The sequence below is a fragment of the Sciurus vulgaris genome, assembly GCF_902686455.1.
Source record: "Sciurus vulgaris genome assembly, chromosome: 12".
Classification (NCBI taxonomy): domain Eukaryota; kingdom Metazoa; phylum Chordata; class Mammalia; order Rodentia; family Sciuridae; genus Sciurus; species Sciurus vulgaris.
Genome location: NC_136473.1, coordinates 95,382,872 through 95,454,960, shown reverse-complemented (window position 1 = coordinate 95,454,960; position 72,089 = coordinate 95,382,872). Strand labels below are relative to the sequence as shown.

General features: G+C 37.5%; 1 long non-coding RNA gene across 2 annotated transcripts; it reads left to right on the top strand.

The window, feature by feature from the left end:
* The first annotated feature begins 16,127 nt into the window (after positions 1-16,127).
* Positions 16,128-50,512, top strand: LOC306641649. 2 transcript variants are annotated; one of them, XR_013758231.1, is made up of 4 exons: positions 16,128-16,482; positions 25,602-25,712; positions 33,888-33,960; positions 48,338-50,512. It is a non-coding gene; the product is annotated as an uncharacterized lncRNA (long non-coding RNA). The 2 variants fall into 2 exon arrangements; XR_013758232.1 differs by lacking the exon at positions 33,888-33,960 and having other exon boundaries at positions 48,338-50,511.
* The last annotated feature ends 21,577 nt before the right edge of the window (positions 50,513-72,089 follow it).

Below are 72,089 nucleotides of genomic sequence, written 5' to 3'. Positions count from 1 at the left end.
GTGTCATCTTTTATGATGTGTGGGTCAGTCACCCCCCTCCTTTGTATTCAAGCCCCTCATCTTTATCACCATATGCTCCAGGAGCGTGCTCTTCCCTCTACCCCACCAGGACATCTTTTCCTGTCTCTGTGTCTGGTATGTGACAGTCTTTCCCTTTAATGTGTTTAGGGAGGGACATCTTTTTCTGGCGTGCATTCCATTTGTGACATTTTTATGTCCTCGGGGTATCCGGTCTTCAACTGTTTTTCAGGACTGCGAACCTTTATTCACGGCTGTTGTTTTTAACTTCAGTTTGCCAATTACGTGTCGCTTTATGCTATCAGTGCCGTCAGTGACTTCCGTTTCATTTTGCCTATGAATTTTGTGTTGATACGTGGATACCGGTTCTGCTTTCTGTGTTTGGGTGGGGTTGGCTGAAGGAGGTTGGTGGAGGAAATGGGGACTTTTCTTTTCACATTTGGTACAGAGTTTATGTTACTGACCACATGGAAGGATCCTTCCCTCATGCCTTTCTCTTAATCTCAATATGGTTCTCTGGGAAGCTCCTGTTAGGTAATCCCATGCCAGGAAGGGAAACAGCGTGTGTGTGTGTGTGTGTGTGTGTGTGTGTGTGTGTGTGTGTATGCACACACTCATGAAAGCAAGTTTGTTCAGTGGCAATTACATGGAGGGGAGAAAGATTTGTTTAATGCCATTGCTTTGAAAAACATGCTAGTATGTGCTTTTGAATATTGATTTTTATTTAATTGATAGTATAATGAAGGAGATAAAAGCATAAAAACCTGAAGCTGAGATGCTTGGATTAATATCCCAGTTTCCTCATTTGCCAGCTATATGACCTTGGTGACATCTCTTAATCCCATGACCTGATTTCCTGATCTCATTTGTGGTGGTGGAGTTGACACAGTTAAAAGGGAATTGTTTGGTTTGAATTTTGGTTCTCTTTAGTACAGTGCCAAACATTTGCTCAAGAAGCTTTACTTTTTACTACCCTTTAAACTGTGCAAAACAGCAATTGGACCCATTTCTAAAAATTAGTATTTCGCTGAGGGAGAATTAAAGAATTTCTCTATTATAAACTATTTACTTGTAACAGTGGTAGAATCAGGACCAAAGTGTGCATTTTAAAATATGGGTCTGACTGCTGTGACAGACTTACAGCATCATGCTAGAAGGTGACAGACATTTTACGTCTTATATGAAAGTCATGTGATGTGAGGGACCAGTCAGATTTCAAGGACCCCAGTTCCATCCTCTTGCTCCATCATTCTTAAAGTTTCTTCTCATTTGCAAGGTCAAAGATGTCCATGATAAAAGTGGAGGACATGCTCCTTCCTTTAAGACAATAGTTCTGAAGTCCAGATACACATTGGAATCTCTGGAGGAGCTTTGAAGAAGTGTCCCTCTCAAGCCCCTACCTCTCAGAAATCCTGACACTGTTTATAAAGTCACTGATAGAAAGTCAAGGAATGGGTTTTGAATTTGTTTTTAGGCAGGTGTTTGCTTTGCTATCTACTGCATCAGTGAGGAAGAGATTCCCGCCTGCCCCCCGCCCCCCCCTCCCCCGGTTGTGGGCGTGGCCAGACGCAAAACACCTGACCCTGCTCAGTGGTAGAGCATCTGCCTATCATGCATGGAGTTGTAGGTTCAATCCCCAGCACTGCTGAAAGGAAAAAAAAAAAAAAAAAAAAAAAAAAAAAAAAAAACTTACCCCTTTTCACAGAAAAGCAGTTCATTCACTAAGCCAAAAATGTTTCTTCCTCCTTGGTGGATTTTCTAGAAGAGTGATATTTTCTAGCTTCCTTTCATGTGCCTGGTGCATCAACGTTTCTCATCCTTTATCTTTGGATTTCTCACATAATGTCTCACATAAAGGTCAAAGAATGTTTTCCTTTATGAGTCTGATGTCTTTGTCCTATAAACTATGCACTTGACCTTCTTTTCCACATTTTAACTAATACCCTGTGTTCTTGCTTTTTGAGATGGGACAGAACGTCATCTCTACTCAGTTCCTTGGCCTGTTGTCTTTCATTGTAGGTGGTCAGTTCTTTCTGTCTGGCTATCCTTCCTTTGCTTCCCTAGAAGTAGCACCCTTCCCTCCATGAAGCTGATCTATACTATCACTGATATTGGTCTGTAGGTCCCAAGAGAAATCCTTCATTATATTCTTTAAAAGAGGATTTTCTATTAAAGTTCAGAAATTATTTTCTGTTCTCAGTGTAAGGAATCATCATTTTTTTCTTCTTATAATCCCAAGTTATATGGTCTTTTCCTCTTGCCCAACAGATGAATTGCCATTTATTTTTTGCTAAATAAGATTTATCATCACTTCTCTCTATATTCATCACTTCCATATTTCACATTTATGTCTATGGTTTGGATCCCTCCTTATAACTTGAGGCTATTTTATGTACCTTTGTGTGGTTAAGAGTTTCTAAGCTTTTCATTTCTTCTGCTACCCTGTAAAACTTCTTTTTTTTTTTTTTTTTTAATTTGGCCTATCAGAAAGAATGCTTTATAGTCTCCTATTCAAACAGTCAGTAGTCACTTTTGCTATTCTCTATTATCCTGGCAGTATATCACCGCTTCCTCTAAAATAGTGATATTATATTTTACTGAAGGTAAATCTACATAGGTATTATTTTCTCACTCACAGTCTTCATGGTTTTTGTACATAATTTTTATATTTTTGTCCACTAAAACATAAATGAATCATAATTCTGACTCAATATGAGTAATCTAGTTACTCATATTTCACTGTTAATTATTACATTTCACTATTTTTACTCTCATCACATATTAATGTCAATCATTTATTTTCTTTTGTTGCAAATACCTGTTTTCTATAGTATTTTTCTTCCTTTGTGTTTTCAGTACATTTCTATTTCACCCAGATTATTTTTATCCAGTTAATCTGCGCCAGGAGTCCTAAATCAAATACTGTAATCTAACTATGCACGGCGTTTTACTAAATGTTGAAAAATGTAAGAAGATAAATTGTATCTGCTCTCAAGAAAATCACAAGCTAGAAAAGGAGGAATATGCATAAACCAATCATTGAAATTCCAGTTTGGTACACACAGTAGTAAACGTAGGTGAGGGGACAGAACAGAGAATGTGTGAAGGGAGGGACTGACACATAGGCAGACCACCCTGAGCAGTACTGCCAAGACAAAGCATGGGTCATTTGTAGACAGGCCTGAAGAGACCCCGACAGAAGAAATGGCAGCCACAAAGTCCCAAGGCATGGGGCAACAGGTCTGGGAGGTTGGGAGACAACGCAGAGTTGCTGAAGCGTGTGTCAGAGAGGTAGATTCGAGTGAGTTGTGAGAATTGAGAGTGGAAAGGCAAACAGGAGGAGGCCATGATTGTCTCTCCTGTCCTAGGGGACAGGAGTGTGCACTGTATGGTATGCATGAGGAGGAACCATCAGAGGCAAAAAGGCAGGGGCCATGACTGGGTCAGAGACGACAAGATGTGCTCACTGCTGAGGAAGGTTTTTCAGGGAGGCGAGACTGAAGCCAGCAAGGTGAGTTCTGAGGTTGTTGTCTAGGAGAGAGATGTGGTGGTCATATGAAAGAGAGGGCTTGTCTCCAGACCTGGAGAAGGGGAAGATAGTCCAGGACTATGGGCAGATTGCTGGCTCTGGGTATGAGCTGCCACTGATATTTTACATGTCCATCTATGGCCACCCAAAAATGAATATCTAAATGAATTAATTTTGTGATTGAACTTGATTACCTAGGGTGGGTGACAATATCCCATTCAGTGCATCTGCTAGTATGTAGTAGATCTATGTTAAATAATTTTATTACATTCTAGGTAAGTGATTGGTCATGTGTTCCAGATATGCATATGGATTTTATGAGGTACCTGATGTGTTAACCAAGAAATATCCCATAGAACCAGTTTCCAGGTGAAACTCATGCATAAATGTTCTGACATAAATTTTATAATTCTCTCCATTTAATATCCTGAAGTAGAATTTTTCTAAAAAGGAGAATCTGGATTACTATGTCCTAAAAGAGTAAAAAACATTCATACTTAGTCGGAATGCACCATCTGTTTATTATCATAACTCACATTTTTCACCCTCAGCAAGTTCCAGAGGTAGTTATCTTTTCTACCAAGGTACTGGAATACTTTTAGTTATTAATAAACTTTTTCAGATGTTTTACTCTCTCTTTTAATGGAATTCAAATTTTATTTTTGGGTTTTCTTCTTTTTCCCCTGGTCAGGCATTTCTTTCCTTTCTTTCCATTTCCTTTTTCTTTTTTATCACGTTCGCCCCAGTCGCCTTTCCTTCTATGTGCTCAGAAAACTCAGCTGGGATGGAGTTCTTGCTATGCAGCCATTACAGATGCACCTTGTATATCAGCTTCTTTTCTCTGCATAATTTTTATTGCCACTCTTGACATGTTGCTTAAGGATTCATTTGCGTCAATGCTTCCCTAACAAGTGTTTATGTTCCTGTCAACAAGCACAAAGAAACTTACTTTTGCCTGATGAGACTCAAGAACGTTTGCTATTCCTTCCATGTTCCCAGGAGCACCACCAGTGCTCAGTAGCATCAGCTCTTCCTCCTCCTCCTCCTCCTTCACCAACTCTTCCCGTCCCGCCACATACATCTCTGTGGATTCCAGATGCACCTTTCCCCCATATGCTTCATCTGTTCCCAATGTGAGCCAGATGTTTTGAATTTCCTTCCAGGGAAATGCAGGATCTTTATAAACCATCCCCTGCGAGTCATCTTTCTGTCTTTTTGCCCAAGTCTGTTGTATTTTTCCCCAACGTGCCACAGGTGCATATGGCTGGTCTTCTTCCCAGCACAGATGCATAGCGCTTCTACCTTCTGTTTGCCTATCATAGCTGTTTTACGTGCCCCTGGTACACCTCTTTGCCTCCCATGCAGCCCGGCTGTGTTATCTTTTCTCATCCCAAACATCTATCAATATCACTTGCTTTTGGAGAATAATTTGCTTCTTTTGCTTTAGAACAAGAGAACTTTCCATTTCTCCCCCAGTTCAAGTATGTCCAATTTTACTTCATTGGGTCATACTTTCTGGCATTGTGCTTTTTATAATCCTGACATTCCAATAGGAATATGTAGAGTTGTACTTTTCTTTTGAAACACAATCTGGGGTCATTATTTTCTTTTCATTTATATTCATTATTGCATTAAGAAAAGACTTGTTTTAGAGAGTTAAGTCCTAAGCTTCTCAAAATGAAGACCTCATAATTGCTATGCTAACTGTCGTATACAGTATGGGCTCATCTCTAGGTTTTTGGAGCAATGGAAAAAAATTGTTATACAACATTTTGTGCCTATCAGAACACACAAAACAAACCCGTGTATGTCTGTTATTTACATATATTATGCAGTTATTCTTCATCCTTGACTAGTTATTCTGACTTTTTTCCTTGAGGTGCCATATGCAATAGAGCTGAGTTGTCATCCCTCCCAAGTACCACAAGGACCTGACCCTTCAGTGCTCGCTAACCCAATTTGTTCACCTATCCATATAACATAGCAATGCTGTAGAGACATAAATATTTTCCCCTATGCTGAGCATATTTGTATGGTCTGTTCCAAGTCTTGCTCACAGTTTTTCCTTAAATAACCCTGATGCTTGCTTTTTGTCTTCACTGATGTTCCTTATGGATATTTCCATAAGGAATTATACAATATAAATGATATTCATTAACTTTTTTTTTCTCCCCATCACATCTTCTACCAGTGACCAGTGCACTTCCATTGATAATTATCATACCTGGGAACTTTGCAACTTTTCTCCTTTTGTGAAGAAAATATCTCTGAACTGTTATTATCCACTATAATGCTGCAAAGGGAACTATTTTTCTCCTTAAATATTAAGTTTTTATGAAACCTGGCTCCCACCACAGCATTTGTTAATTTATGTGGGTTTGAGCTAACTAAAATAGCTAAATTATCTTTGTTGTATCCACTGCTTAATGTTCCTTTGTTCTTCAGAGCTTGAAAACTTAAGGATTTTTCTATTTTAAGACTAAACTAGTACATTGTTCATATTTTAAACATTTGCTCTCCAAATATTTAGTGAGCACATATAATGTGGCACAAAATTTTCAAACAGAAGTGGATGAAAATTTCTGCCTTCATAAATCTTGCGTCCTCAACAAGGAGACAAAATAAATTCATAAGCAAATGCAGTTTATAGTATTGAGAGGGGGGGTTATGTATGGGGGAAATAAGGAAGGAATAGTCATGAGAAATGTGCAGATGTACATATATGTGTGACTGTGTTGGGTAGGGAAGAGATGTTGCAATTTAGGTTAAATGTCTAGGAAAGTCTTGTTGAGTGATTGACACCTGAGCTGCGGTTCAGCCATGTTGGAATCAGAAAAACATCTTGGGAAGGGAACAGGAGTTCCATGCATTAACCTGGGAGTATGAATTGATGTTCTTGAGAAACTTGGAGGAAGACCATGGGACTGGAGTGCAATTAGTCAGGAGGATAGCATTAGAACATGAGGTTAGCAAAACGATGGAGTTCAACTGAGGGAAAGACTTGTCGAGGCATTTTAAATTTCACAAAATCCATATTGTAAGACTTTTGCCCAAATGCAATCTTCATTCTCCGCTGGTCTGGGAAGTATTTCTGCTTCTTTCCTTTTTCTCAGGACTGCTGACTTCTCCTCAATGGGCTATGCATCACTGCCTTCTCTTTCCTTCCCATTTTTCTTTTCCCCTCCCTCCTTCCCTTCCTTCCTACCTCTTTTTTCCCATGATATTCCTGTTTCCTTTTTCACAATTTGTCTGGCAAGCATGGCATCTTCTTATTTACAAACATTTCCTTCCATCTGCTGTGAGAAATAGAAAGTCCAGTGGTCCATGTTCAGAATATGGTACATAGCCTTAAATGTGACATTGGGACACAAGAAAAGCAGCCAGTCAGTGGGGAATAGAGCAGAATGGAAAGTTCAACAGTTAATTCACAAAATAGCACCACAGCTATGGAGGTGGCAGATCCAAAGTCCATGCACCTGAACAGACCTTGACAGACAGGAGGTGTAGGGAAAAGAGGGGTGGGGATCGACCTGACCAGCAGAGATGGAACTCTTTCTGTTAAGAAACAGTCACTTGGGTAAAGCACTACGAACTGCATATGTGTCAGAATGCATTCACCCCAAGAAGTCTTTCCTGCCACAAGAGAACAAAGGGAGTTGGGAACAACTAAGGAATATTCCTTTTAACCCACTATGAGAACTGGGGGAGGGATCTTGCGCTCTATTGGATAAAATACTGATTGTACCCAATCTAGATGTGCTTGTTTCCCCAGACAGCAGTTCTTGCAAGACCGTCAGTAAACATCCTCACTTTTGCTATACCTCATGTCTTTTAGCCCATTCTGCAGGTTTGGACAGGTAGGCGTGTTTCTCACACTGCCAAGATGGGTCTTCTAATCTCTGATGGGCCCGGGAAATCCATTTTTCTAAGGACGTTGTATTTCCTATTCATTTTTGATGCATACAGATGGTGTGTGTTTGACTATACACACCTGGATTGCTGGTTTCTGCAAGCAGAGTACTAGGTGAGTGTAGAATCCTAGGTTCTCAGAGCTGGGAAGGAGTCTATGGAGCGCCATGTTCTTGACACACGAAGAAACAGTGCTTTCCTTTTTGCCCCACCCCTAAAAAGGTGCATGCGTGTTGTGTTGGAGTTCCTTCATGTGCATTTCTGTTAGGAGGTATTTTCCTCCGTAGGAAGGGAAGAGCAATGTGATCCTGAACTCACCCTGGGTGCATGATCACTTTGCCTTTTCCATTCTCCATCACCCAAAAGGTATTCAGAATCCTACTTTCTCTGTGGGAATTTTCTGGAAGACCCCAGGCCTTTGCTCTTTTGCCTTATGCTGATCAGCATTTTCCCCCTTAGTTGATGCTACTTGACATTAACCCGATATTTATGCTTATGCTTCTATTTTTGTTCTTCTAGACCAAGAGAACCTAATAGGGACAGAACAGAATTCATCTCTCCCCCCCATTTCTTGCTCTCTTTATCTCATATCCACAACACTTTTCTAAAACTACTGTTCACTGTGTATTCTTAAAATGTTCACACAACATGATCATTTTACTCAACTTTAAAATTTCTGTTTATTCTTCCTCTGCACAGGAACTCTTGAGATGTCATCTGGCATGGGCCCCTTTCCCTTCCTCTTTTGGGGGAAAATATTCATCACTATTGACCCAGGAAAATCAGCTTTGATCTCTTGTTTCATTTTCCATGTATTTGTTTTTCCTGAAAACTACTCCAGGCTGTCATTCTCTTCATAACCCAATGACACCAACCAGTGTCTTGGTTATTTCTCCTTCCTCTGGGCTGCTTGTCCTTCTCCACAGCACTGTGCACACGCAAAGATAGCTCATGTCATTTAATAAGTGTTCTACCTCAACAACAGAAATGGTTCTTATTCAGTGATGACACCTCAGAACTGATGCAAAAAGAAGTTCTGTGAACAGCTGGGAAAATCACCCATTAAAATATGTTGAAATTCATACAATTTCCTAGAATTTAGAGTTGGCCATGGTGTGTGGGTGTGTATGTATGTGTGTGTATGTAATCTGTCTCTCTTCATAAATATATATTATTCTACTATTTTTTAACACATTTTTCCATGGTATTACATTGTCTTCTCCTATAACATTTCATTACATTGTTTCATATTACTAAAATAAAGTTCATTTATTAAATTATTTATAGCACATATAAGTTAGATAAAATTACTTATAATCAACCACCCATTAAGACCACCGTTTGTATCCTCAGTCATGTGATGTATTGCGAACTGTATTGTATACTATGATACATTTCTCATGACTTCATTTTTATTATCTGTACAATATTTTATCTGATGCATATTGAATGGTTGTATTAAGTTCAATTATTAATATCAGTTTTCAGTATTTTTCTCTTATAATTCTGCAATAAGAATTTTTTTTTTTTTGTTTCTCTCTTCTTGCATTTTACTTAACATAAAATCCAATCTTGAGTTGTATTGCTGGGTGATGATGAGTTGTCAAGTTGTCTTCCAGATAGAAGTACATCAATTTCCATATACTCAGAGGTATATGTGAGCATCCGTTTTCATGAGCTCTTGATATTACAGGGTTTCCCCTTTTTGTCCCCAGCATTTCTAAATTGATTGCCATAAGAGATTATCATTATTTTGTACTTAATATTTCCTGAAATAACAATGGAGTTGAACTATTTTTAAAGGATTCTAGGCTATTTGTGTTTCTTTGCCATTGATGACAGCGTTCTTTCATATTTTTGAGAGATGCCTCTATAATAAAATTGATAACTCTTCATCACAAAGGCTGTATCTAGTTTTCCTCTTTTTGTATAAATTTACCTTTTATACAATTTCCTCATGATGAGTTTTCACAGGCAAACATTTTATTTGTCAATTTCTGGATTTATTTCTACGTAGGGGCCCAGAGTAGGTGTTCTATACCTGAGGACAGGTAAACAAGTACTTTGTTTTCTTTTCATTGTAATTTTATGTTTATGTTTAAATATTTCCTTCACTTTGCAGTGAATTGGGTGCACGGTGCAGGCTAGGGAAAGTTTTGTTTTTCACAGAATGGTCTTCACCCACCCCGGGTCCTCTTTTTTTTTTTTTTTTTTTTTGTACTTTTTAAATTTATCTTTTAATTTTTTACAGACTGCATTTTGATTCATTGTACATAAATGGGGTACATCATTTCTTTCCTATGGTTGTACATGATGTAGATTCATTCCATTCGTGTAATCAGACGTGTACGCAGGGTCATGATGTCTGTCTCAGTCCACCATTTTTTATACACTCTCTCCCTCTCATTTCCTTCTACATAATCTAAAGTCTCCCCATTCTTCTCTCCTGATTTCTTTCTTCTTTTGGGTCTATTTTCCCCATGCAGGACTCAGTGGCTTGTGTTTTGGACTCCTCCAGGGGAAGTTCCATTTCCTGCAGGCCTGTCGAGCCTTTGCCTTTCCATCTGTGTTCCAGAGGAGCACCGCTCCTGTCTGGCTTTGGCAGCATCTTGATTTTCCACCATGATCTCATGAGGACTTCTGCATTACCTGTGACCTTGCTGTGTCCACCTCTGCTCAAGCTCTTGCCTGTGTCCAAACGTCATGAGATGACTTTTCTTACGTTCATTTTGTTCCACCTGTATCCCTTTCCGGCTCATCTTTTTAACACTAGGACATTATTTTGCCCTCTCTGCAGTTCAGAATTTTGTTTTTTACCTTGGCCATCTTTTCTCTTCTCCACCTGTGCTGTGTATGGTCACCTTTGTTGTCTTGGCACCCAGTGTACCCACTGTGGAACTTGTACAGGTTCTGGTTCCTGCCTTGTCCTGGTTAGATGTCAACGATCTCTTTCTGATTTGACAGGCATTATCATCTCCTTGACTTTTGCTTCACAGAAACTAAAGTCTCGTTTTTGACAGTGTAAGTGCCACAGCGCTTTTGCTGGCAGATAATTTATTCCCTATGTGTTTCACTTATTGTTCATCTTTAACTTTAATGTACCCCAAGGTTATCTCGAATGCCCCTTTGGTATGTCAGATGCTTCTCTGTGCATGTTAGCTTCTCCCTGTGTATGTCAGTAATACTCGTTTCTTTGTGCCAGTAGCTCAGCAGATTTAAAGTTACCTTTCGTCCTTCATCAGGTGAGTTTGCTTTTACTTTTTACACTCTTGAGATAGAGTGTTTTTCCCCTCTTTATGCAGTTGTACTTACTTTCTACCCCTTCAACACCTGACACAATTTCACCTTTACTTGTTTTTTTTTTTTTCACTTACATTTTTCTCTGTATTATGAACTCTTGCATTTAACATCTCAGTTTTTTATTATTCAGCATCTCTTGTCATTGCATACCTGAGGAGCATTGTGTTGGTCTGTAATCCTTCTCTCATTGCTTCAGCAAAGTTACATAATCTTTGCTATTGAAATATGATTCACTTTTCCTTTCAGAACCACAGTATATGCTTTTTATACTCAGTCTTCAAAATGATGGTCTGTCTGTTCTTTTTGTACCTTATGTCCTCTTATTTTCCTCTAATTTTAGTTTCATGGGTCTATTATCCTTTGCTTTCCTCTATTATTTATGAATTCTGTATGTTTCCCTTCACATGCTTGAAACATTTGTCTTCTAATGTATTATAAATATATGAATGCATGTGTGTATATATATTATATGCATATATGTATATATTCTAAGATACTAGATTGCCTTCATAAATTTTTAAAAATAATTTATTCAATGAAACTTTACAGAAAAGTTATTTATCAGTATATCAAGCACTAAGAGGGATACACAATGTTGGGGGAAGATCAGTCTCTACTTGATCAGTCAGAAAATACTTGGGGTCAAGTGGAATTTGATCAGCTTACATACATTTTAAAGGATTGATGCATTTTAGATTAAGAAGAGAACATGCCAAATACATCTTTTGCTTATTGTTTAGGTGGAACATAGCAGTTTTAGAGACAAACCTTAATACCTCTGAAATGAGAAGAAACCCTCTGAGGCAAAACATCCCAAATGCTCAGAGAGCTACACCCTCCCTTCTGTTATCAGGATTCTTCATCTGTAAATTGTGGTCACTGTGACTGTACTTTTAATCTGTTAGTTTCAATTCATCACCACCCAATCTGTAAATCAATGAATAGAGTTCATTAAAATGATATGTGGTATAGCTGTACCAAATGACTGCTTTCAAGGAGGTTTTAGTTATCTGCTCTGATTCAAATGTGTCCCCTAAAAGTTCATGTTTTGGAAACCTAATCCCCAAAGCCACTATTTGGAGGTGGGGCCTTTGGGAGGTAGAGTTAGTGTGATTGTGAGAGGACTCCCAGGCTGTATTGCTGACCTCATCATAGAGGAAGAGAGACCTAACCTAGCATGGTTGTCTGTCTTGCCACGTGATGTCCTCTGTCATGTTAGGAGGTAGCAGGAAGTCCCTCACCAGATGCCAGTGCCATGCTCTTGAACTTTCCAACCTCCAGGACCACGAGTTGAATAAACCTGTATTCTTCATAAATTACCCAACCTGTGGTATTCATTTACAGTATCAGAAAAGATATAGAAGCAAATAATTGAGCCTCTAATATTGAGTAGGCTAAGAATGTAAAATGACTTAAAGCACATAAAGAAGCTCTAAAGCTGTATAGATTCAGAAAACATAAGAATAGGAGATGGTGGAATTAGTAGAGAAAGTGATTATGTAGGTAGAAAAATACAAACTGGCCTGAGGGGTACATATAAGTAGAAGAGAGGAGAGCATTTTAAGGATATCTCTCTATGAATTATGAATAAATAACATAAAAACAATTATGTATCTTTGCTCTTGAAATCAATGATGAGTATGATGTGCACATATATTCACTTTTAACCATCAAATATTGAGCATGTGCTGCATGCCGGACTAAAGACTTTTGAGGTTGTGATATAGCGGTAAACATGACAGCCATTATCTTTGCTTAAATGGAGATGAGGTGCGCTGGGGAGACTCACTTATTAATGAAATAAACGGGTAAACAAAGGAGCCAATATTAAATAGTGGAACTCCTATGAAGGAATTAAATATTGTGATGTGACAGAGATGAGGGAAGAAGCGAATTAGTCTGGGTGGTCAGTAGTTGCCTCTAAAAGATGAGATAAAGTCAGTCACATGAAGGTGCAGGGGCAGCATACTTCAAACAAGGTGAGAAGTGTAGATAGGCAGAATTTAGGGCAGAAATGGGCTAGGATTTACTCTAAGAATGGAAAGAAGCCTCATGGGTGAGGTGACAAGTATTAGGAAATGAAATCAGAGCCATAGATGTGGGCAAACCACACAGATCCTTGCTAGCCATAATAAAGTGCTGACTGACCACTAGGTGGCTCTCCCTTGTGAAATGTTTGTTCAGGTTTTTTTGCCCATTTTTGGCAAGTGTGGTTTTCTTATAATCATACTGTTTAAGGTTCATATAACTTCTTTTATCAGTTTTATAAACATGTTCAGTTTCTTTGAATATTTCTTCCGTTCAATTCTCTTTCACATGAATGTTAGATTTATTCATTCTATCCCATACATATATTAAAAAGTTCTTTTCTAGTTTTCCTACCCATTTATCTCTTGGTGATTCTTTTTCTATCTAATTCTTAAGCTTAGTTTACAAGTCCTGTATCCTTTCTGATACTTTACTATTTTTCCAGTTATATAATTTTCATTTAGTTATTTTTCTTACACATTCTAGTTCTGTAGTGAACTGTTCCAATATTTTCCAAAATTTTCTGTAACATTAAAACTGTTGTTTTTAGTCTATTTCTCTAAATGTATTACATATTTATATTTAAGTCCACGTCTGAGAGCTTCAATATCTGGGTCTATGCATATTCTTTTTTTTTTTTTCTCCAACTTGAGGTCAATTTAAACTACTTCTTTGTATGTTTGGTAATTTTTTATAGAATGGTAGACATGATATTTTGACAATTTTAGAATTGCCTTGTAACTTTCTCTTCCCTGGAGGGGATTTGACTTTTTTTTTTTTAATCAGGCATATAGGAGACAATCAACTCACTTTTAGTCAAGCCATGTCCCTTTGGAGTTTACCTTATTCCTAGGGTCTAACCCTTTAAGACTCTTGATACCATGTCTAGGGTAACTTTGCCCCTCTTCATTAGTGGATCTTAAACTTTATATTCAATACTGAGAAGTTGCTGATATTTATTTTGGCCTCTGAAAGTTTCTTTCTGTTAGATTTCTTGGAAACTGTCTTTGTGTATAAGAGAGATTTAGGAAATAAATGCTTCTAAGGTTGATTTTATATTATTGTGATTTCACTTACTATGCTTCTCTTTTTCTCTGGCATCTTGAATTTTATTCCTTACAGCTCCTAATCAGTATTCCCTCCTCAGGTCAGCAAGATAATTCCAAGTTGTTGCCAGCTGCTTTCTCATATGTCCCTATGACCAGCACTTAAAAGTAACAAATGCTTCTAATGATAATATCTGTAGAGAAAATCTGGGTCATCTCACTGAATTTTTCTTTTCTCAAGAATTTTGGTCATATTTTGCCAATCTCTGATGTCTTCAAAGAGCTGTTTTTAGTTTAGCTTTGTTTCAGTGATAGATTAGTAAGGTAGCATCTATTCCATCATATATGGAAGTGGATTCCTCTTTATCTTTTAGAATGGTGCTGTTATCTACACTATTTAGCAGTTTTTTAAATTCAACATTGGACCCCTAAAGTACTTTGAGTACAGACATACATCTGTGTTCCCAGGAAATTTCATTACACTGAATGTTTCCAAAGTAGGAGAAGAGTCTGCCCTAATAACCCGCTGCTGTCTTTCCTCTTGGATTGAGAGGAAACTCAGATGAGGCAGCCATTTTGTTTCTATACCATTCACAAAGTACCAAAAGCTATTTAGATATATTACCAGAGCAGATAGCTGTACTTTAAAGTAGCTATTTAATGATAAGGAATGAACATAGGCATCCATTTTAAACTTTTTATTCTTATTTGACAGGATGACGTAGCATAGATTGCCCAACTAAATACTGGATACCTGGCAATACTAGGAAGAAACAGTATGGGGAACGGCCTGGGGTGAGCCAGACTTGGAGATTTATAGATAATAGAGAAACCTAGTATGACTGAGGAGTAGAAGGTTGGAAGAAGAGGCAGAATCAATGAATATGGCTCCAGGATTTGAAAACCAATTTGGAGAGACTGGACTTTGACATAAAGCCAATGGGAAGCCATTTAAAACTATTTTTTTTTTTTAAAGTTTTGAATTTTGAACAGATTACTATATTTCTGTGTGATAAATAGCAGAGCAAAGATTAAAAAGAGGCCATTTAGGAGACTATCACAGTAGCTTGATTTATGGTGACATTAGTATGGATAGTGAGAATCGATTCTTTTCAGAACCTACTTAGGAGGCAGAAAGGACCTGGTAGTGGTTGATGGGCTGGTGGAGAGGGCACTGAGGAGTGGGGAGGCAGCTCCATCCATGGAATAGGAGACATTGAAGCAGGAGCAGGTTTCTAAGATACAGTTCAGTTTTCAATAATTCTGGTTTTGAGACACCTCTGAGATATGAATATTAAAGTAAATGTGTTTAACGATTGCTTACATATATATTCTGGTGATTGGGAGAAAGAACTGGACTGTGGATATAAATTTAGACTCACAATTATAAAGACGTAGATAAACTGGTGCCAAGAGTGAAGCAGAGCGGAGACTGAGGGTGGAGAGTTTCAGGACGAAGGTGCCGTGACAAGTTTCCAAAGACAAATATGTCATGAAGTGTAGAGGATTATTTCCCAGGGAGGGTGACATTGTCTTTAGTATACCTAGCAGCAAATAATATGCCTTCTCCAAAAATATGTTCCAAAAAGATACATACACAAAAATCCTTGAAAAAATATTCCGGAACAAAAAGGTTTTCCCTGCCTCTTCTCATGATATGCTAAAGAACCCCACAGAGAACTGTCTCCTCTCGAGGAGATGTATAAAAATGATCAGGACACAATGAACATTTACTCAACATATATATTGTACAGTATGCTGTTCTAAGAATCATTTCTCTAATTTGCTTGTCAAACCAACTCTTTTAGGTAACTTATGTCCATTTTATAAATAAAATCAGGTACTAAAAGATTAACAAATTGTCCAAACTTGCACAGATAGCCAGTGGCGAAATTGTAATCTGAAAACTCAGATTACTTTGACTTTGAAGCCCTACCATGTCCTGATCCAGTTCAAGCAAAAGTGATGTAAAGCATGTTGGCTACCTGCAGTAAAATGAGGGTCACTGCTGTGGAGTGAGAGGGGCAGAATCCAGAGCGGAATACTTTGCAAACTAGTTGGTGAGAGGTAGGGAGCTTAAAGAACAAATTTAAAACACGTGACTATAAAGAGGATAGGAACAAAATAATCAAGAGAAGACTTTACAGAGAAAGTTTTTCTTGCTTATGTGTCGGAAAGTGCCAAAAAAGGAGGGGGCGAGGAAACACATGGATGAAGGAGAGTGGTTGTCAGTATCATGAGAGAGAAGACCAGAGAAGACCGAATTGAGTGCACGCATGCAGCTTTTCAAGGTAGCTCCTCTTTGATGGCTTCTCTTTGATCTCTGAGGTGGGAGGTTAAGATCACCTGCTGAGATTAAAGTGCAGGCAGCTGAAGGAAGTGGTCTGAATTTTGAGAATCCAGTAGCTATCTTGTGAAGAACAAGAGAGAGTTGACAAGAAGTTTAATGTGAGTTCCTTTAGCAGGGCTCGGGGACTGTTCTAGAATTTATCAGGAGAAGAACAGAGGAAATAAGAACTCTGCCAAAAAAAAAAAAAAGTGTGACGGATGTGATAGGCTGCGAGCTAAGCTGGATAGGACTGGAAATGAAGGCAGTGGAAAGCTGGTGGGAGAAAGCCGAGGTGCCACCTGTGGTCTCAAAATCCTGATAAGGTGAACACTGGTGTGGTGAGGTCACTGTGCATGTAAGCTGGAAAAAATGGGTGGTATAAAAAACAGGAGGCAATGAAGGAAGAGGAGGTCCTCTTTTTATCTTCACAATATTATGTTTCATTTGCTATCAAAAGCCATAGTCTCTGCCTCTTTATGTCAAGAATCTTAGGGTCATAGAGGTGACAACGTGAGAATTAAGTCCCTGAACTTTTCTTTTTCACTGATGGGATGTTGACAGTGGACAGGGCCTGCCCCAGGTAGAGATAAAGAACTCTGTGAAGTTGTCAGGCAGGGAAGCTCTCTGTTAAGGAAGTAAGGTTTCCAAGGCAGAGAAAATGTGTGTTCTCAAACTGTGTTCAAGCATCAACGATGGAAAGGTTTACTGGAGGATGGCGGTTAAGTTTCTAGGGAAGTGAGGTTTGTTTTTGTTTGCTCTTACCCTCCCTTTCTGGACTGCTTTCCAGGTTTTGGTCACCCGTTCCTCCTTGGATATCTACCCCAACTCTATGGCTGTATTACTTTGAAACTTAACCTTGAGAGGACAATTTTCAGCTTTGTCTGTGGCATTTGACTATATGACATTTGATGAAATTTACCCTTGTGATTTCTTTTACCATTGTTGCTCTTATTTTTCAATCTTAATGACCTCGGTCTCCACTCAATTCCTAAGCATGGTGTGGCCAGGTCTCCATTACCAGTCACAGAAGGCGACATCTATGGTTGCTCACTCATACCTATGTTCCTCCTGAGGAACAGAACCTCTTGTCTTAATGGAGGTTCATGTTTCAACAGCTAAAATGCTGTTTTAGCCTCTCTCACAGCTAGATATGACAAGAGTGACCAAGCATCCCAACTTGCCTGAAACCAAGGGATTTTTCTGGGGTATGAGTCTTTTGGCAATAAAACTGGGAAGGTTGCAGGAAAACTTGATGAATTGGTCACCTGACATCTTACTTTTGACCCAGGCTAAGTGAAGGAAGGGTACTTGTGATGTAGACATCAGAGAGAGGGAGAGACAGAGAGAGAGAGAGAGAGAAAGAAATGGATACACTTTGTATTCCTTTTTCTGCCTGATAAGATATTGAAGCTCCAACAATCATCTTGGAACCTGCATTGAGAAAGTAGAGCAGAAAACCATGTGCCTTGTTTCTGATGATCATTTCAGTCTTAGTTTGCTTCCATTATTTTGGATTTTTTTTTTTTAACTGAACCTAATCTCAGAGATTATGGCTTTCTACTTTTTTTTTTTATCATTCTTTATGCTCCAAATGTAGAAGGATAACCTGTTTCACTTTAATGGTATGAAACATCACTGTTTCTTATTTTTTCTTTTTTTTAAATGGAGCTCTAGATTCATATATATAGTTCTCTTATACCATTCTACTTAATTATTCCATAAAGGTGTATTCCTCCATATGGATTGCTTATTTTGATGTGTAGACCGATCTTCAAATTGTGAAAGACAAGTCTGGTTGTTCTTCTTAAATCTCTTTTGATCTCACATTCAATTAATGACTGCTCTCTAGAATATATATATATATATATATATATATATATATATATATATGTGTGTGTGTGTGTGTGTATATGTGTGTGTATATATATTTATATATACATATATATTTATATGATCCAACCATTTGACTCTAATTAGACTTATATTGGTTTAGCTTGTCCTTATCTCCCATGGATTATTAGCTTGTCTCAGATATTTATAAATACTACATTGTTATTGAGAGTGACTTTCAGAATTATCCTTCTTTTGGAATATAACTTTGAGCATGTGCTTTTCTGTATTAACATCCTTAACAATTGCCTTCAGTTAGAATATTAAGTCAATAGTTAGGTCTACGATGTGCTTCAAAACTGACTTGCTCTTCTTCTGCCATATCATGTTGTGCCAGTCCATCACAAGGGTGCTGGCACTGGTCAGTGCTAGTCCATGAGTAGTGCTGGTGGCCTAGTACTCTTCTCTTGTACTACACACACACCGGCTTCTAAACATGTCAGACACCCCTTCCCTGCAGAGATGGTGCATGTGAAGTTTCTTCTACTCAGAACATCCTTCTAACAGTGACCAAATGCTGAAGAAGAGGTCTCCAAATTTCTTGGTTCACAGCACCTTCAGTGACTCAGTAATTATTCACATTGCTCATAAGGGGTTATTAAATATTTATGTACTAACAACTCAGTAGCTACTTTAAAAAGTAAGGTACTTACATTGAGAAAAATTATTTTACATTTCTTTCTTAAATAACCACGATTAATTATTAATGGACTGTGTACATCAATTGGACATTAGACAACTCCTCAAACTTCAGCATTGGATTAGCCTTTGCCACCTTCATTTTTATTCCACATTGATTTTTTTTTCATGGCAATTTAAAAAAATTTTTTTAAATTCAGAAATGACAGAAAATACTGCCCTACAAAGATACTACATCATCAAAAGGAATATACTATGATCTAATATTAAAGCAGTGAACTACCATGAGCTTGTAGTTTGCATGTTATCTGACACAGCTGTTTTCCTAGAAATCTAAAAATATTCCATAATTCTTCAGGTTGTTTGCAGCACAGGCCTAGGTACATTTATTGGGAACAATGATGCTAAAGAAGGGCATTGAAAATAGTGTCATAAGAATTTATTCTTTAATTAGAATTTAATGAAATTTATGCTTTCATTGAAAATATATATTGATTGTTGTGTCCAAGACATAATAATCAGCAAGTCACTGCAAACTAAGTCTATACATCTAATATTCTTTCCTAGACTTCGCTGTAAATCTAAGAGTTTCTGCATTAAATATTTGAACTTAAAGATTGAACTACATATATCAAATTATTAGGGAAGGTTGAAATCAAGACTAAAATATAAACAAAGGAAAATTCTCCCCTATATAGTGACTTTACTAAATTTGTGCAGCTCAGTTCTCTTGTAAGTTGAATAAGTATAGATTCAGGATTCTTTTGTTATATTGGCTTTGTTTTTTTCAGTACTGGGGATCAAATCATTAAAAACCCAAGCCTTTTAAATTTTTATTTTGAGACAGGGGCTCGCTTAGTTGCAGAGGCTGGCCTTGAACTTGTGATCCTCCTGCCTCAGGCTTTGGAGTAGCTGGCATTATTACAGGTGTGTGTCACCACACCTGGCTGTGTATTGAGTTTTAAAATATAAAACAGGAGATGGTAACATCATTGCCTCCATTACATCAGTCACTGTAGAAGTCCTGACACAAAGCTTGGCAGGGGCTTGCACCAGCAAGAAAGACAGACTGGAATCCAACCTCAGAATGGAACGATTCTGCAAGAAGCATGGGTAGTTAGTGAGGTATCACCTGGCAACTCTGACCCCATTTGTACCAAGGACTCGCAGGGAGTTTGTGCTCCTCCTGAGTCTGGAGTTTTTGAACAGAGGTATATTATAAGCAGAGACATAAGATGGCTGTGGATCCAATGAAACATATTATTAAACCGTATCTCTGTTGTTTTAGAGCTGTTGTGAAAACAATAAATAAGTTGCTTTGCTCATTTTTTTTAAAGGGTGAAGTTAAACAAAGTTGACAATATAACTAATTAAATTTTATCTGCATTTGAGTCAATTTTAGGAAAACCAATACAAAGTAAGAGGTGAGAGATAAGCATCATGAAAAAAAAAAAAAAAACGAAATTCATGATTCATCTTTGCCAAAAGATGGTGCTCATGTATCTGTTAAGCCTATGTAGGCAGCTACGAAGAGGAAGCATCATCCTTTCAATGAAGGAGATGTGAAACGTAAGGCTGGAGAATAATGGAAATATGCTCTCATTGTTTCCATATTGCATTTGAAATGCAAACAACTTAATTTAAAAGATACATTTTCCTGGAAAGATGTATTATTAAACAGCAGCCTCTGAGAATGAGTTAACATACAAATTAAAACACTTGTAAAAGAAAGGCAGGATACTGCAACCATTTTATTATCTTCCAGTCCAACAACAAAACTGGAGTGAAAGTATAAGGATGGAAAAAGAGGAAATGGTAAAATAATACACCAAAGCCTATTTTACATGCTCACTCCAAATGCAGAATTTCATTGTTTTGCTATATAAAGAGGAAGGCTGGACTTTCTACATCTGCATCAGATGCATAATTTAGCATCTTCATTTACAATGCATAATTTAGCATGTTTGTTTGCAAGTATTGAGCAACTACTGTATGCCTACATTGTGATAAGTATTGTACATTCAGGATTTTACTTCATATCACAGTCTTAGGAAGCACATACTACACTTATCATATTCCTCATAAAGAGAGGGAAAGCGAAGCTCCTTCAGTGTTTGGCTACACTTCAGCAGCCCATATTTGAGTCCAGACCATCTAATTCCAGACTTCACAATCTTGGTCACTGTACTCTATCAGTTCTGCAAATATTTTCTTTAAAATATCCCAGGTTTGTAGACTGCACAATTTCGACCATCTCCTATTGCTGTTACTCATGTGTGTCGTCCATTACTTCTCAAGAACCCATTTGAAAATGGAAGACACATGACCTAGAGTCCTGTGTCATGAACGGAGTGCTAACTATGTTTCCCTCTAAATGCGGCATCTTGGGAAAGTTCTTTCATCTAGAAAATAGTGCTTATAAAATAAGCAATAGGACTAACTTCAAGCACTGGGAGGTATAGAAATAGTGTACATATAGAGCATTCAGCATATGGGAGTAATTATTATCAGACCAGATCTACAGGCAAACTCTAAATCATCAGTGAGCAAAGAAAGTCTTACATAGAAAATCACCAAGGCAAACATTCATCCTTGGGGTAAAATTAGAAAATATACTTCTGTATAGGTATGTTCAGCTCTCTAATATCCACTAAGTACATAGCCTCAGAAATAGCCATATAAATATGATTTTTAAGTTCCAAGATAATTCTTTGCTAAGAGACTCATAAAATGATCTGTTCTGAAGTTGCAATTTGTTTTAATGCATTTATAATGTGATGCAACTGATGTGTTTTGTGAAGTAAATTACATAAAGTGAGATGAAATTTAAACTATTTTTCCAAATCATCAAGTCCTAGTCGTTTCATTACCAAATCCAGATTATGTCAAACTCTGTGGTATTAATTACTTTGCACATTTCTTTTACCCATAAAGTTCTAGATTAGTTCATCTCCTGGGAAAAGCCTGCAACAAATCCTATCTGAATCAAACCTTACTAAATTTAAACAATTTTCTTGGAAATAAATGCACAACAAACTTGTTAAGTTAGGGTTATATACACAATTATAAATTTGCATGTTTCTTTGCATATTTTGTATTTTTACTAATATCATATTTAATTTAAACTCATATGTGTTTCCAGATATCTAATTATGGCTATTTCCATTATGTTTTTTCAACCCTAATTCTCAAGTATAACTTAAATTTGAAGGTTCCCCAAAGTCATAATACAAATGTATGTTTAAAAAATCCTTAGTCCCTTGGTGAATTTATTTTAACACATCACCTCTTGCATTTCATTACATGGATTAGTCTTTAAAAATGGAGAACAGCTGGCCTTCGCTTGCTGCATGACTTCCTCCCATACTCTTCTCTAGGCTAAATAACCCCAATTCCCTCAGCCTCTCATCCTAAATCCTATTTTCTAACATTTAAATCACTCTGCTGATCAACCTGGCCCTCTTCAAATTTACTCACCTCTCTGTTATGCTAAGCAGTCATAATTCATTAACCAGTTTTCAATCAGTAATAAAGCAGCTGCCACTCACTGTGCTCCCTGTGGTATAGGAAATGGCTCACACAGCACAGCCACTGATGCACACACAGAGTTTTTTCCCAACTACCCTTTGGACCCACATTGAAAAAAAAAATAATCTTTTTTGTCAATTTAAGGATTTATATAGTGTGCAGAACATGCCAAATCTACTTCATTCTTTCATGCCACTGTGTTTGCTATCTGTAGTGTTGGTGGCTAGTGTTGTGACGCAGAGATGAATCATACAGACCTGTCCACTCAGGGCTTGTCGTTTTGTAAAGGAGTCGCATAATAGATGAATAGAAATAAACTGCAATTTTTATGGAAAATGCCATATTAAAATTTCCAGGAAGAAAACTAAAGGGCTTTAAAAACAGAGCAAAGTTTAGGCACAGGGTATGTGATGATACATAAGAAATCAAGGTTGGTTATGTATTTTTTTTTTTTGGCTGAGCAAAAAAAGGTCAGAATTGATAACAATAATAATGATGCTGGTAAACGCTCCTGTTTATTATATACTTACTTGGTAATCATGTACTATACCATCCACTATATATACATTATCTCACTTAGCTATCACAAAAACATCATCCAATGGCTAAGCAGCAAGGTCTGAAGTAAAATCAGGTCACTGTGACTCATAACTTAATTTCTTAATCCTGATGTAGTCAATTAGTGTATATATATATTCATATACAACATACACACACATATATATATACACACATGCATATGTATTCTCAGGATAGTGTGTGTACATATACACACATATTCTCAGTCTGGCCCTGTTCCTTAGTATATTATGCATATGTATTCAGGAACAAGGCCAGATTGAAATATTTAGTAATCCTAGTTATACAGATATTCGGTCAAATTGATGTTCTAAAAATATATTCCTGACATTTATTTGGGAGACAGGTTAAGCACAGCTAGGGTAAGAGTAGGAGAGGAAATCCTCAGCTTTTTCAGTGATTCTGAGGAACTATACTCTGTAAAACAAATGCTTTGTCATCCTAGGACAAATCTGCTCTTTCCAGAGAGTCTTTCATGACCCTCTTTGGTAGACTCACCCTGTAACTCCAGTCAAGTCACTCCACAAAGAATTTCCTCCAATCCTGCTAGTATTCTCTCTGGGAATATTAAAAAGACACTCTTGTTCAAGAATGGTATATAGGTATTTTTGTTTTTTAATAGCATCAGTTGATATTGACAATTTGACAAGAGTATTCTCCATCTTAATCCAGCTACTTAAGGAAGCAGTGTTGAATTGCAGTGTCAGGAAGAAAGGATTTCACATTTTGAATCTGATGAGGCTGTTATTTACTCAGGGCACATGAATCTCATGAAACAGACTCTACTATCCAGGAGAACTGAGGAAAAAATATGGAGAAAATCCATGCTTTCGTGTCAAGGTTGCCCAAGTTCCTACTGAGACCATACATGTGTTAATAGTGATATCCTTGCTCACTGTGTGATCTAGTTAATTTCTTTATAATCTCAGTGTGTTTGGCATAAAGTTTACATGATGAAAAATGTTCTAGAAGACCCTCAAAGGTAGTTCTCCCATTGGCCATGGATGACTCTATTTAATAATGAAAAATGACGGATGAACTTCAAGGTCAGGGCTGATCACAGTTCCTGCTTCCTGGTTTCTCCCCAGAGGTTGCCAACTCTGTTCATCTTTTGCTTCTCTCGTCTGTTTATCCCCTTTCGGCATCACTGCTTCTGCCGTCTCCTGCTCCCATGCGCTTCTGTTTCTCTCCCACCCCCCTTTCACACACTCTTCCCACACTGCAACAGATAAGCTTCCTGGCAAAGAAATGGTGATGCTTTTTATCATTTCTGCTCCTGCTCCTATTCCCAACAGAGATGCCCCTCTTTGGGTACTTTGCATTCTGAGACTGGCCTTGGCTTGCTTAGAATTAGTGATCCTCTTCTGGCTAAATGTGTGATATTCTGCGCTCTTTCTGTAGGAGACAGAGTCAGGCTCATTATGTTGAAATAATGTTTGCAGCTTAAAAGTTCTCAAACAGAACCTTGAGCTCTTCAGGGAAAAGATACTGTAATAATCCAATAAAGAATGAATACATAAATAATAATAGGCTGGTCAATGCTCACTATAGTGAAACGATTGTATTATTATTATTTTTTTGCTGCTGTGTAAGAGACACTATCAAATTATAATTTTTCAAAAGTATGACAGTCTTATTAAAAGAAAACAGATTATCAGATATTTCCCTTCTCTCCTGAGGATACAATGAAGAAGTGGGTTTAAATTGTTGTTGAAGGAATCTGGGTTAAATACAGTTTGTTTCAACATGGTTATTATATTTAAGTAAATCTAATCAGTATGCCAGGGTCATTAAAAATGAATTGATGAACAAACAGACCTGCAAATAACGTTCATCCCAATTTCCACAAGCAGATTCCCATGCCGTGGGAACATTCCTTACGTGCTGGAATAGCCTGTGTGTGGGAGGAGGACAACTATACTGAGTTGAAAGTTTGTCCTTGACTTGTGTGATGAGCTGCATTGTGCCACACCTGGGCTTGTGGAACAAAATCCTCATATCTTCTAAACTCAGTTTAATTTTATGATCTTGGGCAACTTATTTGTTTTCTTTGGATCTTGGTTTTCTCAACTTGAATTTGAGGATGATAAGTCCTCAATTAGTAGGCAATTAAAGGAGAACATGTGGAAAGTGTGTGGCATGTGACGGGCACACATCAAGCCCTGGTAACAGTGGCTTAAGTCAATTCTACAGTCCTAATAACTATGGGTTAAGTCAATCCTATACTCTCATTGTTCAGATGTTGCTGGATCTCAGATAGGTTTATAAGAAAAACAACTGTCTCTTTTACCTCAATGTCTTCTTCTTTTTTCCTATCAAAAATTAATTGACCAGCTCCCACGTATCATGTTATACCTGGGCACTCCAATCAAAACTGAAAAATACATCGTCTGTTAAGAGTTTGGGGCAAATGTGTTAAAGACGGTCTTTGATAAAGGCTTCATAAAGCAGTGTTCTAATTGGCAATCTGGAAGATTGAGTAGCTCACAGCACAGCAGAGTTGAGAACATCTGCTAATAATGTTGGAAATCAGCTCCTTAAGATGTTTTCCTGTGGCTGAAATGCAACTTAGCTCTCAATGACTTATTATGGTTTAGATGTGTGGTGTCCCCCAAAAGCTCATGTGTGAAACAACACAAGAAAGTTTAGAGATGAAATGACTGGGTTATGAGAGTCTTAACCTAATCAATGCATTAACCTACACTGGACAGTAACTGTAGGCAGGTAGGGTGTGGCTGGACAGGTGGGTCCTTTGGGGTATGTATTTTGTCCTTGTTAAGAAGGGCTCTCTTTTTGTTTCTTGCAGTCCATGTTCCCAGCTGCTTTCCTCTGACACCCTTCCGCCTTGATGTTCTGCCTAACATTAAGTCCCAAGGAATGGAGCTCTCTGTTTATGGACCGTGAGACCTCTGAAACGGTAAGACTCCAAATAAACTTTGCTTCCTTTAATTGTTCTTGTCAGGTCTTTTGGCCACAGCAGCAAGCTTTCTCAAGAATGGTACCCTTCTCAAGAAGGGTACCATCTTCTTGCATGTGGTAACATTATTTGGGGCTTCTAGGTTCTTTTGTTTGTTTTTAATCAATCATCTTTGGTTGAATTTAAGAATCAATGAAAGTAAGATTTATGATTAGGTATTTTTTCTAGATTTCTTCTTATAAACTTTCAAAATAAAGAAATAAAAAGGTACACATACACTGAAAAAGAAGAATGATTAGCTAACGAAAGAAGTCAACTTCTTAGAAACTCAAAGGCAAACCATGCATGTTGACTAATTCATCAGACAGGAGAATCTAACTAACTTTAGGCTCCAGGGAGTAGGGGGAACCTAGCTGTAAATATCCTCTGTGGAAGTACAAAATTACTTGAGGACTGAAATTTGAGTAACTGGTTACCTGAGCAAGCAGGGGTCAGAGCTGAAGGTGGGACTCAGTATGTTTTTAAACTTTCCAGATCTCCTCCCTAACTCTCCACTGGTAGATGACTTGACTTGAGTTTTACTTTCAGTTCAGGTAAAATTATCAGGTCGACTGAATGTATTTGTGGGAGGTGGTCGGGACTTGCTATTTAAACTGGGGGATTTAATAGGAACTTACTCACATGAAGATAAAACCCATCCCGCCTCATCCTGTTCCTTCCTTTTCCCCTTCCTTGGGTGCAGAGAGCTTACGTTATTGGCAACCTTCTCGTCTGCCTCACCCCGCTCCCCATCCAAGAAGATTTTTAAAAAGATTCCACTGTTGAATAAAATAACCAGCCCAAGATGATACCCACAATCCCTTTAAGATCACCTTAGAGAGCAATTATTTACAACCTTGTCTGCATATTCTCTTGGAGGAGATTTTATGTAGCCTGAAGCTTGTGTCTCTCCTCAAATCAATCGAGTCACGTATCTGGGGATAGAGACAAGAAGACTGCCTTTTTTTTTTTTTTTTTTTTTTTTTTAAGCACTCAGCAGCCGTACAGTGAGGTCCATCAGTCAACAAACTTTGTCCTTTTACACAAAGCCGGTCACATTGCTTTTAATGCATCTTTCATTGTCATGAAGCACTTGAAGGAAACCTTAATGTGAAAGAGAGATAAAAACTAACAGAAAAAAATGAAACTGCAGAATTCACAGAAACAATGCAGGAAGGAGATGGACACTCAAAATTCTAGAATGAATTAAGAAAATGTTACACGTATGAGAAAAGAATACATCACTATGTAAAAGATAGAATCGAAGAATTTCAGCGCCAATCCATTCTGAAATGCTTGGCGTTCACTTGGGTTAGCAAGCTCTACAGTGGATCCCTACCCCTGCATCCAACCTCATCCCTCTCCACCTGACTGTGCTTCCATCAGCTCCAGCCTGGGTGCTCAGCCTCTCCCTGCCCAGCCCCAGGCCCAGGTTCCTTCTGACCTTGGAGCTTCATGCTTCAATGCTGTGTCTTTTCCTTGCTTCAGCAGGCTCTCTCCTCATCTTAATGACGACACAGATTTCACCCCTTTAGCCCACTCTTCCTCTTTCCTTAAGAAGGAATTACACAAACCCTCTGTATAATAGCTTGTGTAAAGATACACAATGATAATGTGTGTCTTTTTCTTTTGATTCACCACAGAGGTTATGGTATTTGAATTCTGTGTTTTCTTGAGCAAATGACTTCATTTCTCTGAACATCAGTTTCTTCATTTCCAAATGAGGCTAAAAATAAGGAGTACCAAATGCAATTGCTATATACATTTCCTGGTGCATGGTCAGTGTATGTATTGTTCAGTTGCATGTAAGAAGCAGGTTCTGGGCTTTTCCTTGCCTCTTCCATGATCCACTGCTCTGAAAAAGATCCAACTTCTGCGTGTCTGTTTATTTGGTCATTTACTTGTTTTGCTATGCTCTGGTGGTATTGGGCCATTAGAGGGACGATGTCAACATGTTGTTCAGCCAAGCTAAGGGTCATCTATAATAGACATGGACATAATGGCCTCTCCCAACAGCCACTAGAAAATCAGCTCCATTTCTGTTTTGCAGATCTCTTCTAGTTTCAACTCAGCTTCTAGGTGTGGCATGTGGATGTCGTTCTGCAATTCTCATGCTTGACTGCCCTCCTTTAATTGCTGTACCCCCATCTGGACCTCTTATCTCCATCTTCCTGGAACTGCAAACCACACCTATTTCCTCACTCTTTCTCATCTAGAGGTTGACAGACAGTGGGAGGCACTCTATCCCATCTATTCACTTTTCCTTCTATTATGGTGGGAAAATCTCATTTGTTCCATTCACCATCTTTAATTTTTTGTTCTCTGAAGTCTAGACAGAAGATAAAGCAACAAGCAACAATTGCAATAATAACAGCTTTCTACTGTTTCTCTCTGTTTGTAATCTTGATGTAATAATCCAAATCCCACCCCCTCCCCCCAGCACACCATAGATAGAAATGTTGGGGACATGATTACTATTTCAGAATAATTTTCTCACTATGCACACTTGAACTGATAGTGATTGCAAATTTTATTTTAAATACTTGCCATTGGCCTAAACCTTCCATTAGAATATCATCCTACCTGAAGACCTTGGCTATATTTTGGACATTTATGTTTTACTAGATAGACACAGTACTTGGCACTTTCTTTTAAATGACCATACTTCCAATACTATAAATGTCACTTGGGACCAGATGATGCTCCTTTATCCTTAAAATTATTTTGTCCACTTATATATATTTTTTTTATTAAAAAAAATTAAGGAATGTAAGTTTGGTGACATCAGTGCCACCATGTGTTTATGTTCACACAATAACTTTGATGTGTTTTCTTTCCAATTTAAAAATTCAGTTGCAGAAGTGAAGGCTGAATATCCAATGTCCACATTCCAAAATCCAATCACCTGCAAATGAAGTGATGTGCTAGCGCTAAGGAGAGTTGTGTGCTAGGGTACACTTGTCCAGTGTGCACACAAGTTACCCAGGGATCTTGCTAAAGTGTAGGCTCTGATCCAGTAGGCCCGAGAGTCTGCATAACTAGGCAGCTTCCAGATTATGCTGATCTTTCCAGTTTATAGTCCATACTTTGAAGAAGAAGGCTCTAGATTATAAAACGTAAGAAGCCTATGGATTGTAGAAACAAAGCAAATGGATTACAATTTCTATAATATGCCGTCAGCATGGGGAAAAACAGTTGAAACAGGAATCATAATGACAAGTACAGAACATTATAAAGATTTCAATAACTTTTACTGACATTATATAATCACAACATAAGTAACATTTCTCTTAGTGACAAGATAACTTTATTCACTGGTGATTGTTGAAGTGTCTGATGATTACTTTTTAATTTCTTCAGGTGTTGCAGTAAAATTTAGGGAACTTTCTTCTTTGCTTATATAATTGTTGGTAATATGTACGTTTGACTGTCATGAAAATTCTACTTTATTACAAGTGACAATTATAAAATTATAGTGATGAAACATCAAGCCCCGAAGAATCTGTTATTTATTTATTTTTTTTGGCTTATGAATCATTTACAGTTAAATTGCCACATGTAGGTTTATTTTTAGTTGTAGTAATGAGAAATCGCAACATCTGCAGTTTACAAAAAAGATTAAGTTTCTTATTTCTAGAGAAACATCTCATCATAGATTCATTCCTATTAAGAAAATTAAATATATTCAAAATCGGGCACAAAAAATTATTAATCATTTTTAAAGTACTTTGTAGGCAACACTTTTTTTTCATACTGTGTCATGATTTTTATTTGTAATATATAGTGGTAAAAATTGGCGTATGTTTGCTAGACCATAAAGTGGCATTGCATTTTGTATTGAAAAATGTCTACATCAAAAATATCTGAGGGTGTTGCTGTTTAAAATTTGAATCAATTTCATTGGAATTAAAAAAAAACTTAATAAGCTTAAATGTCTCATAGAAATTGTTCAACAGGTCATGAAGCAAATGTCTCCTCTGATGTAAAAAGATGATTTTCAATAATATTTAGTGAATTGAAAAAAAAAATGATGCTGTTTTCTCTGGCAAGGATGCTACTGAATGCCTAGACTCCTGTGCTTGCTACTAGTCCTGAGGGCTCGCCACATCTGTTTCATTTCACTGACTCTGAGCTCAGGAAAGCAGCAGAAAGTTTGCTGGATTATACACACGGACTTAGAAGCAGGCGTGTGTGCGGACACACACACACACACACACACGCACACACAACCACACGGTCACTCTGTATGGTTATTATGATTATTCAAAATTAAGTTTGGGGTAGAAAATGCAAAGTTTAAAAGAGTTATATCTGTTGCTTCAAGTTCCAATAATTCAAAATTTTTTTCTAAGTAGTTTTGGGGGGTTCATTATTAATGGTGTTAATGTTTATTTATATATTTATAGTATGTTGAAGTACATGGTATCCACATATAGACTTTACTCATCTGAAGAACTGTTCTTCAAAATGGACTTGCACAACTGAGGTTGAAGGACAGTTTTTTGTTTTGTTTTTTTAATTTGTCAATTCTTAGAATAGCAAAAAATGCAAGTCACAGTGTGATATAATGTACTTCTTGGAAAGTTCCCTTTGCTCTCTCTCTAAAGTCTCTCCATTTAGGTGCACTTCTAATGACCTTCTGGATTTTGAAGTGGGGGTAGAACAGAAGCAGCACCTTCAAAGATTTCTTGGGGTGGGAGAAGTCCTAAAAACAGCACACTGACTACAAGAAGGGAAGTTGTAGCTCATGACAAATGGGAATAAAAAAAATTGTAAAAAGTTTCCAGAAAGCACGATTCCATTCTTCAATAGATCTCAAATAAACTTCTGTGACAATAGTTTGAAATAACAATCAAGTCAAAAAGGCAGTAAAAATATAGTTTTATGTGCGCGGATTAAAAAGAGCAGGTGATAGGCTGGGGATGTGGCTCAGTGGTAGAGCGCTTGCCTAGCACATGTGAGGCACTGAGTTCCATCCTTGACACCACATGAAAAATAAATATAAAATAAAGAACTTAACATGCACTAATTGATTTAACAGTTGAAAAAAAATAAGGTAATAATAATTTGCAAATAAAAGGTACTTCTAATTATTTCAAGTGTCAGGAATATGTTTTCATCTGGAACAAAACCTCTCCTAGCAATGTCAGATTACCGAATTGTCTGAATAGCTAAAGCTTGGAGAGATCTAGAGCTACATAAGCCACAGTCCTTGAGGTCAGACACGTGATAAATAGCAGTGGATAATGGCAATATAAGTAAGTTCAGATATGGTTTTAACATAGCAAAGAGAACGATCAAGTCAGTTGAGAGTACAGAAGATTTTACACAGGAATGATTATTAAACTGGGTCTTGACAGAAAAATAGCTAGAGGCAAAAAGGGAATATAAAGCATGAAGTTTTAGTGAAATTGTATATAAGTTGTCCTAGATGATTTCCTTGTTGCATTGAGTCAATTATCCATAACCCCAGGGAGAATTGGGGCTATTGTAGCAGGTGGAAAGGCAATAGCAATTATTGCATAAGTGGTGGATTGTGCACACATGCTTCCATCCATCCAATCACCTGTCCGTCTGTCCATACATCCATTCATTCATTTATTCATTCACTCATTTATTATTGCATGCCTACTTTGAAAGAAAAATTATCACACCCAAGTAGATTCATACCCACCTGTTGCTGCTCAGGGGAAAAGGCTATAAAGGTATATGGCTGAAAAAGTCTGGAACGTGTCCAAGATGATAGGCTAGTGTCCGAAGACACCAGGTGAGGATGTGTGCATGTAGTGTGAAGAGACTGCCAGCTTTTGCCAAAGTCCAGGTGAAACTCCTAATTTAAGGGGTCTAGACAATTCACTAACCTCACTAACCTGGGAAATCAACCTAGAAGTATAGGTGACAGTATAAAAGGAAAGAGATATGCCATCTATATTAATTCAAGATTTCTTCTCAGCTGAGAGCATAAAAACAAATTGAGCCGCATTTCATAAATAGATTCTAGTTATTCTTTAAAACACAAAAAATCAGGAAATCTTTGGTGCCCCGCACTATTTCCATTAGTTGATGTGTTCTCTGCTCTCCCACAGAAATTTGTCTAAGCCCTCATTAAAAATTCATCATAGCATAAAATAACTGTTTGAGTATTTGAACTTCTCTGAAGTTTTGAATTCTTTCCAGAAAAGATCATGTCTGACTTGACTTTGGATCCTCAGCACCTAACCCCATACTGGACATAAAGTAAGCTTTAAATACATAATTGTTGAGTAACTAAGGCATGTAAGGAGAATAATATTTGTGAAGGAAAGATGGAGCAAAATAGCCCAGCACGGCCATAGAACTATAAATAGTGAGCATTTGCTGGGAAGAAAACGATGAGTAGAACAACAATGGGAAATAATGTCAGAGGGAAAAAACAAAACAAAACAAAACAAAACAGAGGTCGGGGCATGAAAGGCCTTTGGAGTCATAGGGGGTTGCTTTTGTTTTTCTTTTTTTAGCAAAGAGACATAAAGTGTTATTAACTGGCATGTGACATGAATGTGTTGACCTTTTAGAAAGATAACGGGATACACTGCATATGCCAGGTTCAAGTGGGATGAGGCTGAAGGGTAAGAGATGCTTAGGGGCTGTACGAAAGCAGTGGCAGAAGGAAAGGATAAGAGGTGATGATGCCACAGCTCTTCAAAAGCAGAATTAACAGCGTGCATGAGGTGGGTGGGCAAGGGACCTGTCTGTGGAGTTGAAGCCCGGAAGACCTGACGATGCAGTAAGACAATATTCAGGGAAGTGTGTAACTGGGATTCAGCACACAGCTGGTGAAATGGCAGAGCCTCTAGCACTGTCGTGATCCAGTACAATGAGATACAGATGATCCTCAAATCTGGGCTTCTCCAACTGGTGGGTTTTTTCCACCTTGCCTGCATTCACCCTTATTCTTCTGGCACAAGTCTGGGAATAATTAAGGAAGCTATCATGCAGTTGAGTCTACTTATCTTAGTTCTTAATCTTCTGCATAACATTTGCACTATTTATTGCCGGTTAACAGATGAAATGGAATTAAAGTGAACTCAACTTGGTTTTTTTGTGGGGTGGGTTACCCAGGGATTGAACTCAGGGACATTCAACCACTGCACCATATCCCCAGCCCTATTTTGTATTTTGTATTTTTTTTTTTTTTTTTTTTTTTTTTTTTTTTTGAGACAGGGTGTCACTGAGTTGCTTAGTGCTGAGTCCGGCTTTGAACTGGTTATCATCCAGCCTCAACCTGAGTCGCTGGTATTACAGGTGAGTGCCGCTGTGCCCAGTTCAACTTGGTCTTAATGGACAGTCTTCCAGTCTCCCCAGTCTTTGTGGACTTACTGGCTGCATTCACTGGTATGTAATTACACAAAAAGTTGAGGAAGGTGGAAGAATTTGTAATAGCTCACAGGTTCCCGATGTAAATGACACATAGCTCCATTAATTAGGAAAGCAGTGGAAATGTAGGAATAGGAACAGATTATTAAGGGATTAATGAGTTCTCTTTTTCATATACTAACCTTGATAAACTGGGAGATATCAAGAATAAAACTTCCAATTTACAACCCTGATGAGCGGAGTACACTGAAAGTTCTATCCTGGACAGTTTGGTTTGTTTGGAGTGGGAAGAGCTCATCTGAGTATAAATGTTATTTATATTCCTTCATCTTTCCCCCAAAATGCTTTCAATTTTGCTCTGTATCTGACTCATTTTCAGTTGAAACTCAAAATTCAGCTGCGTCACAAACTATCATTGCAGTTATGACTGGACCCTACATTTGCTGACTTAGATCTTCTCCGAGGAAACTTGACAGACAGCAAGTATTGCAATCCAGAACAGGGCCTTCAAGAAACAACTGAAAGAAAACTCGAGTTAATAATCATGGTGTAGCTGCTAGTGTAGTCATTTTGAAGGCCGTTTGCCCCAGTTGTCTCTCATGATGTGTAGGATGAAGAATTTCTAACAGAAGTCTGTGTAAGCATCTTTCCCTCCAGATCTGAAGAGCTGTCATTCCCACCTGAAACCTGCTATTATAGGTTTGTTGCTGAAAAGAGAGATTTTTCAAGTCTTTAAATGCTGGAATAAAGAAAGACGTGATCGTCTCTCTTTTTGTTTAGACCTTGGCTCTCATGCCTCACCAAAAGATACTGGGAAACTGATGCAGCTAAGCAAAGATGATTTTCATCCCAGGTCAGTTACTACCAGTGCTTCTTAAATCGTCCGCCACAGAGAGGAAAGCAACATACATACAGGCGAAGACCCAGAGCTTCTGTGGCTTGTCTGGGTCTGTGGTGTGCAAGTTGGTTTCCATGGAGCTGGATCCTGGTTTATTTATTTATTTTCTTTTTTTTTTTTTTAAAAAAAAGACTTTTTAGTGCTTATAATAAAAATTGTTCTCTTAAAAGGAAAAGGAAAGTGGTGAAGGGGGGGATCTCGTGGAAATTGAAGGGGGAGCCGTAGAGTAGAGTAAAGGGACCAGGGAGAGAGGGGAGGGGAGGGAATAGGGAAATACTGGGGAATGATATTGGCCAGAGTATACTGATATATTGTGCAAATGTACAGGTTTAACAAAAATTTCCACCATTATGTATAATTATGCACCAATATAATACATGAAAAATGTTGTTCTCTCCCCGCCAACCCCTGTCCGGTGGTCCGGGGGTCCGAGGGTTCGAACCGCTGCCCTTGTGCATGGTAGGCGAGCACTCTCCAAAATGAGCTATTTCTTCAGCTCCAAAAGTTGTTCTTTCTAAAACAAATGACTGCAGTTGATTAGAGGTCTGCCGTTGCATCTAAAATTAGAGAAATTAGATTTTTTAGATATACTGAGAAAAAAAAAAAACATACAACAAAACGTACCCAAACAATTTGGGTTTACCTTTTAGGAATGTTGTGGGTGGGTCAGTCGAGGGATCTGTGGTAAAAGTCTGGATCAGAAAGAACAGGTTGTAATCTGAGATGTGGGTGCTTCTGTGAGAGGAACAAAAAGACATGAGTACTGAAATGAGATTAATACAAAATAAATATCACAGCATCTGGAATATGTCAATAAATATCAGGATGATGATAGAAACCAATTATGTTTCACCAGGAGGTGTAAGAGCTGTTTTTCCCATGACAAGGCCAGTGAGGATATGGGCTCTATTTGGGAATGTGAATCTTTAAGTATAAGGGATCCTTTAATTGAAGGCGGGATTGAGACCAGGATAAAAGGACAGTGTAGATAATGAATGATTGGGTCAAGAAGATGGGGGCTAGTTCAAAAGGAAATGGGATACTAACACGTCCAGAACACTTTCCCCTCCTCCTCACCTGTGGCAAGATTACCTGCCTCCAGGGGATTGTTCTTCCCACCAAAGAGTTGTTAATGAGTACCCTCTGGGTGAACCCCTTTCTGCCTTTCTGGGTCAATCTGGAAAATAGGAAGAGGTTCTCCCTGGAAAACCCTTTTGGTCACAGAGGCAAGATAGGAGGAGGAGGGGGCATGAGAAGGAAGGAAACCTAAAGTCTATAAAGGGGCAAGAGGCCCCACACCCTCCTGCACATGCTCTGGCTCCCTCCTCTCTGGAGTCGTCTCCTCTCCCCTCTCTGTTCTATCTTTTAAGTAAAACTTTTTGCTCATGGGGGAAAAAAAACCCATAATGACTGATTTCATGTAGCTCCCTAAAGAATAAGAGTTATATATTTAATGGTAAACACGTTTTCCCCCATGATAATCTATCTGTTCCTGATGGGCAGATGTCTAGAAAAGGGCCTAGACAGCATTTAAAAAGGAGATAAGAAGTGATTTAGACTGTTAAATTCTGCTTAAATTTTAAAATATATATGTGTCTCTAGTGCCCACATACAGTAAATATAGCCTTAATTTCAAACTAAATTTGCCATAACTTTTAGCAGGCTATATACTCAATTAGTCTCTAAATTATTTCATCTGGCACCAAATCACCGGTTCCAAAATACTTACTACTTAGCATTGATATTGAATGTAAATACTCATTGAACTCAACCGATATGCTGGAGACAGGGAAATAAAATTTAATTTCCTATTCACAAATTTAAGAGATAAAGAAATTTCTCAGATATGCATGGAAGAGGTTATGTCATACATATTCTTGGGAAAAGTTCCTGGCTCTTACAAAAGTGTCCACTACATAGCAGCTGTGATGACCAAACTGCTCTTCTGCAGATGCTCTTGGTTTTAGCACTGAAGGTACCATATCTGCAGAACACTGTCTCCTGACTAAAATGGGATGATGGGTCACTGCATGTGAGAGTATTTGTGGGATGAAGAATACACAAAAGAAGAGTTTTTCTTATTAATTTAACAAATCCATTCTTCAGCTACCATATGGTAAGTGGATTCTCTCACTCTGTTTATTATTTAAGGAGTCAAAAAGTGGACAATGTAATAGTGATACAAACCCTGAAAGCAAATGTGCTCCAAGATAGTGATTTTTCATAATCTGACTCATTCTTTGCTGGGACCTACATTATTTTTATTTCTCAATGGGGTTCACACCAGTATAGTTTCCAAGGGGGGGAAAAAAAAAGAAAAAAACTTTTCTTAAGTTTTGACTTCACAGAACAGGCAACTTTGAGAACTACTAACTTCAGTTCCATATTGCGCTCTGCAATATTAGACACATATTTTTTTTAAGTCTAGCTAAACAGAAAAATATCTTAATTTCCAAGTTCAGCAATCAATCATTTTACATTAGTTTTTTAATTTTATGTTTCTAAACACATCATCAGGATTGCCTTTGTGATTTGTTGATATTATGAAGCGATACTTAAAAAAATGTTAGTTGAAACAGCCAAAAAGACACAGAAAACAAATGAACAAAAAAATTCACTCTAAATTCTATGTTAGAATGTGTTCAGAGCGTAGAAAAATTTCTCATTACCTATACATTTGACAATGTAATTATCTCCAACAAGAATTTAGATGTGTAGTTTATTTCCCTCTCATTATTATCTGTATAAAGTATTGTATTGGATAAATGTCATGACAAATGGCACACTGAAGAGGTATAGCAATCAGAAAGATGACTGATCGACCAATGTACTATAGAGCTTTTTATAATGAAAATACTCCATCCCTGATGATTGTTGGTAAGCTTATTTAGATTTCTTTTAACTCTTGAAAGACTATACACATCACTTCTATGTCAAATTGTTGACCTTGAGGAAGCACCTCCAGGGATTCAAAATTTATGTGATAAACCAGAATCTTTTTTGTTCTAAAAAATGAAAAATAGTCTCTATTTGACTTCTTATAAATCACAGCCATTGCCTATAATGGAAGATAAACATAAATTCAACCTCTTCAAAAAATGAGTGAGAATGATATATTTTTAAAAGTGTGAAAGTGTGTATTACAGTCTGGGAGAAACTGTACCATAAACAGATTCTATCTTCCTTAAAATAGTGACCTAATATTTCTTAGGATGGAATTTTGAGTAGCAATAAAATAAAAGATAAAAGATCTATAAACAACGAAGCATAGGGCACAGGATTGTGAGCCCCCTTTCGCATAATTTACACATGGAAACTTATAATTTTTACTTCATGAATTCCTTAATTTTCCCTACTTACCTTGTTTTACTGTTACAAATATCTGAATGTTGTCAACTTAATTTATGCTCTCTTCAATGGACTGCTCTGATACTCAGATCATTTGTGACATGGTCCTATTGTGACTCTTGAGACCAGATGGCACCTTTACTTGCTTGTTTTGTTTTGTTTTGGACATATTAAAATTGAATTCAATCTGGGCCCCAAATTTAACAAGGAAGCAGTCTATTTTATCTATTAATGATTTGTGTCTGTTGATGCCAAAACAACAGACGGAAAAATATAATCAATTGTTATTTCAGATCATTTCAGTTGGTATGCCTAATTGTTTTAGCATCAAATCAATCTCTTAAATATCATTTTTTTTTCTTTTGGCATTCACTGATAAAGTCTGTCTTCTCCGTAGCTTCTAGAACTTGTTGTAACCTTTTATGTGTCTTGGGACCCTTTAGCAGTCTCATGAAGGCTGTAGACTCTCAGAATAATGTTTTTTAAAAGTATAGGATAAAATGCAGAAGACTACAAAGGGGAGGGAAGCATACAGAGAATTCTATCCACAGAGCTTTTGGGAGTGCTTATTGAAATCACCTGCTATAGCAGAGTACACAGAAGGAATTTAGATACTGCCATTAAATTTAAGGGGAAGGGATCAATAGAAAAGAAAGTCTTTACTTAAGTCTCTAGGTTTATTTTCCAAGCCCAGAATAACCAAATCTGATATTAGTTTTGTGTGAACTTATGGGGAGATTATAGTGTTTCTGCAGGTACTTAGGTATGGGAAAATATCAATGGGAACATACCTTTTCCTTGGGAAATTATATTTTGTTTGAACTCTCGAAGACAAAATGTGTCGCTTCCTGAACGTGTTAAGTTTGTTTTCACCCCTTGGAAAGTTTTTTATTCATGGTCTAATGCCCCAAGAATTGGTCTGTGACTGGGAGAGAGTAGTGGGTGTTTCTTTCCTTTTTCCCACTCTACGTACACTTGGCAATGGTTTATTAGGCAGATTGTATCAAGGTAATTTTTGCCTCTATTATCCAGTTACTAAGTTAGTTTAATCATGAATGCCTAAAGCAGCCTTGTTTCAGAATTTTATGAGGCTTGAACTGATTCAATTGATGACTACTTACCCTTTATGGGAATGCTCATGTCAGGTTATATCACCAGTATTTAAATGCATTTTGGAAAAATTCATCTGGGTTACTCCAAACTTGTCATCTCCTATTGTAAAATAAGACATAGACATTTTCCATTTGATCCCTAATTTGGTTCCATCCCTGGACTTCAGTGTTTTGACTCTCCCCACCACCTTCTCACCTGCATATGGATCTTTTGTTATCTTTACCTGAACTCCCAGCCAGTGCTAACAGCTTTTTAGATCCTACTACTCTTATTATATTCAGTATCCCTAGGGGTACCTATATAAGTCCTACCCTAAATTGAAACTCTACCCCTGGGTCTCCATTTCTAATGAGTAAGGTTATGAAAATTCTTATGTACTACATTGTAGAAATTGAAAACAGAAGTTGTCAATCTGGTTATGTGATATGAGCCTCATCAAAGAAAATATCCAGAAAAATTTTAGTCCCTGAAATTTTTGCTTTTGAAAGGCAAATATCAGGACAATCTTTTATAAAATCCAAGAATTCTCACCGATTTGTTCTCTGTACAAATCATAAGAAAAAAGTTCAGTTTTATGTCCTGAAGGCTAGATCCCTCATTCGGACCTCTGCTGGCTTCTGTCTCTAGTTCATGTTGGCATATCACAATGCGGATGGGCAAAATAATGGAGACAGATGGGCATGAGAATGATCATGCCAAGACTCCAGTCTGCACATTACATTCGTATAGCTAATAAGAATGTTATTTTATTTTTTTGCTCAAGAACATTCATGGGACAACATTGGACCATAGCCTGTATGGTGGAGTAATCTAGGTTAATAGAGTTAAAAAGATACCAAATTGCAAAATATGGATATGAAAATATATAGATCTAAGTTTGTTTGACAAATGACAGCTTCAGGATAATATTAAATAATTGAAGGAGAGGCATTAAATGTTGCCATGAATTCAGATATTTATTAACTTCTATTTGATGTAGATTTTTCAAGCAGACCTAAATGATTCTGGGGTCTAGATTTATGTTTTGTCAAGTAGATCAGAGAAGCAGACAAAAGGCTGAATCCTACTGTGAGAAACAATAGAGAAGACCCTGTTTTATTATTTTTTTCCCCTCTGGCTTATCTATAAAAACTCATAAGAAATCTTTATAATACACACATGCATGGATCATGGCTGGGGGTTTGCATATCATTCATATAGCATATGCAATTATGAAAGTTGTTATTTCTCATTTTTCAAGTGAACTTGCTGTTCCAGTATAATTAGTTTAACAGACAAGATCTCAATAATCAGAAAACTGAACAAAAATGAAGATAGCTGAAAAAAACATTGCTTTGGTTAACAAAATCAATCAAAAGAATCATAAAAAATTAACTTGCAAAAAATGTATGTCATGACAATGGATAACTTAGCTGTAGGTAAAATGATTATTGTTTTGCTGAAGATCGAGAATCGTAGCATTTGCTATTCTTTAAACATAAATGAATTTTTCTGCCTGCCTGATTTTGTAATCAGAATCTGCCAGAATGCTATTTACATGTACCATCATTTGCAAAAGCAGAAACACATTCAGGGCATCAAAGTTGATAATACATAAAAGTAAAGGCCCTGGCTGCTTTACTGAAACTTTGTTATTTAAGTGCAATACTGACTAAGATGAATTGTGTCTCTCGAAAGTTAGGTTAGTCCATGCACAATTGGGCAACTTTCAATTATAGAATTCGTGAAGCTTCCCTTGAATAGGACTAGTTATTAACATTGGCCTCACACTGAGATAAAACTACATTTTTAATCTTAAAGTACTCACGGTGTATAAAGCACCACTGCTGTTAGAGCTTTTCCAGTTTCCTACTGCTCCGGCTCACTTTGTCAGACCCGTGAGAAATCTAGGCTTTGTGAATGCTCAGTTTATGGCATTAGGAGAATGTAGAGAAATGCCGGCTATTTACATGGGTAGTGCATATTTAATTTAGTCCCTGTCATTATCATACCCATGCCTCCAAAATGCAAATGCCTTTTATTAGGATAAAGCATGCTATTTGTGCAAAAAGACTCATTTCTTCCTAAGAGATGGGCAAAAAAGAAAGCCTAAATGATCATAATGGAGATTTAGGGGAGCAATTGTAAGTAAAAGAACTATTTTTTGAACTGCTTCTCTGACTCCAAAAATTGATCATCTATCAATTCAATAACGAGAATTCATTAGGGTTTCTGTGAAATAAAATGTGATGTAAAATTGCTATTCCTCAAATGGGTGATCTCTATTCTTTGTTTTCATTTGGTCGAAAATAGAGGGAAGCAGATAATTAGGTTGTCGTGTAGAATAAAGCCTTACAAAAGTTAAACAAGAGGAAGGTGCTTTTCAGTTTTGCTTTTTCCCCCCAGTTATATCACAAGAAAACAGTCCCTTGGAGATTTAAAAATATTTTTAATTCTGTAAACTCAAGGAATATTCACTGTAAGCAACTTGGTCTTTAAGGTGAATGTCGGGTCGAACTTTAGGAGGATAATGAGATCTTGCATTGTCATAAAGTGTTGTTCCAGGGCCTGTCCTGCCACATTAGCTCAGGCCTTCTGTGCTGAGGAAGGACTGAAAGAAGGAAATTGTTAGAAATCAGGTGCAACTTGGAAATCAGATACTGCTGACCATTACTAGATTCAGAAGATGAGGAATTAATAGTTTATCACTTGGGATAAACTCTCCCTGTTGGGGAGACTAAGCTGATTCTAAAGTGTTGATCTCAGTTATTTTGTATTCAGTTTGATATTCTTTTGAATTTCCCTATGCAGTTTCCCTCAGAGTACAACGAAAGTTGGAAGGCTTCTGATTAACTTCTGGATCAACAGTTAAATATTAAAATAACTGGATGGATTATCATTGCAAAGAGGCAAAAGCCATTATGTGACAGGGTTACCTCAAAACAATGTTATCCTATCCTTTTGAAGAAAGGACCTGTATTAGGCTGTTCTTGTTTCATAAAAGTCTTACACAACACTTTACCCTGATTCTGATATGCATAATGCTTCTGATTTTCATTTATTTTCTTTATGTATTTTGATATTAGAAAAACAGCACGGGAAAAAGTATGATTCCCCTAAGTTTAGGATATCAGTTTTATAAATTTTAAAGGCTGTCATTTTTACTTTGTTAATAAGTCTTTGAGGAATTTGGAGAAAAGCGTCATTTTATGCCTTTGGTCTTAATATAGCATTGGAAACCACATTACAGGAGAGACTATTCAACCTAATACCATTTTCTCAAAAAAAAAAAAAAAAAAAAAAAAAAAGATCTAAGAGTAGTAAAGTTGTTGTATTGTAAGTATCGACTTGAAAAAATAAGACATAATCTCTATACTAGATTATATCTATTGCTCTGTTTTGACATTCACTGATTCTCCTTTTCTGCTCCTCTCTGCTCTTAAACATAATCAGTAAAATTTTTATTTCAGAGATTGCAGTTTTCAGTTCCAATATTTCCATCTGGTTCCTTCTTTATATTTTTTATTTATCTGCTCAAATTTACTATATTTTTTATCACCAGGACTATAATTTTCTTTGTTGCATTGGGTTTAATTATAAAACCCTGCTTTCCACTCTTATTTGCTATTAGGAACATATGGCTCATCTCAGTGTTGGTCTATGTTCATTGTGCTTTCTCTTGAAAAATGTGTAGTACGTTCCTGGGTTATATCTAGAATGCAGTTACTGTGAAGTGGAAACCTGGAATTTTGTTAGATTCCTCTGAAGAATCTTGATTTTTCTGTTTTAGTGAGCAGTGAAGATGATTGGATTTAAACTGTAAAATCTGCCTCTCAGGAGGCAGTTAAAAATCAAAGTTTACGTCTTTTGTCCTGAAATGAATTACTCTGAATTTAGGCTATACATGCAAGTTCTGTGGTCTATCCAAGATTTTGGAAAGTTTAATAAACACAACCTGGGGCTCCCCTCCTGGCCTTTTCTTTGCGGGGGTTCCCCTTAGACTTTCACGTGACTGATTGTTATATACATAATCCTATTCTCGGATGAAGGCCAGAGAGACAGGATTTGCTGTCTTGGATAAGATTTGGGTGTCTATCACTTTTTAAATGTAATTATCAAGCGTTGGTTTTAGGAGGTGTTTTACCTTTAAGAGGCGTTTATGTTGTGAGGGCTCTGTAGCCATGAATGGACTAATACCAACATCCTGGGGGTGGACTCACCTCTCCTGTGTTCCCTCTCTCTCCTTTTGCCTTTCCACCATGGTGGGACACAATGAAAATACCCTAGGCAGCTGCTGGCCCCTTGCTCTTAGTCTTCCTGGCCCCTAGAGCTGGGATGTGAAAATAGTCTTATTCATTATAAGTTACCCGGTCTGTGGTATTCTGTTATAGTAGCACAAAAATGAACTACGATGGAGTTTGAGATGCCCTGTGTGATGTGATCTGCAACCGTTCCTCAGGTTATAATTCTAACTTTCATCAACTAAAACCTTCACTGAAGCCTGGATACAACCTATAAACCACAGCTGATAAATTAATTTTTAATACTCAATTTTTAAAAAGCACACTATTTTTGAGAGATAATATACTACATAAAAATGCAACACAAATTCTTGGCTATTTGTCTAAACTCACAAGAATTCTAATATAGGTTGTTTTAGTTTTGCAGTTAATTTTAAAAAAATAACCCATGGAACTAATTGCTAATGTTAAGTTTTAGCCAATGATCAATCCAAAAAGTTGTATTTATAAACAATGAGGACAGCACAGGAGAGTGGTAGGTTAACTACAAGAATAATTTCTCTTCTCATTTTTTATAAGCAGGTTTTCGAAACTTAATTTAGACAAAATATTTCCTTTGGATTATACCCAGATGCCACCATTGTACCTGAAAAGCTTAGCAACAACACTGATCTTGGCTTGAATTTTCAGAAGCTAAACTAGTTAGGGAGCCTCTCTGACTTTGGGTTTTCTCAAAAGCAATGTGGATCCCCAATCCTTACTTGTCAGAAATGTTAAATGTTTGCACCTAATAAACATTTATTGTGGTGCCTGACGAACACGAATGTTCTATTTCATTATTTATACACGTATTGCTGCCTCTGGATAGGGATTAATTTCACAGACTGGTTTAGGTGCTCTGTAATAAGTTTTGAATAAGTGAGTGAAAGTGATTCAGATTTGAAGTTATGTATAGGTTCTAATCCCACACCTAGGAATAAGGGCTTGTTTTCAGAAATGGTCATATGATGTCATTACCTAAGATGAGGTCATAAGGAGTAGGGCAAGCATATGTTTCAGTGTGGCTAAAGTCTTTACAAGGAGAGAAGGGCAGGGTGCTGGTTCAGTGGGACTTGTGACCTCATAAGAGGAGCAGGGTGGGCTACTCATTCTCTAGGCCTTTGTCCTAGAGAGCAGGGCAAGCTCCCGATTCGCTGGGCCTTGTGTCCATTTATGACTACCTTCTGTATCTGATTGACTTCTTACATAAACTATTTGACTCTCCTCCCTTTCATTTCAGGTGTGTCCCACAGGTATTTCTGTGCAGTTCCTCTGAGCCTTATGTCCTCCATTTTTTCCAGTATTCTTTTCTTAGTACCATGTTGTAACTCCGGTTATTTTTCTTCTTCTCTTAAATTCTATTATCAGTGCGGCTCACAAGTTAGCCTCTTACTAACAAATTAATATTTAATTTTGTTTCAGTTATGTGTAACTCTAAGGGAAAATAGAAAAGAAGGACTTAAATATAGCAACAGATTATTTCTCAACCTGGCCAAATTCCTCAGAGTTGATAGTATTTCTTGATGTAATATTTGTCTTTTTCTGCACAACCTTTTCTTTATTTAAAATCTTTGTTGAATTACAATTGTTATACCAAAACTGCAGATATTTAACATATACGATTTTAAGAGATTGGATACCCTACATACGCACCTGTGAAACCACCACTGTAATGAAAGAAATAACCATCACCTCTAAAAATTTCTGTTTTGTTTTTATTTTTTTTTAAATAAGAACACTTACTGTGAATCTACTTTTTCAACCAATGTTGAAGTATACAATGTCATAGGATAAATACTACAGTATTTAACTCAAATGGGGATTTCACGTTCAATGATATAATTGAAACTATGCCCACTGAACCTTTCCCCATTTCCTCTTGCTCACAGCCTCTGGAAACCACCAATCTATTCTCTGTGAATGAAGGTGCACGCACAGGACCCAAAAGTGTTAAACTTTTAGAATAAAGCATCAGGAAAAAAAGCTTATTCACAAACGTCTTGGCAGTTATTTCCTGATGTGACATCAAAAGCATAAGGTAATATTAGCAGAAATTGACAAGTAGAACTACATCAAAGCTAAACACTTCTGCCCAACAATGGAAACAAGTCAACAGAATGAAAGGGCAACCTATGGAATAGGAGGAAATATTTGCAAACATCTATGTGGTCTGAAGATAATATCCAAAATATATAAGGGACTCATACAATTCAATAACCAAAAATAAGTGTCCTGATTTTAAAAATGGGCAAATTAACTGAGTGGACATTTTCACAGAGAATACATAGAAATGGCCAACAGGTATATAAAACATGGTCTGCACCACTAGTCATCGGAGAAATCAGTCAAAATCACTTTGCAATAGTAAGGTGGCTATTATCCAAATATTGGCAGAGATGTGGAAAAACTTTATATTGTTGGTGGGAACACAAAATAATGTGACTGCTATGGAAAATAGTGTGGCTATACCTCAAAAAAATTGAAGATAGGACTGCTGTGATTCAGCTATCCCACTTCTGGGAAAACATCCCCAAAGTATTTAACATCAGGATCTTGAAAAATCTGTGCACTCACATTTCTTGTACCATTATTCACAAAGACAAGATATGAAAAATCTCAAATGCTAACCAGGAGATCAGTGGATAAAGAAAATGTGGTATAGTCACATTATGGAATATAATTCAGACATAAAAATGAAGGAAATCCTGTTGTTTGTAATGACATGGATGAACCAGGAGGGTGTTATGCTAAGTGAAATATGCCAGACACAAATTGCCTACAAAAACATATTAAAATCATAGTGCATCCATCCCATTTATTGATTCTTGCTTTGATTTCTTGTGCTTTGGTATTCTTGTTAAGGAAGTCTGATCCTAAGCCACCATGATGAAGATTCAGGCCTACTTTGTCTTCTTTTAGGTGCAGGGTCTCTGGTCTGATTCCTAGGTCCTTGATCCATTTTGAGTTGAATTTTGTGCAGGGTGAGAGATAGGGGTTTAATTTCATTTTACTGCATATGGATTTCCAGTTTTCCCAGCACCATTTGTTGGACAGGCTATCTTTTTGAAAACTACAGAACACTAAAGAAAAGAAATTGAAGAAGACCTTAGAAGAAGAAAAGACTTCCCATGTTCTTGAATGGACAGAATTAATATTGTCAAAAAGGCCATACTACTGCAAGTGCTATGCAGATTTAATATAATTCTATTAAAATTGCAATAACATTCATCATAAAAATAGAGAAAGCAATCATGAAATTCATTTGTAAAAATAAGAGGCCCAGAATACACAAAGCAATCCTCAGCAAGAAAAGTAAAACAGGAGGCATCACATTACCAGACCTTAATTATACTACAGAGCTATAGTAATCAAAATGGCATGGCATAGGCACCTAAACAGACAAGAAGACTAATGGTGCTGAATAGAAGACACAGAGACAAAACCACATAAATATAGTTAACACATACTAGACAAAGGTGCCATAAACACATTGAAGAAAAGATAGACTCTTCAACAAATGGTGCTGGGAAAACTGGAAATCCATATGTAATAGAATGAAAGTTAACCCCTATCTCCCACCGCACACAAAACTCAAAGTGAATCAAGGACCTAGGCATTAGACCAGAGATCCTGTGCCTACTAGAGTCAATTGTATGCCCAAATCTCCATCATGTTGGCTTAGGAAAGAAATTCCTCAACAAGGCTCCTAAAGTACAGGAAGTAAAATCAATAATCAATAAATGGGATGGTATCACATTAAGAAGCTTTTTCACAGTAAAGGAAACAATCAAGAACATGAACAGAGAGCCTACATAATGGGAGAAAATCTTTGCCACTTGCATCTTAAATAAAGCATCAATCTCCAGGATATATAAAGAACTCAAAAAACTTGATGACATCCACCAAACCTTCCCCCAAACCCCCAAATAACCCAATCAATAATTGGGCAAAGGAATTGAACAAGCACTTTAGAGAAGAAGAAATAGGAAGGGTCAACAAATATATGAAAAAATGTTCAACATCTCTAGCAATTATAGAAAGCAAATTAAAACTGCACTGAGATTCCATCTCACTCCAATCAGAATGGCAATTATCAAGAATACAACTAACAATAAATGTAGGCAAGGATGTGGGGAAAAAGGTACACTCATACATTGCTGGTTGGACTGCAAATTGGTGAAAGTAGTATGGAGATTTCTCAGAAAACTTGGAATGGAAACACCATTTCACCCAGTTATCCCACTCCTTGGCATGTACCCAAAGGACTTAAATTTAGCATTCTATAGTGATGTGGCTACATCAATGTTTATAGCAGCTCAACACAATAGCTAAGCTATGGAACCAACCTACGTGGCCTTCTTGATAAAGTGTGGTATATGTACACAATGGAATATTACTTAGCCATAAAGAAGAAGAAAGTTATGGAATTTGCTGGTAAATGGATGTAAATGAAGACTATCAGGCTAAGTGAAATAAGCCAATCCCAAAATACTGAAGGCCAAATATGCTGATATGTGGATGCTACCACACAATAAGCAGGGTAGCGGGGGGAACAGAAGTTCAATGAATTAGACAAAGGGGAATGAAGGGAATGGAGCGGGGCTGAGATAGGAAAGATAGTAGAATGGATTGGGCATAACTTTCCTGTATTGAATATACGACCAGTGTAACTCTACACCATGTATAACCATAAGAATGGGAAGTTATACTCCATGTGTGTATGATATGTCAAACTATATCTTACTGTAATGTATAACTAAAAAGAACAAATTAAAAATTTTAGAAAAGAAACAATTGAAATTGGGACAAAGAGCTGGTCATTTGGAATGATTAATAAAATTTACAAATTTGTATTAACATCAATGAAGGAAAGAATAGAGAAATTTTCACTATCAAGTATTAAATAGAATGTAATTTACAGTAGACCCTGAAGACATCAATAGTGTGAGAAGGAAATAGTGTTGCTGTGTTTTGGGTACAACATGTCTCCATCCAGAATGGTCCATGTGTTCCAACTTGTGGCTCAGTGTGGTGAGGTTGGCCAGCAGAATCTTTAAGAGGTGAACAGAGTGAAAGGTGATTGGGTCATTGGACATCAGGAGTCGGCAAGGCCCTCCTCCCTAAGGATATGCACTTCATTGATCAGCCCAGCAAGCTGTGATTGCATGGATTGATGTAGAAAAGTCATATAACAAATTCCAACACCTAGGGGGGAAAAAAAAACTCTTAGAAAAATAGGAATGGAGTCGTTTAGGGGTTAAATTAAATCTCTCAGAGCATTTGTATAGGTTCTAATCCCACACCTAGGAATAAGGGCTTGTTTTCAGAAATGGTCATATGATGTCATTACCTAAGATGAGGTCATAAGGAGTAGGGCAAGCATATGTTTCAGTGTGGCTAGAGTCTTTACAAGGAGAGAAGGGCAGGGTGCTGGTTCAGTGGGACTTGTGACCTCATAAGAGGAGCAGGGTGGGCTACTCATTCTCTAGGCCTTTGTCCTAGAGAGCAGGGCAAGCTCCCGATTCGCTGGGCCTTGTGTCCATTTATGACTACCTTCTGTATCTGATTGACTTCTTACGTAAACTATTTGACTCTCCTCCCTTTCATTTCAGGTGTGTCCCACAGGTATTTCTGTGCAGTTCCCCTGGGCATTCCCTTTGACGTGAGATGGAGAAGCAACTCTGGTATGATCCTGTAGCATCATAGCCTCAGCCACAGAAAATGCTGTTCTCCTACGTCTCCACCCCGGTCCCCCTCAGCTAATGGTGTCACAGTGCAGCACATCGACTTTGCGTGTAGGACTATGTGGGGGAATTTTGATGAACCTTTCTTCCCTCTCCCCCCACGGTGTTGATACCATGCTCTATGGTGACTTAGGGTTTGTGCAGAGCATGTTGTTTTACTTTCACCCTGTGAGTGAGTCGCTATCATCTTTTTGACACCATTTTTTTGAAGTTGGAAGTGCAGAGCCCCCACCCAGGTCGTTTCTGAGCCGGATCAGATGAGGACCCCAGAGCATCCCAATGTGATTCAATTATTTCAGGTTATTGGGGGCCACAGAAATACCTACATCATGATGGAGCACGCAGAGGGGGGGCAGCTACTTAACCGTGTTCCAGAGGGTGGCATGGAGGAGGAAGAGGCCCAGCGACTTTTCCGGCAGATCGCATGTACTGTGGGCTGCTGCCATGCCAAGGGCATTGTGTACAGAGACCTGAAGCCGGACGACAACGTGGTGGATGGCAGGGGCAACATCAGACTTATCGACTTTGGCCTCAGCCACCAGATTCATGACTGGGTAGAATCCAAAAATCTTCTGGGGCCATCTTTCACACCTTGCCCCCAGATGTGTCCTGAGGCAAGTGTTTGAGGGCCCTCAGCAGATGTCTAGAGCCTGTGTGTCATTCTGTATTTTATGTTGACTGGGAGGTGCCCATTTATGGGGACCATGACTCAGGCAATGCAGAGGCAGATGGTCATGTCCCTCAGCATGTTCCCATTAAAGCCTGAAGGCTCATCCACAAAATACTGACCCTGGGCCCCAGGAAGCAGCCTACAGTCAAGTAAATCCTTAAGCACCCATGGCTGATGCAGGCTGAGCAGTATTTACCCCATGATTTTAGTGAGGCACTCCCCAAACACCCTGACCCAGAAATAATCACAATCTTACTGGATATGGGTTATGATCTATTCAAGACCTGGCCAAGAGAGAGTTCAATACAGCCATGACTACGTACCTAATACTGAAGCACCAGAAGAGTCGGGGGGCAGGCTGCACGTTCCAGGGGAAACCTGTGCCTCCAAGGAGTGAGCCTCGCCCACACCCCATGGATCCCTCCAATTTCCCTGTCCTCCCAAAGAGGAGTCACAGTGAGCCTGCCCTTCAAACTTTCCCATGTGAGCCTCAGCTGCCTATGGAGGTCAAAGAGTCAGGGCAGAAGGGCATTATAAGGGCCAGCCTGCATCCATTCATGTCCCCTTCCTGCCTGCCAGGAGCCCTTCCCCTTGATATAGCTTCCCAGCCTGACTCTGGGTAAGCCCATAACAGCAGAAATCACTGGAACAGGGTAACTAGGAGGATTTCTACCTGTGTCCAAAAGCTCTGCTGCTGCATGCCAAGTCAGTCAGAAGGTAAACAGGCTGAAATGTGTCAGATTCACAGTGCGGCTTCAATGCAGGGAAGAGGTGAAACAGACAAGACCAGTGGACAGCCAGAGGACCCTGTGCTCTCTGTATCCTGACATCTTGGTATGGACATGGGTCATGTAGACTCTGAAAAGCTGCAAGGAGCAAGGTGTGCTGATTACCTAAGGTTTCTCGGCACGGGTTCCAGCTGAGAGCAATTCTGGATCCACCGGGACATTGGGTGTCTCCTCTGCCCCGACCTTCGAAAGACAGAGACTGTTCTCCCTGGGACACTTCCCTCTACCCTGCTCCTCTGTCCTTCCTCCCATTCTTCTGAGATGTTTCTTACTAATTTTGTTTCAAACCAGAAAAAAACATTTCCTATCATTAACATTAGTATATTTATACTATGAAAGTTATTAATAGCTACTTTCCTTACCAGCTCAGTTTATTGGCTGTTATGGTTTGGATATGAGAATTTTGCCAAAAGTTCCTATATTAATACAGTAGGCAAAATTAGACTGTAAGAGCTGTAAGCTAATCAGTGAATAATCCATGCGATGGATTAATATTTGAATGCATTATTGGGTAGTATCTGTGGAGTATGACTGGAAGTGTCTTGCCTTAGGGATTACATATTTTGTCCCTGGTTCATTTCTCTCTCTCTCTCTCTCTCTCTCTCTCTCTCTCTCTCTCTCTCTCTCCCCTACTGCCTCTCTCTCCTGTTCCTCTGCTTCATCTGTGATAAGCTGAGCAGCTTTCCTGACACACTCTTCCACCATGATGGTCTGCCTTACTGGGGCCCAGAATAATGGAGTCAGCCAACCATGGACTCAGACCTCTGAAAACATGAGCCCCAAATAAACCTTTCTTTAAGTTATTCTTTTCAGATATATAGATGACAGTGATGAAAAGCTGATACTTTAGCTTATATAAAATTTCAGAAAATGAGTTTTTAAAAATGTTCTCATTAGTTGGTGAGGAAAACTGGATCTGAAGAAAGGGTCCTAAAATGTGTTTTCATGATAAGTGTTTTCTTGGTAAATTTGTCAGTCAGCTTTTTGTCCCTATGACCAAAATACCTGACAAGAACAGCCTAGAGGAAGAAAAGCTGGTTTGGGATCACAGTTTGGTAAGTTTAGTCCACGATGGGCCGAGTCCATTGCTCTGGGCCACAGGTGAGGTGGAACATGATGGCAGAAGGGTAGGACAGAGGAGCGCTGTTCATCTCATGGTGGCCAGGAAGCAGGTGCGGGGGCTACAAGGAAATGAGTCCCTCCAGGGATGCGCCCAGTGACCTGCCTCTCCAGTCATACCCCACTGCTGACAGTTACCATCCAGTTAGTTCATTCAAACTGGGATGAACTGGTTTGGCTACAGTTCTCACGTTTCATGTTTCCTCTGACTATGCCTATAGGTTAACAGAGGAGCTTCGGGGGAGACCTCACCCAAACCATAACAGCAAACTTCCTGGTTATCAGTTCGTTATCTGATTTAACCATCCCCCAAACCCTGTGAAGTAGCCATTAACTGCTCAAGGTGGAATAACTGGATCCCAATCATAACTAGGGTCACAGTAGCTGAAACAAAAGGGAAAATGTATTTACAAGAGATCATATACCTTCCCTGCCTTAGGGCTGGCTTAGTCACGAAATCATCTCAAAAGGCAACAGAAATCCCCACTGAATCAAATAACTTTTAATGCAAATTCCCTCTTAAGTAAAATATAATTTTCCTTTAGAGATGAACATTGTCCAACAGCAAGCCAATACATACTATTTAGTTTTACCTATATAACACTAAGCTTATGGCTCCATTCTGATTTCACAGTTGAACTATGAGTGTATATATTATATATATATAATATATAATACATATATAATATATACATATATATACATATACATATTTATGTATTTAGTGTGTATTTCAAATGTAAACATTTCTGTAATAAGAATTTTTGCTAGTATCTTTAAGAGTTCCAGGTAGTGAGTAGAAGAAGGTTAATGGTCTCCTCAAACTAGGGAATGATCAGAGAAACTGGATGTGCCTCAGACCTAAAACCCTTGGAGACTTGCAGCATAAACTTGAAATAAGGGAATTTAGATGAACCAAATTAAGATAGTAAAGATTTAGACATTTGAAATTTCAAAGAATTTCCATTGTTATGCAAATATTAGTTATACAAAAATCTTATGGGGAAAGCATATCATTCTTTAACCAAATTATAAACTCGAATGGACATTTTGGTGTTCAAATTAAACTGCAGAATTTCCACACAATGCTTTTAAAATAATAGTAATGATAATAATTATAATGTATTATTGTCTTACCCTTGGTTAGATTCCATATGAATATTATCTCCTTTAGTTCAAACAATCCCAGGGAATTGATCTGTTAATATCATATTCTCATACTCAAGAATGAAATCAAATTGAAAGAGAAAATAATTAAACCAGATAATCAATGTTCAAGAGAAAAATCTCTGGAAACTTAAAAGTAAGAAGTAAAGAGACAGAGGAAGGAGAGCAGAGTGTAAGATTTTGCACAAAAATCATCCTGTACATCTGAATATCTATAGAGATCTGAAATGACAGTTACCAAATAGAAAGTCTGAAGTCACACAGTACGTTGTACATAGACACAGCAATACATGGGGGCTTATGTAATACCTAAGATAAAGCATGGAACTGATCATGCTGCTTTGCTCTTGAAGATCAAAAATAATAAAGGAGACCCTCAAATGATTTCAATATTTAAAGAACACACACAAATAATGGAGAGGTCACAAAGTTAGGAGAAAAAGAAAAGAAAAAATATACTGACTTTAAAATAGTGTCATTAAAGTTCAATGTTTGGAGACACCATGAGAGTACAAGTACTTACCTGCTGAAATCTAAAGCAAGAATGGAGGAAGTCAAGATAAAACAGATTAGAGCAAGTCAGTACTTGGCTGCTTCCAATAAGTCCCAGCCTCCAAGCTGAAGCTAAGTAAATTCCATTACTCTAGAGGGGCTGAAGGCTCTCGTTCTTTATTTGCTATGTACTAAGTGACAACAGTCAAAAGATCTGTGTTTCATAAGACCTTGGAGCTCGATGTCTAGTGTGAAGAATCTAGAAACATCGGAGGCAAGTCATAAGATGTTCTTTGAATTACTACACACGAGTTACAGATTCCCTCTGTGTTCCTGTAAGATTTTTCCTGCATAGATTTTCCTTATATTGCAATAATTTTGCAGTTAAAACTTTCCACACACACACACACACACACACACACACACACACACACATACACATATATAACTCCAGGGTTTTATGCAGAAAATTAATTTATTCTTATGTATTTTTGTAGGTCTGGGCCCTGAAGGTTCTGTCTTTATCAGTGGTTAAAAACAACAACAACAAAAAAAACCTTTACCAGTGGCTTAAATAGTTTGAATACTTATTCTGATTTACTTAATAGTCACAGCTGGTAGGCAGGTCAGTGGATGTAGTAGCTCTCCTCCATGAGCTTGTCCAGGAAACGTGATCCCATCTACTTATTTTTATTCCACCATAATCTGAAGTGTGGTCTTTCCGCCATGGTCAGGGCTGGTTCACTTTCATCATATCCACAGTGCAGCCAGTGATAAGAAGAAACAGCACAGAGAGCACAAATTTCTCCATTTTAAGCTTTTGTAACAAACCCCTCCACTCTCAGATCCTACTGAGCACAACCTGATTCCATGGGCATAGCCAGATGCTCAGAAGATTAGCATGGGTAATTTTGAGCTAAGCATCCCTGTGTCTGGTAACATCAAGGAAATTGGGAAAACTATTCCATTCACAGTAGCCTCAAAAAAATTAAAATATTTGGGAATCAATTAAAAAAAAAATACTCCTGACACAGGAGGACAAATAGTTCCTAATTCCACTGGATGAAGTACTGAAAGGCACCACCCATTACCTGAGAGTGCTTGAGTCTTTTCACCAATGACCCAGCATTGAAATTTGATTTGATTATCTTTCTATCTTTAAGTTTATTTTGGTAAAGACAGATATAAAAGACCACTTTAGAGATAATTCTAAATAACTGACACGTTTTTTGCCACTTTCAAAGCATATCCTTAATATACTCATTACTTTCTCTTGTAAAGGGAGACGTTTTATAGAAACTCTTGTGATGCCTTCCCGCCATCAAACCTGAACAGTGCTGCATCATTAGATCAAAGGGTAGAGGATTCCTAAATACTTTTAATCGAGGCACTTCTACTCGAAATTATTTTATATTCTTTGTACTTACTGGAACATGGGTTTATAAAGTAGGAGACTGGGAGAATGACAAAAAGTTTGACATCTTGACTCCCTTTACCTGGGCTATAAGAAATTGGCCCATTTGATTTTCAAATATAGAGTCATGAAATTTAAAATGTCTCTGGACACCAGATTCTTTCTCTGTGAAAAGGTGTGGATCGTGTGGGAAGACATGTCCTGTCTCACCAGTCAACATTATTTTAGACAGAGTGCTTGCCTCTCCTTGGGTGACGCATGTGCCAATTATCCAGAGAAATTCAATTCTGTTCCAGCTGCTTCCTGTTCTTATTTATGGGCTGACAGACCATTCCTAAATATGTAGCTAGTAGTCTAGAAATGTCATCCTCACCTCTTATGAGACAAGCAATTTTGATAAACACTGCTCCTGAATCTTCAGAAGTAGTCCAAATGTAGGGAACACAAATGGGCTCAATATTTTTTTTTAAAATTATACTTTGTGATCCAGACACTTTTGAAACATAAATGCTTACATGAGGATAGTAACGAAACTAGATTATGGTCCTAAAATTGTACTTTGTTTTCCTCCTTGAAAACACTCACATCCCATAGTCATAACTATTGCACTCAGAATAGATATTTCATCTTAGATTGTCCAACTGTAATCATCAGTCTGAACAGTAAGTTAGTATTATATTCACTTCTTAAGTGTTTATACTAAAGCCACTGAAAACTGCCAAGACAACCAATTGAAAAGATAAGTGAAATCCATCAAAATAGATGCCTGCTGGACACACAGCAAATTTAGATTATTATACTTTCTTGATCTATTCTTATAGGTTTGACTGAATTGACTCCAAAATTGAGGTTCAGGTTTTCGTCTGTGACAATCTACATGCATACAGTGTGGTTCTGAGAACTTCCCTGTTCCTTCTGAATCTCAAAAACCCTGTAACAACTTTCTAATGATGGGCAAACTGGTCACAGGTCATTCTGCCATGTTCAGTAAAGCAGAGGTAATTTATCTCATTGTAGGATCAGACTATCCCTTAAGTTCTCTATTTTGTTGGTGTAACATGGTTTTGATATTTAAATCGATATAAAATATTATAGCATATCATTTCAATGGGTTAAAACTGAAGAAGTGCTTTTGTGTTTTGTCAACAGTTACATAACATTTATATAAGGTAAGTCTGCAACATGCACAATTTGAAACACTTTGCAAAAATTAACTATTTAATATTAATATAATGCAAGTAGGTGGATGTTATTATTTTCTCTATTTTAAAGGTAAGGAAAACCAGGCACAGAGGAATTACATAATTATCCAAAGTTATATGTATATTAACTGCTAAAACCATAATTCTAATCTAGAAAGATTGATTCCAGTTTTCCTAAGAGTAGTTTAATAATGAATCATCAATAAAGGTGCTTTTAATTTGTTCTTAGATTCTAGTCTATGAATAGAAAGAATAATAAGTATAATATTACCTATTAACTTTCTAAAAATAGCAATCCATTTGGGTACATATATATATTTTTTTATTTTACTTATTCAGAAAGTTTTCCACTTTTAAAGGTTAGACCTCCAAACGTCAGATAAAATTCAAAAAATAAAATGCATATTAGAAGTTATAAATTCCCTAAAAGAGACATCTACCTTAGCTCTCAGTATTAAAACAGTTAAGAAGAAAAAAAGAAGAAGAAATGAATGAGAAGAAGAATCAAACTAAAGGAGAGGAAGTAGTGGAATTTATATTCATTAAACTCTTTGTATGTACATTCTGAGTTTTTCTTCAGTAAAACCCTCGAAGGAAGATATTTGGAAATTCAGTGAAATGAAGGAGATAGTGAGGGGGGACTGGAATGGGGAGCAAATGCAGAATAAATTAAACAAAATCACACTGTGTGCATGTGTGAATATACCTCAGTGAATTCCTCCTTTGTGTATATGTATAAAGCACTGATCAAAAATGAGTAAGTAAACAAGTGAAAGGAAGATAAGTAGAGAAAGGAGGGAAAGATGGGGTACCAGGCACTGAAACAGAGTAAGTCCAATTCCATGCATATATGATTTTGTCAAAATGTGAACCCAACTATTAGGTAAGCTATAAAGATCTAAAAATTAAAAAATAAAAAAACCAATGTTTTATTTGAAAAAAAGAAAACACTTGAAGGAAGTTATATCATTCCTGATTCACAAAATAACAACAAGATCCTCAAGGAGATTATGTATATCATCCAGACTCACAGGACTAGGAAGCAGCAAAGCCAGAGTCTGAATTTTTGTGACAAAGTCAGAATTTTTCTGTCCCACTCTACCTCCAATGTATACCACAGACACAAAACTTTATTTGCAGAGGTAAACTTCTCTGGAACTAAATTTTCCATGGAATTTATCTCATGTATTTTTATAAAAGCTGTGATGAATATCAAGGTGGACAATGCCTTTGGCTAGTCTTTTATAAAGACTACTGTGTGGCAAATGAAATGGGTGATTCTGATATTTAACCCCTGTAGATGCAGCTACTTTAAATTATTGACTCAAGATACATCTGCCAGAGGGGCAATTGTAGGACAATGGAACATCAGGGATACAGAACGCAATTCATATGAAATGACCAAACAAGCATTGGGAATAAGGTAGCATTCATCTAATTCTGAAAGGATGAGTAGCTTCAGAAAAACAGAGAGGTAAAAGAATAATAAATGTGACAAGCTTAAGAAAATGTCAGTCCATTATAAAAATACCAATAATTATTGCTTTTTCTCAACAAATTTTACTTATCAGTTACTAAATATAAACAATCTCTAATTTTTATAATTTTCCTGAATGATGGGTATCATAGTTATCATTTCAAAGAAGAACCCAACTCAGAAGTATTGGTAAATGAACAAGAGGGAAGTAACTCATTATTAGAACTTGAAAATATATAGCAACTGATAGGGCTCATCAGATCAGATGAAGCAGGAACTAATAAAGGAAGATGATTCTAATAACTAACATTCATGTTTGCTCTTAGTATTTCTCATCATTGTTGATAAGATTTCTTATCTAAACCTTCATGGACCTTTGAGGGAATTGTTATCATCACCACTGACAACACATGTCTTAAAATAACTGAATCTTAGAGAAATTAAGTAAAATTGCTCTATGTCATAAAACTATTAGCATGAATCTCTTAAAATTGTATGAATTTTTATGCTGATTTGTTTATATGTACTCTCTGGTGAGATAGTATGTTGATTTCATCATCTTCTCAAAGAAGTTCATGATGTTCAAAAGTTCATGTGTCGGTTCAGGGAAGATACTAATGCAGAAGGTGTGATAGCCAGGCTGCAGTGGGGTCGGTGGAGGGAAGCTGCGGAGCAAGGTGGCTACCTGTAGCAGGAGCAGACTGTCTATGTGAAGAGGACTAAGCAAACATGTAATGCACGGAAGATGCAGAAAAGGGCTCTTTTCACTATTGGATTAAGGAATGACAAATATGGAAGAGTGAAAGAATGAATCCTATGGTGTCGGCATGGAATTGGTGGCATATGATTTTCATTGTGTAGAAACATGAGGTGTGTATGTCTGTGTGTGTGTGTGTGTGTGTGTGTGTGATCACTTATTTCTTCAGTAGAAATGAACACACCCCAGGCCAAGGAAGGCTAAGAAAACTTATCTAAAATCCCTCAGTCATTTTATGATAAAACTAGGCTTGACCACAGACAGTTGGATTCCATATCCTCTACTTCTTAATCACTGATATGGTTCAGATATTAGGTGACCCAAAAGCTCACGTGTGGGACAATGCAAGAAGGCTTAGAAGTGAGATGATTGGGTTAGGAAGACCTTAACCTAATCAGTGCATTAATCCTCTTAACTTGATTGTGACTGTAGGTAGGCTGAAGCTGGAGGAAGTGGGTCCCTGGGGGAATGCCTTTGGGGTTTTTATTTTGTTCTTCTTGAGTGGAACTCTCTCTGCTTCCTGATCATCATGTCCTGAGTCACTTTCCTCTGCCACACTCTCCTGCCATGATGTTCTGCCTGCCCTTGAACCCAGGGCAATGCAATCAGCCATCTATAAACTGAGACCTCTGAAACCGTGAGCCACAAATAAACTTTTCCTCCTTTAATTGTTCTTATCAAGTCTTTTGATCACAGCAGTGAAAAGCTGACTAAAACAATCACAGTGCCATGGAATTTAAAAACTTGTCATCAGTGACTAGCATGTCAGATAAAATGTTTACCTACTTAAAAAAGAATACTTTTTTTTTCTGAAGCCTCCAAGAGAACCGTCATATTATAATGTTAAACTTTTTAATTCTTTGCAGGATTGCCCGAAATCTATCACCTACAAAAATTTCCTATAAGAATCTCTATCCCCATTATTTTTCAAAAATGCAAAAGTTTAGAATTTTTTGGTCATTTAAACTAATTCAAATAAATGTTTATATGCATAAATCTAATGTTAAAAATTAAGAAATTGATAAATTTACAGAAAGACATAAAGCTCTAGGCAGCATGGTAACTGCTTTATGTAAATGAATCTCAATTGCTACAACATTCTGAATTCAGGTTTGTTACTATCATTTTATTTATGAAGAGTCTCAGAGAGTCATTAAGTTGCTCCAATAACTTAAATGTAGGGGGCTTTATAGTTTGCTACAGAACTAATATACATTGATCACAGAATCAAAGATATGTAATGTGATGACTCGATTTTCCCGGATCGCCATGAAGAAGAGATTAAGCTGATATATATCTCTGGTTTTTCAAAAACAAAGCCTTTTGTGGGAAGTGACTGCACAACCCCTTTTTGTAGTCCGCTTTACCCTGTAGAGTGGGAATTTTGTGATGCTATAGAGAACTGCTTTCCGGAATTTAAGGATAGTTGGACATGAAAGTACTTATCACCTTTTGCTATCAGGCTTACCTTTTCTTTCTAGACATTGTGTTGCATTGTCTAAAAAAGAGGTATTTTCCCACACAGAGATTGGCCCAGAGCTAATGTGCTCCACACATTTATCACTGACATAAGGACTAGTCAATTGGCAGAAACCTTAGTGAGCTAAAAACAAGGCTTAGAAAGGCTTTCAAGAGAATCCAGTAGCACTGCACTTGCTGAGAAAGGTGTGGAAGAATAAGCCCCAAATGACTCAACTCAAATCCCTACAGAGATTTGAACCGACTGCAGTTAGAAATACAAAGTACGAGCAGCGGAAAACAGAACAGATGAAAGGCAAATGGTAGCATAAAGCAAACAGAGTCGAAATGGACATAAAAATATTTCACTCAATTGCCTGTAAGGGAAAAATAGAGTGACTAGAATTTAATCAAAATAGGACATTTAATAGGATCCATATCCCTGAATAGATAAGAGTATGGGGCAACCAGCTGAGAAAGTTCTATACCTATTTACCTTATTTATAGAGTAAATATTTGCCATTTTATGGGAGCTTTGATGAGGTCATGTGACTACAACAGTTGAAAACAGATATGTGGGTATAAAATGAGAAAGGTTATGAGATCACTTATCAAAACAAGGACATGCTAGGTACAATCAGTGTTAAAATGGTAATAGTTCGAAATGGATTAGCCTTTGGAAAAATATTATTAAAACACCTGGAAATTCTCATGACCAGGCTGATTATAAAAGTTGTTTTTTACATGAAAGACTATTTTAAAAATTAAGTTTGCATTTTAATTGACACATAATTTTTGTAGATTTTTATGAGGGAAAATGTGATGCATTGATTTTGGTGTTTGTATACATCGGGTAATGATCAGGTTAGGGCTAACTGGCGCCTCCTTCACCTCAAGCATTTATCATTTCTCTATGGTGAGATCACCAGACCTTATTTTTCCCATCTACCTGTAACATGGCACCCATTATCTCACTCACACGTGGAATCTGAAAAAGTTGATTAGTAGAAATTGAGAGTAGATTCATGGTTACCAGAGACAGGAGGGAGGAGGATGGGAGGTTGGCTCGCAGCAAACCTGGGAGGAAGGTAGAGAGATTTCCCATGTTCACTCCACTCCCCATTTTTAATACCCCCCCATCAGAAAGGTGCACTTACTATAACTGATGCATTTCCTTTAATACATCATCATCACCCAAAGTCCATAGTTTACATTGGTGTAGAATGTTCTATAGGTTTATACAAATGTGTAATAGTATCCACCATTTTAGTATTGTATTTTCATTGCCCTAAAAATCCTTTGGGCTCCTCAGGTTCACCCCCTGGCACACATCCCCTGAACTTTTCACTGTCTCCATGGTTTTGCCTTTTCTAGAACTTCATATGTAGAGGTTCTGCTATGTCCAGCATGGGTGAGGGAAAGGGTTTCTGTTGGAGGAAGTTACCAGCTGTAGACTAATTACTAAGAAACTTAATTAAATAAACACAGGAGACAATTATCTTTTTAAATCGAAGGGGGTGTGACAGATTGAGCCATGCCAAGATCTGGCCTCTAACAACATGGAAGAGCCCACCTTCCCTTTATTTGTAGTGGTACAGATAAAGGGGGACCAGGAGGAACTTATGTGCGGAACAGGATGGAGTGGGGTTAAGGAAGTCATTTGCTTTAGCAGGCCATCCCAGTAGAATTAGCATTTCCTCGGGTGGTGAGCCACTCTGCACAAAAGCCACATACCCCAGGCTGTCTGAAACAGTCTCTCATGACTGCAGTTCCTGGAAGTCAGACTTCTGTGTCCCAGCCAAACCTGATTCTTCTAGTCGTGGATGGCTTCCCACAATCATATACTCAGAACCATAGGGTATGTTGCCTTTTGGATAGGTTTCTTTCTCTTAGTCATTGATGACTAAATACCCTCTATTTCTTTACATGGCTTGATAGCTCATTTCTTTAAATGGAGTAACATTCTATTGTAGAGATGGACCACAGTTTTTCCATTTACCCACTACAAAATTTGGATGCTTCCAAATTTTGGCAATTATGAATAAGGCTGTGTTGCAGAACAAACTGGTCTCAGTGCATCAGAACCATGTGTAAGGTGCTTCAAGACTGAAGAGGAGAGGCAGATTCAGGATTGCACTGAGTGCAATTTATTGAGAACAGGAAAGAATTAGGGTTCTGGGTGGCAGCAAGACTAGATGGATCCTAGAAATTTGGTGCAGAAGTTGGGGTGTGCCCTGGACCTCTCATATCTCAGTCACTGTGGTAAATTCAGGGAAGCAAATGAATGATGGGGGATGGGGAAAAGACAAACAGACACACATAGAAAAGGTTGGGGCCAGGTGGGTAGCCAACCTCTGATGGAGTTTGACTGACCCAGAGCTAGCTCAGGACGTTTATTATATAGGTTTCATCAAAAGGTTATTTGTGGGAAAGTTTTAGCAAAGCAGGCAGTCTGAAGGTCACAGGACTGTTGAGACATTAGAGTTATTTTGTTGTGCTCAGAATTCTCTATCCCTGGGAGTTGGAGCCTGAGCTCAAGGTCCCAACTGATAAAACACTGTGCCTTTGCACAATTCCCTCTAGCTAGCGTCACCATAGCACCTGGGCGATCTTGACCTGTACCTTCCCACTGGCAATTCCCAGCTCAAACTCAGCCAAGAGGGAATCAGAAAGACCACATTCAAATCTCTGCTTTCCACAGGGTTGGGTATATTCAGCAAAAGGAAAGTTATTTCATCTATGTTGGAAGGTACCCAATTTATCTTAATATCAGAGTCAGGAACATACCTGGCATCAGGACCCAGTGATAAAGTTCCAAATACCACTCTATAATGTTTTTCTCTATTTACAGTCTGCTGGGAAACTATACCGGGAAAACTGACCAGGGTCACACAAGGGAGATCATGGCATTTACACCTCATGATGGCTTCAGTCATGTCAAGCTAAATCCACACAATCCAATACATCTCTGAGTAGGTACTTATTGTTTCCAACTTTTTTCTTTTTGGAATAAACACAAAGAATGCAATTGCTAGATTAAAGTGTTGGAGCATATTCAGTTTTGTAAGATAAAACCAAATTCTTTCAAAGAGTTACAAAATTTTACATTTCTACCAGCAATGAATGGGTATTCCTGTTGCTCTACACTCTGATCAGCATTTGGTAATGTCAGTATTCTGGATATCAGTCATTCTAATAGGTGGGTAGTAGTATCTCACTTTTCTTTGCGTTGTAAGTTCCTAATAGACTGTTGTATGGGGCATCTTTTCATATGCTTATTTGCCATCTGTGTATCTTCCGTAGCCTAGTAAGGTCTTTTGTGCAATTTTAATTGGATTTCTTGTTTTCTTACCAAGTTTTAAGTTCTTGATATATTTTAGGCAACATTCCTTTATGATATGCATCTTTTGCAAACATTTTTCTGTCGCCGCCTGCGGCAACAAACCCATGGATATTTGTTACCGCTTGCAGCAGCAATTGCGTGGGTATTTATCGGAGGTGGACTGGAAATAAATTGCTTCTATTTCTGTGCTGCTTCCTTGCCTGCTTGCTTATTCCCTAGCTATTGAGGAAAAAGAGGCTTGCTTGATTTTAGAGAAAGAGAAGCTTTGAGAGAAAGATATGCTTTGCTTATAGAGAAAGTTTTAGAGAAAGACAGGCTCCTACACTTATCAGAGATCTATTTCTTCTTAGAGTTCTGTTGCTTCTTCTTAGAGGTGCATCCTGCATCCTGTGAACTAAAGGTGCATGCTAGAGGTGCATGCTAAAGGTGCTATCAGTGGTGCTTCTTAGTGGTGCGACCCACGTACTGCGATCTGTGATCTGTGACCTAGAGGTGTGGTCATAGTCCTCCGCTCTGCGATCTGCTATCTGCCTTCTGCCTACTGCTTCTGCTGCTGTTGCTTCCGCTTACTGCTGCTTCTTCTAGCTGCTTCTTCTTTCTGCTAGCTGCTGCTTTTCTCTGCTAGCTGCTTCTTCTCTCTGCTAGCTATTTTCTCCCAGTCTTTGGCTTCTTTTCTCATTCTTCTGATCTAGTCTTCCAAAGAGCAGGAATTTTTAATTTTAGTGAAGTGTGGTTTATTAACTAATCTCTTTATGGGTTATGCCTTTGCTATTGTTTCTAAAAAGTCATTTACATGCCCTAAAGTTATCTAGCTTTTATGTTATTTCCTGGTAGTTTTAAAATTGTGCACTTTACATTTAGATTTATGTCATTTTGGGGTTAATTTTTTGACAGGTGTAAGGTCCATGCCTAGATTAGTTGTTTTTTGGCATATGGATATCTAGTTTTTGTTTTAGCACCATTTATTTAAAAGGTCAACCCTTTGCTCCATTGTATTGCTTTCGTTCCTTTGCAAAAGATCAGCTGACCATGTTCCTACACTGGTTTTATTTCTGGACACTCTATGCCATTCCATTGACCTATGTATCTTCTCTGTTTATGCCACTATCATACTGTCTTGATTACTGTAGCTTTATAATTAATTCCTGAAGTCAGGTAGTGTAAGGATTCCAATTTTTTTTTTCTTTTCTTTCATTGCTGTATTGGATATTCTAGACTTTCTGCTTTCCATATAAACTTAGGAATTACAAAATAGCTTTCTGGAATTTTGACTGGAATTGCAATGATTCAGTTCACTAAGAGTTTGTTGATTTTTGCATCTATGTTTATTATAGATATTTATTATATTATCTTGTAATGATTTTATCTGTTTTTGATAGTAGGGCAATATTGATCATGGAACGAGTTGGAAAGTATTTCCTCTGCTTTTATCTTCTGAAAGATCACAGAGAACTGGCATGGTTTCTTTCTTAAATGTTGAGTGGAAGTTGCCAGTGAACCTTTCTGGAACTGCTTCTTTCTGCTTGGAAGGTTCATCAGTGTTAATTCAGTTTCTTTGGTAGATAGAGACCACTCAGGTTGCCTGTTTCTTTTTATATGTGTTTCAGTAAATTGTGTCTTTCAGGAAATCAGTATACAAATTAGTGTATTTCATCTAAGTTACCAAATGTGTGGGCAGATTTGCTCATGGTATTTATTTTTTCTAAAACTTTTTAAAATTATTTATTTATTTTTATTTTTACAGACTGCATTTTGATTCATTGTACACAAATGGGGTACATCATTTCTTTTCTATGGTTGTACATGATGTAGATTCAGACCATTTGTGTAATCATACATGTACATAGGGTGATGATGTCTGTCTCATTCCACCATCTTTCATACCCCACCACCCTCTTATTTCCTTCTACATAATCTAAAGTTCTTCCATTCTTCTCTTACTCCCCACATCCACCCCCACCCCCATTATATATCATTCTCCACTTATCAGGGAAAACATTCAACCTTTGGTTTTTTGGGATTGACTTATTCCACTTAGCATGATATTCTCCAGTTCCATACATTTATTTGTAAATGCCATAATATTATTTTTCTTTATGGCTGAATAATATTCCATTGTGTATATATACCACAGTTTCTTTATCCATTCATCTATTGAAGGGCATCTAGTTTGATTCCACAATCTAGCTATTGTGAACTGACCTGCTATAAACATTGTGTTACTGTAGTATGCTGATTTTAGGTCCTTTGGGTATAAACCAAGGAGTGGGATGTCTGTGGGATCTGTAGTAATATCTCCTCTTTCATTTCTAATATTAGTCATGCAATGATGTTCCCTTTTTAATTTTTGATATTACTAATATGCTTCCTCTCTCTTTCCTTAGTTTGATTGGCTAGAGGTTTTCCATTTTATTGATCTTTTCACGGAATCAGATTTTGTTTTTATTGATGTTCTCTGTTAATTTCTGATTTTCAATTTCACTAATATCTGTTCTGATTTTTATTATTTCTACTTACTTTGGATTTAATATACTATTCTTTATCTAGTTCCCTAAAATGGTTAGATCCTGGATTTATAGTTTCTCCTAAGGGCAGTCTTCTTAAGAAGGAATGGATGCTCTCACAAAGAGAAGGCAACTGAGCTACTGGAGGTAAAGCTCACAAAAATACATCCCTATATAACTCCCCCCGCTGAAGTTTTCAACGGTCATAATTGTCTGCAGTGAGCCTCGAGAGGTTTGTCTGTTTTGGTAGAGGTTTACCTGCTCCAACACTGGTTCCTGGGGTGGTATGTGCTTGCCAGCCTCTGCTCCGGAAGCCACAACTCCCTGTACTCCCCTCTCCATCTCTCCGATCTTGAAGGCAAGGGCTTTCCTTTTGTCCCTACCTCTATTATGGGTCTAAGAGGACTCGTTGGTTTACCTCTCGGCTCAGTTTTTTTGCTTATTGTTAAGATAGAGTGGCAATATCCAAGCTCTTTACATATAGAACCAGAATCTGGAAGTCTGATTGCATAATTTTTCTACCGTCCTTACTTCTCAAGGATTTTTTAAAACCCGTTTTTACTAGGCACAGAACTGTGATGTGATCTGAATCCCTCACATGACGTTGTGTCCTGACCATTCCATGCCAAAGATTATTCCTTGTTACTTCTTCTATTTCCTCTGGAAAGAGCTTAGGCTTTAAAAGCAACCATACCTGATCAGAAACCCATGTTCTTAAAGTCAGCATACTAAAAGGATATATGCAATGTTGATAGCAGCATAATTCACAATAGCCAGGTTATGGAACTGGCCCAGGTTCCCATCAGCAGGCAAATGGATGTAGAAATGTGGCATATATACACAATGGAGTTTTTATTCAGACATAAAGAAGAATGAAATGATTTCATTTGCTGGTGAATTGGTGGAATTGGAGCACATCATACTAGGTAAATTAAGCTAAAGTCAAGGGTCAAATGCTTTCTCTCATATATAGAAGCTAGGTAGTGAGATAAAAAAGGAATTTAGAAGAAGCTGGATTTCATGAGAACAGAGGGGAGGCCAGAAGAGTGGAGGACAAAGATTGAAGGGGGTAGTATGGGTAAGTACTAGGGAACAAATCTACCATATGTGTTATGTCCATGTATGATTATACTACAATGAATCCCACTTTTATACATGATTAATAACAGTGGAAGGAAGATGAGACGATTAGTGCAAGTAGGTCAGGAGAAGGAGAGGGGAAGGGAAAGGGAAGTTATTGGGGAATGAGTTTGATCAAATTGTGTCATGCACATGTACAAACATAGCTCAGTGAATCCCACAGCTATGTAGAATTATAATGCACCAATAAAACAGAAAAAAAGAGAAACCCATGTTCTGTTTATTCTTATGACATGAGCAGGTAAGAGAGTGTCTCTGGACTTTGACTTTTTTTCTCTGAGAGATAAAACAAAAGTGTCTACCTTTTCAAGTTTATTTTATAGTTAATTAGAACACAGATCAAAAGCTTGGCATAATAGCTAACATATATCAGTGTCAATTAGCACTAGACAACAATGATTACAATATTAGCTCATAATTTTGCTTGTCTTAGGTTAGAAGTGACATAAACAATTTGTACAAATCTACACTGAACTGTTCAATATTAATTTCAATAGTATTTGGACTTAAAAGTGAAAATGTTAATCCAGTTAAGTCATTGATATAATTTTAAGAATATTAGTAGAAATGTCCTAATGTTCTGGACAAAGCAAGTCACATTGCATAGACTGCAAATACTTTCACTGTAGATAAATTATTTAAAAAAACACATGAACTATAGATGTACAGGAGATATAGTGGTAAGTCTGACTCTAGCTGGGGTTCTCTTTCTTCCTCCCTCAGAAATAACTGTAATAGACTCCACAGAACATATTTTAAAATTAAAGGTGTAGAATTTTAAATTCTCACCTATGGAAATGCTAATTAACTCTCCATGTATTCATATCTCTGAAGACATAAACTTGTAAAGCAAAATTATACAGTATGTTCTCCATTGAAGTGTTAAAAGATGCTTTTACTCTGAATTGAGCGACATTGATATACTTGTCAATAACAGGACTAACATATAACAGGGTAAAATTTCCAGGAGACTTAAAAAATGTTAGGTGAATGGAATATTGGCATTTATAGGAAAAAAGAAACTAGAGAGTCATCAGGAGTCTATATGTAAGTAATACATTGCGAAGGGATCTACGTTAACTAAAGGAAAACGTGTAACAATGTTCTTGTTCCTTTTTCCTTCGTTCCTCCTTTTCCCTCTTTCCTTGTTTTTTACTGATGTCTTTGATGATGTTTATTTTTGAAGAGTATCACACTATTGATAGGCAGCATATACATTAGCAGTGGTAGCAGAAGCCGTTGTCCACCTAACATCCTACCTAAGTAGGATGAGCTAGATCATAGCCTGGACCTCATATTCATTTTTCTCTCCTTCTTTCCTTTGTGCTATTTCTAACTATGTACATAGCCACAAATAACATAATTTCGAAAAATGCCTAACAAAGATAAACCTAGTTGCAATGGGGAATAACAATGTGATTCTTAAAAGAAGCGTCCCGGAGTAGACAAGCTGAGTAGCCCTTCGGATCACAGTCTGACTTCATCTCTTTTGGAATGCACCATAGTGAATCCTACCATTGTGTAAGAGTGGGGTCCTAATTAGAATAAGATATATTCCATGCTTGTGTCATTACATCAAAATGAATTCTACTCTCATACATACTAAAAAGAACCAATAAAATTAAAAAATAAACAAGAAGATATATTATCTTCTTAAAAAAAAAAAAAACAAAACAAGAGAGAACTCCTTTTAGGGAAGTCAGTAGGTATGGACATGAGAAGAACCTGAGAAACACAGGGAGTAGGAAAAGTGGGACTTCTGACAGCCTAGACTGTGAACTGGACACCAGATAAGTACTCTGATGTGTCCTGCATCTAAGCTCCAGCTGTCGGGCCTTACGAGCTGTTTTAATCAGACTTATGTGAGGCAGAAATGAGAGTCACCAGCTGACCCACCAACAGGATATGAAGAAGAAAAGGAGTAACTTTGTCAAGAAAATCCAAGCGAAGATACAGATTGGAGCCAAGTTTGCCAAGACAGTTGTTTCAAGGTTAAAATAAAGTACATATGATGGTAGCAGAGTCTCCTCAGATAATCTCCTGAGTCACTGTTCTCATCTGGGCCCATAACACTGTCCTCCGTATCACAGTGTCTGCCTGTGAAGGGCTCTTCCTTCTCTGTTCTCCTAGGAAATCCACAGGGGTATCCTCCTTTGGGCTCCCTTTGTCCATCTCTTCTTCATTGGTCTGTGTTCTACTTCTGGTGGAATAAGTCCTCAGCAAACTTAAGAAAAGGTGCATAGGAGATAAATTTTTTAAGACTCTCCATGCTTGAAGGCATTATCTGACTACTGCCTATTTTGGGGGTGTGGAATTTTCTTCATAATTCTAAGCTTTGTTATCTTTTTGATTTTGATGCTGCAATTGGAGTCATTCTGATTCTTGATACTTTGTAGAAAATCTGTGTGGTATTATTTTTTCTTTCTCTTTGTCAACTTGTAGACTCTCCTCACAAGGGTTTCAGAAAACTCACAATATGTAGATCTATTTTTATTCTTCAAAATAGGCACTCAATCTAGAGATTCAAATTATTTCTCCTGAGGATCTCCTCCCCTGATTTTCCTTCTTGTTTTTCTGCAATAGCCTGAACTACTTTATTTTTCTTTTATTTTCACCTCTTTGTCTTTTTGCTTTTCTTTATGAGAAATTTCCTTCCTACCTGTTAGAATTTTTAATTCTACAATGATAGTCTTAAATTACAAAAGACTTTTTCCTATTTTGTTCATGTTTCTTTCTTTATATCACTCCATCTTGTACCACAGATAAAGGGCCATCTCCTATTTTACTGATAATATTAACAGTAATGCTTCTTCTTTAGAAGAAAATGCCTCTAAGATCAACTATTTTTAAGATCAACTTCTTTATTTAGGCTCCTCTGTAATTTACATAGTATATGCTTTCTTAAGATGTTTGATCATATTTTGCTGTCTTCTCGTATTTGAGTAAAATCAGCTAATGAGAAGTCATGGATATATATGTGCAGGGGGTGTTTCCTAATATAACCTTCCTATAGAGTACTCTGATTAGGCTTGTGGGGGGGGGGCAGAACAATCAATATTTATATCTATTTGTATTTATATCTATATATTTAGGTATTAAATCTTGATCTGGCTATTTTTCCCAAAATACAGTTTTCAGTTGAGGACCACATGATTTTTACATACCAATATCTGACAACCTAATAGGAAAATAAAATAATCTTTCAGCATTAAATATTCAATATACATAGGGTCACCTAATTTCCTGTGTCTCCCCCCAGTACTGTTTTCTGCATGTCTGTCCAACAGTCCCTTGCCCAGAGCATTCTGTATGCCCTCCTTATCAGCCTCAGACCAGTGTAACTTGTGTCCTGTTCTTTCTTGGAAGGGCCGAACTCTAGCGAGTCGCCTTCCTTGCTGCCTCTCCTTGGCTCTTACTGACTCTGTAAACCTGAGGTATGGCTGTGGTCTTGGATGGGAGCTCCTTCATCCTCACACTTGTGACCCTCCTGGAGCCAGCTGACCAACCTTCACTTCTATGCCTCCTTCGTTCAGAGCGTATGAATGTCTCGCCAGGTGCTTTCCATGCCTGGGACCAAGAGTGTCTCCAGAGATGAAGGTGAACACAGTTCCTTTCTCTGAAAATGAGGTCGTTTTGCCAATACTACTGTGAAGTATCAGCCTCCAGATTCAGGGTGGTGTGGGAATAGCCTCTGAAGTGATTCTCTAGAACTAAGTGGGAAGCAACTTACTTGAACATCCCTCCCTTTTCCAGAAATTAATCCTCAGAAGTGGAAAAATATAGATATGAATAAATTTGGCAAATATTACCAGAATTTACCATGTGCCAGTCATGATTTTAAGTGCTATACTTTAAATTGTTTTACCATTTAATCTTGATAATCATTTAATCTTGATAACCATTTAATGATAAAAAGTTAGGTGGAGTTATTGTTAATATTATTGCATTTCTTGTGCTTTGGGAGTCTTGTTAAGGAAGTCTGGTCCTAAGCCATCATGATAAAGATTTGGGCCTACTTTGTCTTCTATTAGGTGCAGGGTCTCTGGTCTAATTCCTAAGTCCTTGATCCATTTTGAGTTGAGTTTTGTGCAGGGTGAGAGATAGAGGTTTAATTTCATTTTACTGCATATAGATTTCCAGTTTTCCCAGCACCATTTGTTGAACAGGCTATCTTTCCTCCATTGTATGTTTTTGGCTCCTTTGTCTAGTATGAGGTGACTGTATTTATGTGGATTTGTCTCTGTGTCTTCTAGTCTGTACCATTGGTCTCCCTGTTTATTTTGGTGCCAATACCATGCTGTTCTTGTTACTATTGCTCTGTAGTATAGTTTAAGGTATGGTATTGTGATACTTCCTGCTTCATTTTTTATGCTCAGGATTGTTTTGGCTTTTTGAGGTCTCTTATTCTTGCAGATTAAGTTCATGATTGCTTTCTCTATTTCTATGAGGAGTGTCTTTGGGATTTTAATTGGAATTGCATTGAAACTGTATAGCGCCTTTGGTAGAATGGCCGTTTTAACAATGTTGATTCTGCCTATTCAAGAACATGGTATATCTGTCCATCTTCTAAGATTTTCTTTAATTTTTTTCTTTAGTGTACTATAATTTTCATCATAGAGGTCTTTCACCTCTTTTGTTAGATTGATTCCCAAGTATTTTATATTTTTTGAGACTATTGTGAATGGAGTGGTTTTCCTAATTTCTTTCTGAGGATTCATCACTTATTAATAAAAATGTGTTAGATTTATGTGCATTGATTTTATATCCTGCTATTTTGCTAAATTCATTTATTATTCTAGAAGTTTTCTAGTGGAGTTTTTTGGATCCTCTGAATATAGAATCATGTCATGGGCAAATAGTGACAGTGTGAGTCCTTCTTTTCCTATTTGTATCACTTTAATTTCTTTGGTCTGTCTAATTGCTCTGGCTAGTGTTTCAAGGATGATGTTGAATAGAAGCGGTGAAAGAGGGCATCCCTGTCTGTTCCAGTTTGTAGAAGGAATGTTTTCAGAATCAATAAATGGAATGGACTCAAACTAAAAAGCTTTTTCTCAGAATGGATACAATTAATAATGTGAAAAGAGAGGTACAGAGTAGAAGAAAATCTTTTCCACATGCACTTCAGATAGAGCACTTATCTCCAAAATTTATAAAGAACTTACAAAACTTACACCAAAAATACAAAGAACCCAATCAGTAAATGGGCCAAGGAACTGGACAGACACTTTACAGAGGAAGACATACAGGCAATTAATAAATATATAAAAAAATGTTCATATGTTTCTCTAGTAATTAGAGAAATGCAAATTAAAACAACTATAAGATTTCATCTTACTCCAATTAGAATGGCTATTATCAAGAACAAAAATAATAGTAGATGTTGGCATGGATGTGGGGAACTTTTACATTGCTGGTGGAGTTGCAAATTGGTGCAGCCACTCTGGAAAGTGTGGCGAATACTCAGAAAACTTGGAATGGACCCACCTTTTGACCAAGTTATCCCACTCCTCGGTTATACCCAAAGGACTTAAAATTAGCATACTACAGCAACACAGCCACATCAATGTTTATAGCAGCTCAATTCACAATAGCTAGATTGTGGAACCAATCTAGTTGACCTTCAGTAGATGAATGGATAAAGAAACTGTGGTATATATACACAATGGAATATTATTCATCCATAAAGAAGAATAATATTATGGCATTTAAAAATAAATGGATGGAATTGGAGAATATCATGCTAAGTAAAATGGGCCAAGCCCAAAAATCCAAAGGCCAAATGTTTTCCCTGATAAGTGGAGGATGATATATAATGGGGGTAGGGGTGTGGGGAGTGAGAGAAGAATGGAGGAACTTTAGATTATGTAGAAGGAAACGAGAAGGAAGTGGGGTATGAAAGATGGTGGAATGAGACAGACATCATTACCCTATGTACATGTATGATACATGAATGGTATGAATCTACATTGTGTACAACTATACAAATGAAATGATGTACTCCATTTGTGTGCAATGAATCAGAATGAAGTCTGTAAAAAATAAAAAAATTTAAAAATAATTTTAAAATATCATTGGATATTAGTGGTGCT